At 36.7% G+C, this 72,089-nt stretch overlaps 1 pseudogene; it reads right to left on the bottom strand.

Annotated features, from left to right (window-relative positions):
• Window positions 1-35,782: 35,782 nt before the first annotated feature.
• Window positions 35,783-36,988, bottom strand: LOC112821372 (heterogeneous nuclear ribonucleoprotein D-like pseudogene; annotated as a pseudogene).
• Between the last annotated feature and the right edge of the window lie 35,101 nt (window positions 36,989-72,089).

The following is a 72,089-nucleotide window of genomic DNA, read 5'->3' as shown; positions in this document are numbered from 1 at the left end:
TACTTGTATATTCACCTCATGCATTTTGATGTAAAGGGAAGTTCACAATTAATAGGGTCTTTTTACAGTTATGAATGTATGGACATCAAAGTGTTGGATATTTGACACAATTTTTATATTGATTAGTTTATTTTCTTTGGATATTTCCAGAGACAATAGGTTTGGAAGCTAGGCCAATTTAAGCAATAGATATTCCAAATAATAACCTTTACTCTGTTCAGTGTGTATTAAACAATTTTGACAAGGCACAAAAGACACATGCATATACTCACACATCAGTAGAGATCATGTAAATATTAGGTTCTTTTTGGTTCCTTTTGGAGAATAATTTAATATAAATGCTGCTACCTAAACAAATTTAACTAAAATCAATATGCCAAATTGTATTAATGCTAATACTTATACTTTCTGGTTTCATCTATTTTCAGCTCAAGAATGTGATATTCCTAAAGTCAATCAAAGTAAGCTCCTGAAGTCTGTAAATGCAGTATATATTCTACAGTAGAAAAAAAAGTTTAAAATTACTGCTATAGACAATAAATAAGGAAGAAAATGGTGAATGGAATATAATTTCTAGAGTAAGAAAGACATAAATAAATAAAAATAAATTAAATTAAATTTGACCTTCAAGTCATGGAGTACCAAACATATCATCAAAGAAAGAATTTGTTTAATGGAGGAAAAAAACTATTAAAAGTATGAAAGAGTTGAAAGAGTGCTTAGCATCATTATAAAGATGCAATGTTGAATGAATCAAAACAATCACTCCAATCTTTTATAAGAAAATGTTCAGAAAAATTATCCTGGTCTTAGTAAACTTATTATCAAAGCTGGTTATTTTAGAGAGGAATAAAAATGGAGAGACAAATAAATGTAGCCAACTTTCAGGTTTTTACTGAATATAGATTGAAATTAGTAAGAAATAAAAGAAACAAAAGAATATAAAGCTGAGGCAAAATATTTTGAGTGTAATATATGTTGCATGAATAGACTCTACTACCAATGAAATGCTCAACCATTTGCATGTAAAAAATAGAATGTCAAAGGACCAGAATTTAATAAGTATTTGACCTGATACAGCAGTTACTTTGCCTGAATTCTTGTTCTTTTTATCACCATTTTTTTTCATGAAATTTCTTACCTTGTAGTGGGAAAAACAGAGTTTTAAAGAGATAACCAAAATTGGAACAAAAAAATGAGCCCTATTTTATCAGATTTATATAAACCAAAAGCTCTATGAAATGAAAAAGAAAGGGAGAAATATATCTCAGAATATGAATGATTTAGAAATAAATCCTTATTATTTAGAAAAGGGAAGAATTGTTTAAATGTAAGTTAAGATTAAAATGATACAGCCAGAAGTAAAAAGGAGAAGAAAGTGAAACTGAGTCATCTATAGATGAAACAAATGAAACAAATGGATGTTAACAATGTGCATTGATATCCATTGTATTCAATTTGTGTCAACAATTTCCTGAATATCAAAAGCAGATTTGAGGAGACAAAGAATTAGCAAACCTGAATATAAAACCATTGAAATTACCTTGTCTGAGGAGCAGGAAAAAGAAGAATGAAGAAAAATGAACAGAGCCTAAGAGACCTCTGAGATATCATAAAGTGTACCAAAATAATAATGGGAATATCAGATGGAGAAGAAAGAGATAACAGAAAGAATATTTGATAAAATAATGGTTAAAAACTTCCAAATTTGATATAATGTATGCAAATCTACACAATGAAGAAGCTTAAACTCCAAAAAGGATAAATACAGAGAACTGCACTGATACATTTTGTTGAAAGACAAAGAGAATCTTGAAAGCAGCAAGAGAGAAGCAACATGTCATGTACAAGGGATCCTCAATAAGATTAACAGCAGATTTCTCAGTAGAAACCACGGTGGCCAAAAGAAAGTGAGATAATATATTTAAAGAAAAAAAAAACTATCAACCAGGAATTCTATGTCTGGCAAAGCTGTCCTTCAAAAATGAGGGAGAAATTAAAACATTCCCAGATAAACAAAAGCTGAGTAATTTCATAGCTAGTAGACCTGCCCTACAAGAATTGCTAAAGGAGTCCTTCAGGCTGAAATGAAAAGACACTAAAAAATAACTCAAAGCCATATGAAAAAATAAACAACTCAAGAAGAGGTCACTACATAGGTAAATAAAACTGCTGTAATTGTATTTTTTTTTTTTTGGTCTGGAACTGCCTCTTTTTATTTTCTATATGATATAAAAGACAAAAACATAAAACAATAATTATAAATCTACATTAAAGGACACACATATATAACACTAATTTTGACAATAACAACATAAAAACATAATGTATTGTTTGACAGGGATGTATTGGAACAGAGATTTTTTGTGCTATTGAAACTAAGTTGATATGAGTTCAAGCTAGACTGTTAAACATTTAGAATGTTAAGTGCAATTCCTATGGTAACCACTTAGAAAATATCTAAAATATATTAACAAAAGGAAATGAGAAGAGAATCAAAACTGTGTACTATAAAAATCAATTAAACATAAAAGGAGATAGTAATGAAGAAAATGAGGAATAAATAAGGAATAACACAGAGAAAACATATAGAAAAATGGCAGAAGTTAGTCCTTCTTTATCAGTCATTACTTTAAATGCAAATGGATTAAACTATCCAATCAATAGCCAGAGATTAACAAAACAGATTTTAAAAATGCTACAACTAAATACTGTCTACAAAGGATTCACTTTAGATCTAAAGACACACATACGTTTAAAGTGATAGGATGAAAAAAGATATTCTATACAAAGAGTAACCAAAAGAGAGCGGGATAGTTATATTAATGTCAGACAAAATTGATTTTAAGTCAAGAAATATTATGTATACATAATATACAAATAAGTACATTATATGTTAATAAAATTGTCACTCATCAAGAAGAAATAACAATTATAAACATGGACACACTAAACAACACAGTCCCTAAATATATAAAGCAAACATCAGCATAATTGAAGGGTGAAATAAATATTTCGCCAATAATGTTTGGAGAATTCAATACTCCATTTTCAATAATGGATAGAACATCTAGACAAAAGATAAATAAGGAAACATAAGACTGAATAATAGTATAAACTAACTGGGCATAATAGTCATATATAGAAAAATCAACCCAAAAGAAACAACAGAATGCACATTTCTCTCAAGTGTACATAGAGCATTCTTCAAGATAGACCATATATTAGGCCACTAAACAAGTCTCAAAAAATGTAGGAAGATTGAAATCACACGAAGTATCTTACTGACCACAATAGAATGAAACTAGAAATCAGTAACTGAAGGAAAACTAGAAAATTCATAAATATTTGGAAATTAAACACATTCTTAGACAACAGTTGGGTCAAATAATAAATCACAAACGAAATTAGAAAATAATTAGATATTGACAAAAACAAAAACAAAATATCCCAAAACTTAAGGCATGTAGTGAAAGCAGTGGTCAGAGAGGACTTTATAACTGTAAATGTCTATATTAAAAAAAAGGTCTCGGGGTGCCTGGGTGGCTCAGTCATTAAGCGTCTGCCTTCGGCTCAGGTCATGATCCCAGCGTCCCAGGATCGAGCCCTGCATCGGACTCCCTGCTCTGCAGGAAGCCTGCTTCTCCCTCTCCCGCTCCCCCGGCTTGTGTTCCCTCTCTCACTATGTCTCTCTGTGTCAAATAAATAAAATCTTTAAAAAAAAAAAAGGTCTCAAATCAATAAAAACTTACACATTTAACTTGTATAAGTTCAATGTATAAGAGAAAGAAGAACAAACTAAACCCAAATTTAGCAGAATGAAGGAGATAAAAAATTAGAGGAGAGATAAATGAGATAAAGACTAGAAAAACAATAGAATCAATAAAACGAAATATTGGTTCTTTTAATAGACCAAAAAAAGTTGATAAGCTATTAGCTAAGCTTACAAAGAGAAAAAAGAAACAAATAACTAAAATTGGGAATGAAAAGGGGACATTACTACTGACCTTACAAAATTAAAAGGGATTATAAAAGAATACTATGAAAAATTGTACTCCAGCTAATTATATAGCCTAGATGAAATGAACGAATTCCTAGAAACACACAAATTAACAAAACTGACTCCAGAAGAAATAGAAAATCAGAACATATCTATAACTTGTAAAGACACTGAATCAACAATCAAAAGCTTCCAAAAAATAGAAGCCCAGGTCTAGATGATTTCACTGGTGAATTCTACCAAAATTTTATTTTTATTTATTTATTTGTTTGTTTGTTTATTTATTTATGAGAGACAGAGGGGAAGAGGGGTAGAGGGAGTGGAAGAGAGAACCTGAAGCAAGCTCCACACAGGGCTCGATCTCAAGACCCTGAAATCATGACCTGAGCCAAAATCAAGAGTTGGACACTCAACCAACTGAACCACCCAGGAACTCTACCAAAATTTTTTTTTTAAAGGTTAGGGTTTCTTTCTTTTTTTTTTTTAAGATTTTATTTATTCATTTGAGACACAGAGATAGAGAGAGAGAGAAAGCATGAGCAGGGAGAGAGGCAGAGGGAGACGCAGGCTCCTCGCTGAGCCAGGAGCCCGATGTGGGGCTCAATCCCAGGACTCTGGGATCATGACCTGAGCCGAAGGCAGACGCTTAACCATCTGAGCCACCCAGGCGCCCCTCTACCAAAATTTTAAATAATACTACCAGTCTATCTCAGACAGTTACAAAGACAGAAGAGAAACATTTCTTATTTTATAAGGCCAACATTACCCATATACTAAGGCCAGTCAAAGACACTACAAGAAAACTATAGACAAATAACCCTTATGAATATAGATGTACAGTCCTCAAAAAAAGTACTTTCAAACCAAACCCAGAAGCATATTAAAGTATTATACACCACGACCAAGTGAGATTTATTCCATGAATATAAACATGGTTAAACATGAGAAAAGCAATCAATGTAACATATTACATTAATAGAGTGGAGGAAAAAAACATAGTCATCTTAATTGATGCAATAAAAGCCTTTACCAAAATCCAACACTCATTCATCATAGTAACACTCAACCATTAGGAATAGAAGATAACTTTCTCAATATGATGAAGAACATTTATGAAAAATACACAGGTAACATTGTAATTAATTGTGAAAGCCTAAAAGATTTCTCTTGAAGATCGGGAACAAGACTCAGATGGGTGATTTCACCATTGTTATTCAACATTGTATTGGAAGTCGTAACTGGGGCAATTAATCAACAAGGAATTAAAATATTCAAAAATAGAAAAGAAATAAAAATATTTCTATTTGTGGATAATATAATCTTATATATAGGAAATCTCAAGGAGTCTACAAAACAAAAACCTTAAACCATACCTATTATGGTTTGAACTGTGTCCCCAAAGAATATGTTTAAGTCTGAGGAATGCCCCATACTTCAGAATTTTACTTTATTTGGAAAGAAGGCCATTGCAAATGTAATTTGTTAAGATTAGGTCATACTAGAGTAGGATTGGCCTTTAATCCAATATTACTGGTGTCCTTTAAGGTGAGATAAAGAGGCAGATACACAAAAGACAGTCATATGATGACTGACATATAGATTGGCGATATAGCTACAAGCCAAGGACTGCCAAAGATTGTCAGACTACCAGAAGCTGGAAGACCCAAGGAAGGACACTTCCATAGAGACTTTGGAGGACATATAGCCCTGCCAACACCTTATTTTGAATTTCTGGACTCCAAACTGTGAGAGAATAAATTTCTGTTTTAAGTCACCCATTTAGTGGTACTTTCTTACGGCAGACCTAGGAATCTAATACAGATTGTGGTATCAGAGAGTGGAGTACTGCTCTAGCATATGTTTAAAAATGTGGCGTGGGTTTTGGAGTTAATATGTAGAAACTAGAAGAATTTTGAGGTGCTTCACAGAAAAATCACAGATTGCCTTGATGGTAGAAATATGAACAAATGTCCTTCTGATGAGTCCTTAGAAATGACAAACATGTTTTGGACACTAGAGGAGACATGATTCTCGTCATACAGTAACAGAGTCTTGACTGAATTATGTTCTATCATTGGGAGAAAAGTAGAATTTATAAACAGTGAGATTGGATATTTAGCTAAGGAATTTTCTAAGCAAAGTATGGAAGGTTCTACCTAGTCTCTGCTTGATGCTTATAATAAAATATAAAAGGTAACATAAATTGAGGAATCAACTATTAATCACAATGACACCAGCATCTGATGATTTGGATAATACTCAACTTCTCTAGAGAGTGTGCTCTGGAAGCATGGCCAAGTGGTGTGACTGGGCAACAATTTGCTAAGAGATTAGACATATGACTTCTGGATTCAATCAACCATCTCAGCAAAAAGTCAGGATAAGAGATGTTGTCTAGGAAGTATCAGTAGAGAACTCTCTTATCTAATGGCTTGGGGCCCTATAAATTGGGTGGTAGACTGGGACACCTGGATGGCTCAGTTGGTTAAGCCTCTGCCTTCAGCTCAGGTCAGGATCCTGGGGTCCTGGGATGGAGCCCCCCATCAGACTCCTTACTCAGCAGGAGCCTGCTTCTCCCTCTGCCTGCCACTCCCCCTGCTTGTGCTTTCTCTCACTCTCCCTCTCTGTCAAATAAATAAATAAAATCTTTAAAATAATAATAAATAAATAAATCGGGTGGTAGACCAACAATGTTTTGAAATTGTTTTACCAACAAAAATGCTGCCAGCTTGGACTACAAGGGACAGAGATGGGACAAAATGAAGGAAAATTAACTCCAAGGGTAGAACCATGGATGCAAGGACAGAACTTGAAGCCACAGAAGATTATCCTCAGGCCTTAAAATCTAATGGAATATTCCCTGCTGGATTTTGGCTTACTTAGAACTTATGGCTCATTTTTTTATCCATATTTCTTCCTTTTGGAATGGGAGTGCCTATCCTATGCCTGTCTCACAAATGTATTTTAGAAGAAGGTAACTTCTTTCCTGGTTTCATAGGTCCACAGATGGAGAAGAATTTTTCCCCAGGACGGACCATATCCAGAGTCTCACATATTGATTGATTGATTTAGATGAGAATTTGGGCTTCATCAAAATTAAAAACTTGTGAATAAAGGATAATATCTTTAAAGTTAAAAGACAACCTACAAAATAGAAATATTTATAAATCATATATCTGGTAAAGATTTAGTGTCCAGGGGCACCTGGGTGGCTCAGTCATTAAGCATCTGCCTTTGGCTCAGGTCATGATCCCAGCGTCCTGGGACTGAGTCCCACATTGGGTTCCTTGCTCAGCGGGGAGATTGCTTCTCCCTCCCCAACTCTCCCTGCTTGTGTTCCCTCTCTCTGTCAAATAAATATATAAATCTTTTTATTTTATTTTATTTTATTTTATTTTATTTTATTTTATTTTATTTTATTATGTTATGTTCATCACCATACATTACATCATTAGTTTTTGATGTAGTGTTCCATGATTCATTGTTTGCATATAACACCGAGTGCTCCACTTAATACTTGCCCTCTTTAATACCCATCACAAGGCTGAGGCATCCTCCCACTGCCCTCCCCTCTAGAACCCTCAGTTTGTTTCTCAGGGTCCATAGTCTTTCATGGTTTCTCTCCCCCTCCGATTTCCCCCCCTTCATTTTTCCCTTCCTACTATCTTCTTCTTTTTTTTTTTTTTAACATACAATGTATTATTTGTTTCAGAGGTACAGGTCTGTGATTCAATAGTCTTACACAATTCACAGCGCTCACCATAACACATACCCTCCCCAATGTCTATCACCCAGCCACCCCATCTCTCCCCCCCTCCAGCACTCCAGCAACCCTCAGTTTGTTTCCTGAGATTAAGAATTCCTCATATCAGTGATATCATATGATACATGTCTTTCTCTGACTGACTTTAAATAAATAAAATCTTAAAAAAAAGATTTAGTAACCAGAATATATAAATAACACTTATAACCCAAGAACAAAAAGTTGAACAACCCAGTTTAAAAATGGGCAAAATAATTTAATAGGCTAAAAACCACTGAATTGTACACTTAAAATTGTAAATTTGTGGAATATGAATTATATCCACAAACCTGTTGTGTTTAAAAAAAAAGCAAACTTAACTAAGAGAAATGAGTAGGGACTCTGACACTGGATTAGTCAATGGTTTCTTAGATATACTACTTAAGCACAAGCAACAGAATAAAAAAATAAATTGAATTTCATCAAAATTAAAAACTTTTGTGCAAAAGACACCATAAAGACAATGAAAAAAAACCCCACAGAATGGGAAAAAATATTTGTAAATCATAGATCTGAAAAAAGTCTAGTATCTAGAGTACATAAAGAAATCTTACAACTAAATGGTAAAAAGATAATCTAATTGAACAAATGGGCAAAGGGTCTGAATAGACATTTCTCTAAAATATAAAAATGCTGAATAAGCACAAGAAAAGTTGTTTAGCAACATTAGCCATCACAGAATGCAATTAATTGCAAATCCATATCACAATGAGGTGCCACTTCACACTCACTAGGATGCTTATCATTAAAGAGAAAAACAACAGTAAATGTTCATAAGGATGTGGAAAACTGGGGCGCCTGGGTGGCTCAGTGGGTTAAGCCACTGCCTTCGGCTCAGGTCATGATCCTGGGGTCCCGGGATCGAGTCCCGCATCGGGCTCCCTGCTCGGCGGGGAGTCTGCTTCTCCCTCTGACCCTCCTCCCGTCTCATGTGCTTTCTCTCTCTCTCATTCTCTCTCTCTCAAATAAATAAATAAAAATCTTTAAAAAAAAAAAAGGATGTGGAAAACTTGAAACCTCATACATTGCAGGTGGTAATGTGAAATGGTGCAGCCACTGTGGAAAGCTGTTTAGCAGTTCCTCAAAAAATTAACATAAAATTCTCGTATGATCCAGCAATTTCTTTCCTAGGTATATACCCAAGAGAAATGAAAACATATGTCCACACAAAAATGTGCACACAAATTTTTATTGCACCATTATTCATAATAGTCCCAAAGTGGAAACAACCCAAATAATCTTCAACTGATAAATAGGCGAAGAAAATATGGTATATCCCTTTAATGGAATGTTATTGGGCAATAAAAAAGAATGAAGTAGTGATACATGAAACAACAGTGAAGATCACTGAAAACATTATGTTAAGTGGAAGAAACCAATCACGGAGGAAAACATATTGAATTATTTGTATGAAATGTCCAAGGTAGGCAAAGCTATAGAAAAAGGAAACAGATATTATGAGTTTATTTGTTGCTTAGGGCTGGGATGCTATGATGGAATGGAGAGTGTCTGATCAGAGGCACAGTGTTTCTTCTGGGGGTGATGAAAATGTTCTAAAATTAGATTGTAGTGATGATCGCATACTTCTGTGAGTATACAAAAAAAAAAACCACTGAATTGTACAGTTTAAAATTATGTGAATTATGGATTTCTAAGGAAGATGGCAGAGTAGGAGGACTGTGTGGTGCATTGGGATTGGGTGGGGGAAAGCAGCATGGGTGGTGAAAGAATTCACACAAGACAGAACAAAGGAGAAGTTTATTGAATACACTGCAAGGGAGCAGCAGGCAGGACAGCAAAGGAGAGATTGTCTGCCATGAGGTGGTGGGGGAGTGCTATAGTTATAGGGCAGAGTGAGGAAGTATGGAAACCTGTGGAATTTTCCCTTTTTTGGTAACTGTGCCTGGTTGTAAGTAGCCCATTTGTTAGTTAGGGCCTATGGCCATTTTGAGGTGGGTCACTTAATGAGTCTGTTTGCATTCAGCTCAGTGGTCACTGTGGGCCCCTTTGCCTTGATCAAGTTTCCATTGCTCAAGCCTGTTGCCAAAAAGCAGCCTTGACAGACCCTAAGTCTGGATACAACTAGAGAACCCTCACAGCAGTGTAAGTAACTCATGGATACAACTAGAGAACACTTGTGTCATGGATACAACTAGAGAACACTCACAGCAGTGTAAGTAACTCAGAAAATGACCTGAGGCTGGCAGAATAAACTCCACACGTAAATGTGGAGATGAGGCCACATCAAAAAGGATAGGAAGGCAGAGACATCGTTGGGAGCTAAATGGACATGTAAGATTTTCTCTGGGAGCAGGGGGTGCCATGGACACCTGAGGGGGAGAGAAACAGACCCCTGTACTGGAATGCCTGCAAGGGAAAGACAAATCCCCATAACATTTGGCTTTGAAAACCAGAGGAGCTGAATTTCAAAAGTTCTTACAGCCAGAGAGACATAAAAACTTGAACTTACACAAGATCAGTGGGGTCCACTCTGGAGGAGCTGGGAAGGTGAGAGGAAACTGAGTCCCTGCCCTTAAAAAGGACAGCACAACAAATAGCCCATTATGGTACAGCATATAAGCAGCAGTTTGAAAAAGAGGGGCATACAGGAGGGAGTTATTTACTCATCTCAGAGCCTGTCCCAGAGGGACAGAAATTGCTGGGAACTCCTCCAGGAACAAAATAAATGTCAGTCATCATTTATGTCCCCACCCCCCAGTGTAAGCACACAGGCACCTGAGAGGCTAGTTATCTAACTTGCTAGCACTGCAGCCCCACCCCCACACAATGCTTCCACAGAGCCAGACAGGCCACTTCAGTTCTGGCACTGCAGGGCCCCTCCAGCAGAGGACCTAGGGGCACAAAATTTCCTAGCACTGCTGCCTCACCACCCTGACCCCCTTCACTGTGCTCCTAAGAACCCACCTCTCCAGAGGGTTTCTCAGTCCCAGGGCAGCAGGGCCTTTTTTACAGAGGATCTGAAGCATGGAAAACTTGCTAGCATTGGTGTTCCACCAACCTGCCTCCTACACTGGGCTTCTGCAAACCCAGACAGACCACTTCAGTCCTGATGCTGTAGGGCTCCTTCCATGGTGTACAAGGATTGCTAACACTGCCACCCCACTGCATTGCCCCTGTGTTGTGCTTTGGGGGACACACTTTCTCCAATATGTTCTTGGACAGAGTCCATACAGGGGTGACGCAGTTCTGGACAGTGTGCAAGCAACCCCTACAGTGGCCAGCACTACTCCAAAGTGACTCCAGCCTCAGAGAGGAGAAGATAACCACACATAGTAATCAGACAGATGCCCTAGCAATGGGCTGGAGGCAGACAACTTTTCTAACTTCAGGCATTGCCCACCGATGAAAGCTTCTCAAGGGAGAATACAGAGAAAGCACCCTGCAGTTTGTTGCTATTCCATGTCTGGCAAACACATGGTCTGACTCCGCTCAAGCCCAAGGTGTCCCCAGACTGGCTCCTAACAACACAGGGAATAAATACTGCTCATAGGCAGAGGGAGCCAGTGCAGATGACTGGACTGCAGGAAAAAGCAGCTCACCCACAAAAGCTGGGCACATGAATCACACATAGGAGACATCCCTGAAGTGCCATGTTCTGATGAAGAGGGGACACTACATGGCAAAGCACTACAGGACCTCTTCTTCATAAGGTCACTACTTCCCAGGGCAGGATATGTAACTGTCTTTACTAACACACAGAAACATACACAGTCAGACAAAATGAGAACACAGAGGACCATGTTCTAAAAGAAAAAACAGGGTAAAATCACAGCAAGAGACATAAGTGAAATGGATATAAGTAATATGCCTGATAGAGAATTTAAAGTTATCATAGATACTCACAGGACTTGAGAAAAGAGTGGAAGACATCGGTGACACCCTTAAAAAACATGGAAAACATAAAAAAGAACCAATCAGAGATGAAGAAAACAATAAATGAAATTAAAAATACACTTGATAGAATAAATAGAAGGCTAGAAGAAGCAGAGAAATGAATTAATGACCTTAAAGAGGGTAATAGAAATTAATCAAACTGAGCAAATGAGGAAAAAAAAGAAATATGCAAAACAAAAATACACTTAAGGAATTCAGTGACTCCATCAAGTGTAATAACATTCATATTATAGGGATGCAACAAGAGGAAAAAGAAAGAAAATGGGTCAGAAAATTTATTTGAGGAAATAATAGCTGAAAACTTTCTTAATATGAGGAAGGAAATAGATATTCAGAAACGGGAAGCACAGAGATTCCCCCCAACAAAATCAACCCAAGGAGATTCACATATAGTATTTAAAATGGAAAGAAAAAGTAAAGATAAAGACAAATAAATTTAAAAGTATCAAGAGCAAAGAACTCTGTTACATACAAGGGAAAACCCATAAGGCTATCAGAAAATTTTTCAGCAGAGACTTTGCAGGCCTGAAGAAAGTGGCATGATATATTCAAAGTACTAGAAGGGAAAAATATGGGGCCAAGAATACTCTATCCTGCAAAGCCATCATTCAGAATAGAAGGAGAGATAGTTTCCCAGACAAACAAAAACTACAAGAGTTTATGACCACCTAAACTAGCCTGGAAAGAAATATTAAATGGGATTTTTTGAGTAGAAAGGAAAGACCATAAATGAGACTCTGAAATGTAAGTATATATGTAAAAATCAGTCAAGGAATTCACAAAGAAAAGAATGTAAAATATGACACTATATACCTAAAAAATGTGGGGGGAGAGAGGAGTAAAAAATGGATTCAAATTTAAGTGATTATCCACTTAATATAGACTGCTGTATGCAAAAGTAGTTATATACAAACCTAACGGTAACCATAAATCAAAAACCAGTAATAGTTGCAAAGAATAAAGAGAAAAAAATCCAAGTATATCACTAAAGAAAGCCAGCAAACCATGAAAGAGAGCAAGAGAAGAAAGGATCAAAAAAAAAAAAAACTATAGAAACAACCATAAAACAAGTAACAAAATAACAATGAATACATACCTATCAATAATTACTTTGAATGTAAATGCTCCAATCAAAAGACATAGGGTGACAGAATGGATAAAAAACAAGACCCATCTATATGCTGCCTATAAGAGACTCATTCTAGACTAAAGACACCTGCAGATTGAAAGTGAGGGGATGGAGAAATATTTATAATGCAAATGGAAGACAAAAGAAACCAGAGTAGCAATATTTATATTGAAAAAAGTACATGTTAAAACAAAAACTGTAATAAGAGACAAAGAGGGGTACTATATAATAATAAAGGGGACAATCCAACAGGAACATACAACAGTTGTAAATATTTATGCATCCAACATGGGGGCACACACATACATAAAACAGTTAATCACAAATGTAAAGGAAGTAATCCATCATACTACAGTAATAGTAAGGGACTTTAGCAACCCACATGCATCAATGGACAGATCATCTAAAGAGAAAATTAACAAGGAAAGAATGGCTTTGAATGACACACTGGACGAGATGGATTTAACAGACATATTCAGAATATTCCATCCTAAAACAGAAGAATACACATTCTTTTCAAGTGTACATGGAACATTCTCCAGAATAGATCACATATCAGGCCACAAAACAAGTTCAACATATTCAAAAAGATGAAAGTATGCAACTTTTCTTTTTTTTTCTAAAGATTTTTATTTATTTATTTTAGAGAAAGAGAGTGAGAAAATGGAGGGAGGGGCAGAGGGAGAGAGATAATTCTGAAGCAGACTCCCTGCTGAGTGCAGAGCCTGATGTGGGACTCAATCCCAAGGCCCTGAGATCATGATCTAAGCCAAAATCAAGAATTGGCTGCCACACCAACTGAGCCACCCCAGTGCCCCAGTATGCAACTTTGCTGACCACAACTCTATGAAAAAAACACTCTTAACTATAGATAACAAACTGATGGTTACCAAAGGTGAGGTCGGTTGGGAGGATGGGTGAACTAGGTTATGGGGATTAAGGAGTGCATTTGGTATGATGAGAACTGGGTGATGTATAAAATTGTTGAATTATGATGTTGTAAACCTGTGACACTGTGTGTTAACTATACTGGAATTGACATGAAAATTTGTATATTAAATAAAAATTAAAATAAAAGCTTAATTTTAAAAAGTATGTGAATTAAATCTCAACAGGGCTTTTTTAAACCTGGACTTGACTGATTCTAGGGGATTTTTATCTGTAATGAGTCAAATGTGTGAATATGAGATTCTAATTGAAAGCTAATATTTAGTGATAAAAATACATTTATTCACTAAGATGAAAAATGTAAAGTAATAATACCTGGGAGATTATTTTTACCTAACATTAGAAGATAGTCCTAGGCCATATGGAGCATGTTTCTAAGTAATTTAATAACCTCTTCAAGAATTGGAAATAGTACAGAAGCACCAGTATTCCAGCGCTAATATATATACATAGATCTAATCACACGGACCTATGCATTTTTTGTGTGTGAGGGTGGATATACGAAACTCATCTGAATAACTTTTCTGTAAGATACATTTAGTGTAGGATGCTTTCAATACAAATAGGATATAGATCTAAAAAAATCATTTTTTTAATTTATATAATTGTGTTCTCCTAAAATCTGTGGTATGGGGCAGAGGTTGTTAGGCATGATTCAATCCATAGTTGCTCCATACATGGTATAATGTGAAGACTGCCTCAAACTTCTTTGTCCCACTGGATACAATTTGGAGCTTCAAATTTTCACCTCTAATTGGAGGCTTATGGAGGAGCCATGGTGCCCTACATTTATATAGTATATTACCATTTTCAATGTGTCTTTACATGCATTATGTCATTGAATCCTCACAACAACTTTAAATTGGAGGTATTGTTATACAACTTTTGTAGGCAGAGAAAACTAATGGTCAGTGAGGTTAATTTACTCACCTAACAAATGTAAGTCAGAAAAAAGCTGAATCTTGAACATTGACAGTTCAATTTTAAGTGCACTTTCCATGGTATCCAAGCTTCTTAAAAGTTGAATTCATCCAGAAGCATCTATCCAAATGACACTCTATAGGAGGAACATCATGTCCCATTAGTCTCAGAAAACTAGAGAATGTCTTACTTTCTCAGACTCACTAGCTGTCATCCAGAACAGAGCTCTGAGTTATGGAAGTTGTTATGTGAGAGGCAGAAGATAGGTCTTGAGGAACAGAATTAAAAAAAAGTGTTAACTTAGAGTATAAAATAGACATTAAGGAAATATATGTTCATTAAATATAGTTAGTATTCCTAGAATATTTTACTAGCACAGAAAATAATTTTTAATTAGAAATAATTAGAAATTTTATTTATTTTACATTGTTTTGTTTCAGTAATTTTGATAAGCCCCTGTTATATATAAACATGTTAGAAAAATGTGCCGTCTTCTTGGGTAGAACTCTAAATTGCTGTCTGTCCTATCCTTTACCACAAAGAGTTTAGGCCTTTGGATTCTTTACTTCTGATTTTCTTTTGATGAAACATTGTTTCATTATGTTTCATTTTTTTTATTCTTCTTTAAAATAACGCTATGATGTGGCCCTGTAACATCTTATTTATCCATTTCTGCAAATGAAATTGGTTTGCTTTAGGCCCCATATAAATAAATCAAGCAGTTTTTTCAATTATGAATCATAACTCTTCCTTAGCCCAACTGCTTATGTAGCCCATTGCTTTGCAGTACCTTTCTTCTTATTCTTTTTAAATGTTTTGTTCAGGGGACACAAGTGTTTAAAGACTGATACTCAACCAGTTCATTTTCTACTACTGAGGAAGCACAATGCCCTCCTGCTTATCAGGCCTCATTTCTTTTCTTTTTTTTAAATATTTTTTTTTAAATTTTTATTTATTTATTTGACAGAATGAGAGAACACAAGCAGGGCGCACAGTAGAGGGAGAGGGAGAAGCAGGCTCCCCGCCGAGCAGGGACCCCGATGCGGGGCTCGATCCCAGGACCCTGAGATCATGACTTGAGCCAAAGGCAGACGCTTAATGATCTGAGCCACTTCAGGCGCCCCTTTTTTAAAAGATTTTATTTATTTGACAGAGAGAGACACAGCGAGAGAGGTAACACAAGCAGGGGTAGTGGGAGAGGGAGAAGCAGGCTCCCCACCGAGCAGGAAGCCCGATGTGGGGCTTGATCCCAGGGCTCTGGGATCATGACCCAAGCTGAAGGCAGACGCTCAACGACTGAGCCACCCAGGTGCCCCAGGCCTCATTTCTTTTCTTTGGAGATATGTGTTAGAAAACAACCTGCTGCATTTTTCACGGTTGCAGATAAACTAGCCCTACATTTCAGTATATTGCCTGCTGTCATTTTACTTCTATTCTGGAAAGAAATAATATTTGGTATTCTTGGTTAAAGGACAAGCTCAGTCTCCTGAATTCTGATTTTAATTCTCTTTCCAATTCCATCTGGTCATTTCTATCAAATACTTCAGAGTAGGAGACTTGATTTTTTTTTGTTTTTGGTAACTTTCATTTCTCCACTTAAAATTGATAGGATAATGTTACTATATTATATATTCAGGGATATATGAAAAATAGAATGCTATTAGTATAACTAAATTTTCATAAGTGCTAGAGGAGGTCCATAGTGTTTATATAACATGATTAAAGTTGAAACTTTACCTGTATCTACACGTGCAAAATCAAATGAATAGATAAGTCCAATTAAAAACCTCATAAAGTTAAAAATAGCACTTTATACTTGAGAAATCACTTTCACATATACTATTTTAAAATAATCGCATTAATTTATGCATTTCACATGTAGCCATATTCTGCTCTCAAAATGTAATTATATACAGCTCACAGAGTTTTCATAATAGGCCCAGGTAATTCAAGCAAAAGTGAATTATTTGGATAATTATCTCCATTTTCCATTTCAGATTGCACATAGACTTAAAGTATTTTTTTTTTAATTTAAGCTATGTTTTTGTCAAGTACAGCCAGTTTAAGTTTAATCTACCCTGGGTCTTTATAGTAGTTTACCTTCCATTCTCAATTTGATATGAATATATAATTTTGTATTGAGTTGCTATTTGCTATATGGAAAATTGCCAGCCACTAAGCTACCTACATATTCTTTTTTTTATTATGTAATATTAATCACCATACATTACATCATTAGTTTTTGATGTAGTGTTCCATGATTCATTGTTTACGTATAACACTCAGTGTTCCATTCAGTATGTACCCTCTTTAATACCCATCACCAGGCTAACCCATCCCCCAACCCCCTCCCCTCTAGAACCCTCAGTTTGTTTTTCAGAGTCCATCGTCTCTCATGGTTCGTCTCCCCCTCTGATTTCCCCCCCTTCATTCTTCCCTTCCTGCTATCTTCTTTTTATTTTTCTTAACATATATTCCATTATTTGTTTCAGAGGTACAGATCTGTTATTCAACAGTCTTGCACAATTCAAAGCGCTCACCATAGCATATACCCTCCTCAATGTCTATCACCCAGCCACCCCATCCCTCCCACCCACCACCACTCCAGCAACCCTCAGTTTGTTTCCTGAGATTAAGAATTCCTCATATCAGTGAGATAATATGATACATGTTGTTCTCTGATTGACTTATTTCACTCAGCATAATACCCTCCAGTTCCATCCACATTGTTGCAAATGGCAAGATTTCATTCCTTTTGATGGCTGCATAATATTCCATTGTATATATATACTACATCTTCTTTACCCATTCATCTGTTGATGGACATCTTGGCTCTTTCCATAGTTTGGCTATTGTGGACATAGCTGCTATAAACATCGGGGTGCACATACCCCTTTGGATCACTACATTTGTATCTTTGGGGTAAATACCCAGTAGTACAATTGCTGGGTCATATGGTAGCTTTATTTTCAACTTTTTGAGGAACCTCAATACTGCTTCCTAGAGTGGCTGCACCAGCTCGCATTCCAAGGCACATTTTTTATCTAAGTTGAACATAAACCTGACTTCTTATAACTCCCAATATGGGGTGGATACAACTGCGATGATAACAAAAGAACTAGTAGGGAAATTGTAAGATGTCCTCCCTGGTCTGAGACCTCTGTTAGCTGTTAGCTGGAATGCTATTTTCTCAAGTCAGAAGAATCCAAACAGGCTGGGAACATGCAGTCAAGGCAGTGACAATACTATCATAACACTAAACCCCTAACAGACTTTCAAAAGCCTGCAAGTCATTAGTTTATTTCTTTTTGTCCTATGAACCTACATATCCATCTCTTAGGAAAAGGAAAGAACGATGAATGCTGTCTTTCTGTAAGAACTAAAACAGAAAAGCAGTCTGATGTTTTCTCTTTTTTTCTAAGTTGTTTTATACTTTAAATGTAAGAATATAGTTTTGTGCTGAGAAATCTCAGACTGACCCCAAAGTGCATTACTGTCCTTAAATTATAATGTTCACCAGCATGGGTATGAGACTGACTTACTACAACAGCTGTATATTTTAATTGCATGAACTTGTACTTGTTTAGAATGAACCTTATGACTCATTCTCATTATAAAAATTTAATAGACATTTAATTAAATACATTATTCTTATTTCCCTGATGCTGAGTGATGTTGAGCACTTTTTCATGTGCTTGTTGGTCATTTGGATGTCTTCTGTGGAAGATACTAGCCCTTTATCTGATATGTTATTTGCAAATACTTTCTCCCATTCTGTCAGTTGTCTTTTGGTTTTGTTGACTGTTTCTTTTGCTGTGCAAAAGCTTTTTATCTTGATGAAATCCCAATAGTTCATTTTTGCCCTTGCTTTCCTTGCCTTTGGCGATGTTTCTAAGAAGAAGTTGCTGCGGCTGGGGTCGAAGACGTTGCTACTTGTGTTTTCCTCTAGGATTTTGATAGACTCTTGTCTCACATTTAGGTCTTTCATCCATTTTGAGTTTATTTTTGGGTGTAGTGTAAGGAAATGGTCCAGTTTTATTCTTCTGCATGTGGCTGTCCAAGTCGCCCAACACCATTTGTTGAAGAGACTGTCTTTTTTCCATTGGACATTCTTTCCAACTTTGTCGAAGATTAGTTGACCATAGAGTTGAGGGTCCATTTCTGGGCTCTCGATTCTGTTCCATTGATCTATGTGTCTGTTTTTGTGCCAGTACCATACTGTCTTGATGATGACAGCTTTGTAATAGAGCTGGAAGTCCGGAATTGGGATGCTGCCAGCTTTGCTTTTCTTTTTCAATATTCCTCTGGCTATTTGGGGTCTTTCTGATTCCATACAAAATTTAGCATTATTTGTTCATTTCTTTGAAAAAAGTGGATAGTATTTTGATAGGGATTGCATTGAATGTGAGGATTGCTCTAGGTAGCATTGACATCTTCACAATATTTGTTCTTCCAATCCACGAGCATGGAACATTTTTCCATTTCTTTGTGTCTTCCTCCATTTCTTTCATGAGTATTTTATAGTTTTCTGAGTACAGATTCTTTGCCTCTTAGGTTAGATTTATTCCTAGGTATCTTATGGTTTTGGGTACAATTGTAAATGGGATCGACTCCTTAATTTCTCTTTCTTCTGTCTTGTTGTTGCTGTATAGGAAGGCCACTGATTTCTGTGCATTGATTTTATATCCTGCCACTTTACTGAATCCCTGTATGAGTTCTAGCAGTTTTGGGGTGGAGTCTTTTTGGTTTTCCACATAAAGTATCGTATTATCTGCAAACAGTGAGAGTTTGACTTCTTTGCCAATTTGGATGTCTTTTATTTCTTTTTGTTGTCTGACTGCTGTGGCTAGGACTTCTAATAGTATGTTGAATAGCAGTGGTGATAGTGGACATCCCAGCCATGTTCCTGACCTTAGGGGGAAAGCTCTCCGTATTTCCCCATTGAGAATGATATTTGCTGTGGGTTTTTCATAGATGGCTTTTATGATATTGAGGTATGTACCCTCTGTCCCTATACCCTGAAGAGTTTTGATCAAGAAACAATGCTGTACTTTGTCAAATGCTTTTTCTGCATCTATTGAGAGGATCATATGTTTCTTGTTCTTTCTTTTATTAATGTATTGTATCACATTGATTGATTTGTGGATGTTGAACCAACCTTGCAGCCCAGGGATACATCCCACTTGGTCATGGTGAATAATCCTTTTAATGTACTGTTGGTTAGTATTTTGGTGGGAATTTTTGCATCCAGGTTTATCAAGGTTATTGGTCTGTAATTCTCCTTTTGGATTGGGTCTTTGTCTGGTTTTGGGGTCAAGGTAATGGTGGCCTCATAAAACGAGTTAGGAAGTTTTCCTTCCATTTCTATTTTTTGGAGCAGTTTCAGAAGAATAGATATTAATTCTTCTTTTAATGTTTGGTAGAACTCCTCTGGGAAGCCATCTGGCACTGGGCTTTTGTTTGTTGGGAGATTTTTGATGACTGCTTCAATTTCTTTAGTGGTTATAGTTCTGTTCAGGTTTTTTGTTGCTTCTTGGTTCAGTTTTAGTAGTTTATTCATCTCTAGGAATTCATCCATTTCTTCCAGATTATCTAATTTGCTGGCATAGAGTTGCTCATAATATGTTCTTATACTTGTTTGTATTTCTTTGGTGTTGGTTGTGATCTCTCTTTCATTCATGATTTTATTTGTTTGGGTCATTTCTCTTTTCTTTTTGATAAGTCTGGCCAGGGGGTTATCACTCTTTTAATTCTTTCAAAGAAGCAGCTCTTAGTTTTGTTGATCTGTTCTACTGTTCTTTGGGTTTCTATTTCATTGATTTCTGCTCTGGTCTTTATTATTTCTCCTCTCCTGCTGGGTTTAGACTTTATTTGCTGTTCTTTCTCCAGCTCCTTTAGGTGTAGGGTTAGGTTGTGTATTTGAGAACTTTCTTGTTTCTTGAGAAAGGCTAGTATTGCTATATGCTTCTGCATCCCAAAGGTTTTGAACAGTTGTGTTTTCATTTTCATTTGTTTCCATGAATTTTTTTAATTCTTTAATTTCCTGGTTGACCCATTCATTCTTTAGTAAGATGCTCTTTAGCCTCCATGTATTTGAGTTCTTTCCAAATTTCTCCTGTGATTGAGTTCTGGTTCCAAAGCATTGTGGTCCAAAAATATGCAGGGAATGATCCCAATCCTTTGGTGCTGGTTGAGACCTGATTTGTGACCTAGGATGTGATCTATTCTGGAGAATGTTCCATGGGCACTAGAGAAGAATGTGTATTCTGTTGCTTTGGGATGGAATGTTCTGAATATGTCTGTGAAGTCCATTTGGTCCAGTGTGTTATTTAAAGTCTTTATTTCTTTGTTGATCTTTTGCTTAGATGATCTGTCCATTTCAGTGAGGGGGGTACAAAGTCCCCCACTATTATTGTATTGTTGTTGATGTGTTTCTTTGCTTTTGTTATTAATTGGCTTAAATAATTGGCTGCTCCCATGTTAGGGGCATAGATATCTAACATATTTACAATTGTTAGATCTTCTTGTTGGATAGACACTTTAGTGTCTATCCAACCTACTTAAAGGATAGACACTTTAAGTAGGATATAATGTCCTTCCTCATCTCTTATTACAGTTTTTGGTTTAAAATCTAATTTGTCTGATATAAGGATTGCCACTCCAGCTTTCTTTGGTGTCCATTAGCATGGTAAATGGTTTTCCACCCCTTCACTTTCAATCTGGGGGTGTCTTTGGGTCTAAAATGAGTCTCTTGCAGACAGCATTTCGATGGGTCTTGTTTTTTTTTAATCCAATCTGATAGCCTGTGTCTTTTGATTGGGGCATTTAACCCATTTACATTCAGGGTAACTATTGAAAGGTATGAATTTAGTGCCATTGTATTGCCTGTGAGGTGACTGTTACTGTATATTGTCTGTGTTCTTTTCTGCTCTATGTTACTTTTAGGCTCTCTCTTTGCTTAGAGGACCCCTTTCAATATTTCTTGTAGGGTTGGTTTCGTGTTTGCAAATTCCTTTAGTTTTTGTTTGCCCTGGAAGCTTTTTATGTCTCCTTCTATTTTCAATGACAGCCTATCTGGATATAGTATTCTTGGCTGCATATTTTTCTCATTTAGTGCTCTGAATATATCATGCCAGTCCTTTCTGGCCTGCCAGGTCTCTGTGTATAGGTCTGTTGCCAATCTATTGTTTCTACCATTGTAGGTGACATATCTCTTCTCCCGAGCTGCTTTCCGGATTTTCTCTTTGTTTATGAGACTTGTAAGCTTTACTATTATTTGTCAGGGTGTTGACCTATTTTTGTTGATTTTGAGGGGGTGTTCTCTGTGCCTCCTGGGTTTTGATGCCTCTTTTGTTCCCCAAATTAGGGAAGTTCTCTGCTATTATTTGCTCCAATATACCTTCTGCCCCTCTCTCTCTTCTTCTTCTGGGATCTCAATTATTCTAATATTGTTTTGTCTTATGGTATCACTTATCTCTCGAATTCTGCCCTCGTGTTCCAGTAGTTATCTCTTTTTCTCAGCTTCTTTATTCTCTATCATTTGGTCTTCTATATCACTTATTCTCTCTTCTGCATCATTTAATCTAGCAGTTAGAGCCTCCATTTTGATTACACCTCATTAATAAGCTTTTTGATTTTGACTTGGTTAGATTTTAGTTCTTTTATTTCTCCAGAAAGTTTTTCTCTAATAATTTCCATGCTTTTTTCAAGCCCAGCTAGTATCTTTAAAGTCGTCATTCTGAACTCTATTTCCTACATCTTACTAATGTCGGTATTGATTAGGTCCCTGGCAGTTGGTATTACCTTTTGTTCTTTTTTTTGAGGTGAGTTTTTCCATCTTGTCATTTTGTCCAGAGGAGAATAGATGAATGAGAGAACAAAATGCTAAGAGGGTAAGAACGACCGCAGAAAAATATACAGTAAACAAATCAGAAGACACCTTCCAGAGAGTGGTCGCTTTTATGTTCAGAGAGTTGCTGCTATTCTTTTCTTCAATCTCCTGTTGAGTTCGTAGGTGTCCAGAATGTTTTGATCCCTATCTAGCAGAATTCCTGGGACCAATCGAAATTTAAGTCTCCTACTTCTCTGCCATCTTGCTCTTCCCCCTCCATACCATTTTCAACAGTGACTGGACCAACTCGCATTCATACCAACTGTGCACAAGAGTTCCTTTTCTCCACATCCTTGTCAAAACTTATCGTTTTTTGTGTTTTTAATTTTAAACATTCTGATACCTGTGAGGTCATATCTCTTTGTGGTTTGGATTTGCATTTCCCTGATGATGACTGATGTTGAGCATCTTTTCATGTGTCTCTTGGTCGTCTGTATGTTGTCTTTGGAAAAATGTCTATACACAGCCCCTGCTCATTTTTAAATTGGATTATTTAGTTTTTGGTGTTTAGTTATGTAAGTTCTTTGTATATTTTGGATACCAACCCCTTACTGAATATATCATTTGTAAATATCTTTTTCCATTTGGTGGGTTGTCTTTTTGTTTTGCGGATGAAATCCTTTGCTATGCAAAAGTTTTTTTTTTAATTTTGATATAGTCCTAGGAGTTTAATTTTGCTTTTGTTTCCCTTGCCAAAGGAGATGTATACCTAAAAGAATGTTTCCATGACTGATGTAAAGAGATGACTGACTGCCTATGTTTTCTTCTAGGAGTTTTATGGCTTCAATCTCACATTTATGTCTTTAATCGACTTTGAGTTTATTTTTGTATATGGTATAAGAAAGTGGCCCAGTTTCATTTTTTTTGCATGTAGCTGACCAGTTTTCCTAACATCGTTTGTTGAAGAGACTGTCTTTTTTCCATTGTATATTCATTCCTGCTTTCTACTAGATTAATTGAGGCTGTTAGCATAAGTTAATTTCTGGACTCTCTGTTCTGTTCCATTAATCTATGTGTCCATTTTTGTTCCAATACCATACTGTTCTGATTATGATAGCTTTGTAGTATATTTTGAAATCTAAGATTCTGATACTTCCAGTTTTGTTATTTTTGAAGATTGCTTTGTCTATTCAGAGTCTTTTGTGGTTCCATACAAATATTAGGAATTTTTGTTCTACTTCTGTGAAAAATGTTGGAAATTTAATAAAGATTTCATTAAATCTATAGATTGCTTTGGGCAGTATGGATATATGTACAATCCAGGACCATAGAATATCTTTTCATTTATTTTTGCCCTCTTCAATTACTTTCAACAATGTTTTATAGTTTTGGGGTTATAGCTCTTTCACTTTCTTGCCTATGTGTATTCCTACATATTTTATTCTTTCTGGTACAATTGTAAATGGGACTGATTCTTTTTTTCTTTCTGCTGGTTCATTATTAGTGTATAGAAATGCAACAGATTTCTTTACATTCGTTTCTGTATTTTGCAACTTTACTGAACTCATTTATCAGTTCTAGTAGTATTTTTGGTGGTCTTTAGTGTTGTCTATGTGTAGTATGAAGTCATCTGCAAATAGTGAAAATTTTACTTCATCCTTACCAATTTGAATGTCTTTATTCCTTTTTCTTGTCTGATTGCTGTGTCTAGGACTTCCAGTACTATGTTGAATAAAAATGGTGAGAGTGTACATCCTTGTCTTGTTCCAGAACTTAAGGGGAGAGCTCTCAGTTTTTCCCCATTGAGTATGATGTTTGTTGTGTGTTTTTCATATATGGCATTTATTATTTTGAGGTATGTTCCCTCTAACTCTACTCTGTTGAAAGTTTATACTGTGAATGAATGTTCTATTTCATCAAATGCATTTTTTTGCATCCTTTGAGATAATTGTATGTTTTTTATCCTTCCTCTTTGTGTGATGTGTCATGTTGTTTGATTAGTGAATATTGGAGCACCTTTGCATCACAGGAATAACTCCCACTTGATCATGGTAAATTGTTTTGTTAATGTATTGTTGGATTTTTGCTAATATTTTCTTGAGGACTTTTGCATCTATGTTCATGAGGGAAATTAGCCTATAGTTCTCTTTTGTTTTTTTGTGGTGTCATTATTGGGTTTTAGTTTCAGAATAATGCTGGCTTCATAAAATGAATTTGGAAATTTTCCTTTTCTCTTCTTTTTTTGGAATAGTTTGAAAATAGGTATTAACTCTTCATTAAATGTTCGGTAGAATTCATTTTTTTAAATTTTTTATTGTTATGTTAATCACCATACATTACATCATTAGTTTTTGATGTAGTGTTCCATGATTCATTGTGCATAACACCCAGTGCTCCACGCAGAATGTGCCCTCTTTAATACCCATCACCAGGCTAACCATCCCCCCAACCTCCTCCCCTCTAGAACCCTCAGTTTGTTTTTCAGAGTCCATTGTCTCTCATGGTCCATCTCCCCTTCCGATTTACTACACTTCATTCTTCCCCTCCTGCTATCTTCTCCTTCTTTTTTTTCTTAACATATATTGCATTATTTGTTTCAGAAGTACAGATCTGTGATTCAACAGTCCTGCACAATTCAAAGCGCTCACCATAGCACATACCCTCCTCAATGTCTATCACCCAGCCACCCCATCCCTCCCACCACCCACCACTCCAACAACCCTCAGTTTGTTTCCTGAGATTAAGAATTCCTCATATCAGTGAGTTCATATGATACATGTCTTTCTCTGATTGCCTTATTTCACTCAGCATAACACCCTCCAGTTCCATCCACGTCATTGCAAATGGCAAGATCTCACTCCTTTTTATGGCTGCATAATATTCCATTGTGTATATATACCACTTCTTCTTTACCCATTCATCTCTTGATGGACATCTTGGCTCTTTCCACAGTTTGGCTATTGTGGACATTGCTGCTATAAACATTGGGGGATACATACCCTTTCGGGTCCCTACATTTGTATATTTGGGGTAAATACCCAGTAGTGCAATTGCTGGATCGTATGGTAGCTCTATTTTCAACTCTTTGAGGAACCTCCATACTGTTTTCCAGAGTGGTTGCTCCAGCTTGCATTCCCACCAACAATGTAGGAGGGTTCCCATTTCTCTGCATCCCCGCCAACATCTGTTGTTTCCTGACTTGTTAATTTTAGCCATTCTGACTGGTGTGAGGTGGTATCTCATTGAGGTTTTGATTTGGATTTCCCTGATGCCGAGCGATGGTGAGCACTTTTTCATGTGTCTGTTGGCCATTTGGATGTCTTCTTTGGAAAAATGTCTGTTCATGTCTTCTGCCCATTTCTTCATTGGATTATTTGTTCTTTGGGTGTTGAGTTTGATAAGTTCTTTATAGATTTTGGATACTAGCCCTTTATCTGATATGTCATTGGCAAATATTTTCTCCCATTCTGTCGGTTGTCTTTTGGTTTTGTGGACTGTTTCTTTTGCTGTGCAAAGCTTTTTATCTTGATGAAATCCCAATAGTTCGTTTTTGCTCTTGCTTCCCTTGCCTTTGGCGATGTTTCTAGGAAGAAGTTGCTGCGGCTGAGGTCGAAGAGGTTGCTACCTGTGTTCTCCTTTAGGATTTTGATGGACTCCTGTCTCACGTTTCGGTCTTTCAACCATTTGGAGTCTATTTTTGTGTGTGGTGTGAGGAAATGGTCCAGATTCATTCTTCTGCATGTGGCTCTCCAATTTGCCCAACACCATCTGTTGAAGAGACTATCTTTTTTCCATTGGACATTCTTTCCTACTTTGTCAAAGATGAGTTGACCATAGAGTTGAGGGTCCATTTCTGGGCTCTCGATTCTGTTCCATTGATCGATGTGTCTGTTTTTGTGCCAGTACCATACTGTCTTGATGATGACAGCTTTGTAATAGAGCTGGAAGTCCGGAATTGGGATGCCGCCATCTTTGATTTTCTTTTTCAATATTCCTCTGGCTATTCGGGGTCTCTTCTGGTTCCATACAAATTGTAGGATTCTTTGTTCCATTTCTTTGAAAAAAGTGGATGGTATTTTGATGGGGATTGCATTGAACGTGGAGATTGCTCTAGGTAGTATTGACATCTTCACAATGTTTGTCCTTCTAATCCATGAGCATGGAATATTTTTCCATTTCTTTGTGTCTTCCTCCATTTCTTTCATGAGTATTTTATAGTTTTCTGAGTACAGATCCTTTGCTTCTTTGGTTAAATTTATTCCTAGGTATCTTATGGTTTTGGGTGTAATTGTAAATGGGATCGACTACTTGAATTGTCTCTCTTCTGTCTTGTTGTTGGTGTATAGGAATGCCACTGATTTCTGTGCATTGATTTTATATCCTGCCACTTTACTGAATCCCTGTGTGAGTTCTAGCAGTTTCGGGGTGGAGTCTTTTGTGTTTTCCACATACAGTATCATATCATCTGGAAAGAGGGAGAATTTGACTTCCTCTTTGCTGATTTGGATGCCTTTTATTTCTTTTTGTTGAGTGATTGCTGTGTCTAGGACTTCTAATAATATGTTGAATAGCAGTGGTGAGAGTGGACATCCCTGCCACGTTCCTGACCTTAGGGGAAAGGCTCTCAGGCTTTCCCCATTGAGAATGATATTTGCTGTAGGTTTTTCATAGATGGCTTTTATGATATTGAGGTATGTACCCTCTATTCCTATACTCTGAAGAGTTTTTATCAAGAAAGGATGCTGTACTTCGTCAAATGCTCTTTCTGCAACTATTGAGAGGATTATATGATTCTTGTTCTTTCTTTTGTTAATGTATTGTATCACGCTGATTGATTTGCGGATGTTGAACCAACCTTGCAGCCCCGGGATAAATCCCACTTGGTCATGGTGAATAATCCTTTTTATGTACTGTTGGATCCTATTGGCCAGTATTTTGGTGAGGATTTTTGCATCCATGTTCATCAAGGATATTGGTCTGTAATTCTCATTTTTGATGGGGTCTTTGTCTGGTTTTGGGATCAGGTAATGGTGGTCTCATAAAACGAGTTTGGAAGTTTTCCTTCCATTTCTATTTTTTGGAACACTTTCAGGAGTATAGGTATTAATTCTTCTTTAAATGTTGGGTAGAATTCCCCTGGGAAGCCATCTGGCCCTGGGCTTTTGTTTGTTGGGAGATTTTTGATGACTGCTTCAATTTCCTTAGTGGTTATAAGTCTGTTCAGGTTTTCTATTTCTTCCTGGTTCAATTTTGGTAGTTGATACATCTCTAGGAATGCACCCATTTCTTCCAGGTTATCTAATTTCCTGACATAGAGTTGCTCATAATAAGTTCTTATAATTGCTTGTATTTCTTATAATTGCTTGTGATCTCTCCTCTTTCATTCATGATTTTGTTGATTTGGGTCATTTGTCTTTTCTTTTAGATAAGTCTGGTCAGGGGTTTATCAATCTTGTTAATTCTTTCAAAGAACCAGCTCCTAGTTTCGTTGATCTGTTCTACTGTTCTTTTGGTTTCTAGTTCATTGATTTCTGCTCTGATCTATATTATTTCTCTTCTCCTGCTGGGTTTAGGCTTTATTGGCTGTTTTTATTCTAGCTCCTTTAGGTGTAGAGTTAGATTGTGTATTTGAGAACTTTCTTGTTTCTTGAGAAAGGCTTGTATTGCTATATACTTTCTTCTCAGGACTGCCTTTGCTGTATCCCAAAGATTTTGAACAGCTGTGTTTTCATTTTCCTTGGTTTCCATGTATTTTTTTAATTCTTCTTTAATTTCCTGGTTGACCCATTCATTCTTTAGTAGGATGCTCTTTAGCCTCCATGTATTTGAGTTCTTTCCAACTTTCCTCTTGTGATTGAGTTCTAGTTTCAAAGCATTGTGGTCTGAAAATATGCAGGGAATGATCCCAATCTTTTGGTACCAGTTGAGACCTGATTTGTGACCTAGAATGTGATCAATTCTGGAGGATGTTCCATGGGCACTAGAGAAGAATGTGTATTGTTGTTTTGGGATGGAATGTTCTGAATATGTCTGTGAAGTCCATTTGGTCCAGTGTTTCATTTAAAGTCTTTATTTCCTAGTTGATTTTTTGCTTAGATTATCTGTCCATTTCAGTGAGGGGGTTAAAAAGTCCCCCACTATTATTGTATTGTTGTTGATGTGTTTCTTTGCTTTTTTTATTAATTGCCTTATATAATTGACTGCTCCCATGTTAGGGGCATGGATATTTACAATTGTTAGATCTTCTTGTTTGATAGACCCTTTAAGTAGGATATAATGTCCTTCTTCATTTCTTATTACAGTCTTTGTTTTAAAATCTAATTTGTCTGATATAAGGATTGCCACCCCAGCTTTCTTTTGGTGTCCATTAGCATGGTAAATTATTTTCCACCCCCTCACTTTCAATTGGGGGTGTTTTTGGGTCTAAAATGAGTCTCTTGCAGACAGCATATTAATGGGTCTTGTTTTTTAATCCAATCTGATAGCCTGTGTCTTTTGATTGGGGCATTTAGCCCATTTACATTCAGGGTAACTATTGAAAGGTATGAATTTAGTGCCATTGTATTGCCTGTAAGGTGACTGTTACTGTATATTGTCTGTGTTCGTTTCTGCTCTTTGCTGCTTTTAGGTTCTCTCTTTGCTTAGAGGACCCCTTTCAATATTTCTTGTAGGGCTGATTTCGTGTTTGCAAATTCCTTTAGTTTTTGTTTGTCCTGGAAGCTTTTTATCTTTCCTTCTATTTTCAATGACAGCCCATCTGGATATAGTATTCTTGGCCGCATATTTTTCTCATTTAGTGCTCTGAAGATATCATGCCAGTCCTTTCTGGCCTGCCAGGTCTCTGTGGATAGGTCTGTTCCCAATCTAATGTTTCTATCATTATAGGTTACATATCTCTCCTCCCGAGCTGCTTTCAGGATTTTCTCTTTGTCTCTGAGACTCATAAGTTTTACTATTAGATGTCGGGGTGTTGACCTATTATTATTGATTTTGAGAGGGGTTCTCTGTGCCTCCTGGATTTTGATGACTGTTTCCTTCCTCACATTAGGGAAGTTCTCTGCTATTATTTGCTCCAATATACCTTCTGCCCCTCTCTCTCTTTCTTCTTCTTCTGGGATCCCAATTATTCTAATATTGTTTCATCTTATCGTATCGCTTATCTCTCGAATTCTGCCCTCATGATCCTGTAGTTTATCTCTCTTTTTCCCAGCCTCTTTATTTTCCATCATTTGGTCTTCTATATCACTGATTCTCTCTTCTGCCTCATTTATCATAGCAGTTAGTGCCCCCATTCATATTGCACCTCATTAATATTCTTTTTGATTTCAAATTGGTTAAATTTTAGTTCTTTTATTTCTCCAGAAAGGGCTTCTCTAATAACTTCCATGCTTTTTTCCTGCCCAGCTAGTATCTTTAAAGTCATGATTCTGAACTCTAGATCCGACATTGTACTAATGTACGTATTGAGTAGGTCCCTGTCAGATGGTACTACCACTTGTTCTTTTTGCTGAGGTTATTTTTTTCGTCTTGTCATTTTGTGCAGAGGAGAACAGATGAATTAGAGAACAAAATGCTAACAGGTTAACAACGTCCCCAGGAAATATACTCTATACAAATCAGAAAAGACCTGATACTAGGGGAAAAGAAAGGGAAAGAAAGAAAAAAGAAAGAGAAAAAAAGAAAAAGATAAAAACAAACAAAAACAGAATGAAACAAAAAAAAAAACAGAATATGATCAAATATGATCAGGCTAGTGCATAGATCAGTGCCACACACTAAATTTTGGGTGAATTTTGGTCTGTTAGCAGAAAGTGCCTCCTAAAATTTTAAAGGAAGAAAGACCTGTATATGTACAAATTAAGGGTTGATACAATGAAGGGATGGGAGATGATTGTAAAGATGAAAATTATAAACGATTTTATAAAAGGAATTGATAAGAAGTTGTTTGAAAAAAGAAAGAGGAAGATTTAAAAAAAAAGAAAAAAAGGGAGAGAATGTGATCAAGCAGGAGACTAGAACAAAGCCATACACTAGTGATTTAGGGTATATTTTGATCTGTTAGAAGAAACTGTATCTCAAAATTTTAAAGAGAGAACAACTTATATATATATGCAAAAAATAAGGGTAACTACTATGAAGGGATAAAATATGACTCTAAAAATAAAAAATAAAAAATGTTTTCTTTTTTTAAAAAGGAATTGATAAGATGTTGGTTGAAAAAGGGAAAAAGAAAAATTTAAAAAAAACAGTTAAAAAATTAACTTTGAAAAACTAATGAATTCTATGTGCAGTATTCCCCTAGCGCTGGAGTTCTCCCTTTCTCCTTGACCGGTAAACTTGGTCTTGGCTTGCTGGCTGTTCGTGCTGATCTTCTGGGGGAGGGGCCTGTTGCCGTGGTTCCCAAATGTCTTTGCCAGAGGCGGAATTGCCCCGCCCTTGTCAGTCCGGGCTAAGCAATCTGCTCGGGTTTGCTCTCAGGAGCTTTGTTCCCTGCAAGTTCTCGGTACAGCTTTGGAGGACCAGAGTGGAAATGGTGCCCTCCCAATCTCCACCCAGAGGAGGTGAGATCTCGGGTCCCCGCTCCTCAGTGCACTCCCAGAGAAAAGCAGTCACTCCCGTCTCCCCGGTCTCCGGTCGCACTCAGTGTTCACCCGGCCTGTGACCGAGTGTTTCTATCTCTGGCACCCCACCCCATGTGGAGTCTCCAAACCCAGCAGATCCCTGCGGTGCGCTCTTGCACCGCTCCTCCTGGGGGAGGAAGGGGAGTCTCCCCAGGTCTGCTGCTTGTTGGGTCCCTGCTGGAGGAGCAGTGGCCTGACTGGGCCGTGGATCACAGTTTATGGCCACCCCGAGCTGAGAGTCCGGCCTCGGCTCCGTCTCTGCAGCCGGCTTCCCTGCTCCGATACCTGGGAGCTCTGCCGCACTCAGGCACCCCTGGTCTTTCTGTGACCCGAGAGTCCTGAGACCACACTGTCCCGCGAGGGTTCCACCCCCATCTTAGCCACTGGAGCGACGTCCCTCAGTGAAGCTGACTTCTAAAAGTTCTGATTTTGTGCTCCGCGGCTCTATCACTTGCCAGAAGCGGCAGTCGGAGGCCCCCTCCCCCGCCGTCTATCCTCCCAACTATCGCCTCGGACTCACTTCTCCGCACATCCTACCTTCCAGTAAGTGGTCCCTTTTCTGTTCAGAGAGTTGTTGCTATTCTTCTCTTCGATCTCCTGTTGCGTTCGTAGGTGTTCAGAATGGTTTGATCCCTATCCAGCTGAATTCCTGAGACCAGGCGAAATCCAGGTCTCCTACTCCTCTGCCATCTTGCTCCGCCCCCTAAATGTTTGGTAGCATTCTGCTGTGAGACCATCCTGTCCTGGGCTTTTGTTTGTTGGATGTTTTGATTACTGATACAATTCCATTGCTAGTAATTGGTCTGTTCAACTTTTTTTATTTCTTCTTGCCTCACTTTTGGTAGTTTAGATGTTTCTAAGAATTTATCCATTTTTATAGGTTGTCCAGTTTGTTGACATATAATTTTTCATAATATTGTCTTATAATCCTCTGTATTTCTGTGATGTTGGTTGCTATTTCTTCTCTTTTATTTCTTATTTTATTTATTTGAGTCCTTTTTCTCGTATTTGTTTTTGATGACTGTGCAAAGTTTGTCTTTTAAAAAAAAAAACAGTTCCTGGTTTCATTTATCTCTTTTATAGTTTTTTTGTCTTTTTCATTTCTTTCTGCTGTTATCTTTATTATTTCTTTTTCTACTTCATTTGGACTTTGTTCTTTTTTTTCTACCTCCTTTAGATATAAGGTTAGGATATTTATTTGAGATTTTTTTTTGATTTTTGATGTAGGCCTGTATTGCTATAATCTCCCCTTTTATAATAGCTTTTGCTACATCCCAAGACTTAGGACTGCTGTGTTTTCATTTTCATTTGTCTCTATGCATTTATTTTTAATTTTATCTTTAATTTCCTGGCTGAGCAATACATTGTTTAGTAACATTTTATTTAATCTCCATATATTGTGGTCTTTCCAGATTTTTTTTTTTCTTGTGACTGATTTCTATTTTCATACTGTTGGGGCCAGAATATCTGCATCATAAAACTTCAATATTGTTTAATTTGTTGAGACAGCTTTGTGGCCTAGCATGTGATCTATTCTGGAGACTATTCTGTGAACACATGGAAAGAATGTGTATGCTGCTGTTTTAAGATGGGATGTTCTGAATATATCTGTTAAATCTATCTGGTCCAATGTGTCATTAAAATCCAGTTTATTTGTTGATTTTCTGACTGGATGATTTATCCCTTGATGTATGTGTGGGTGTTAAAGTCTACAATTATTGTATTACCCATTTTTTTTCAGATTTTTATTTATTTATTTGTCAGAGAGTGAGAGATCGAGAGAGAGCACGGGCAGGAGGAATGGCAGGCAGGGGGAGAAGCAGACTCCTCACTGAGCAAGGAGCCCAATGAGGGACTCAATCCCAGGACCCTGGGCTCATGACCTGAGCCAAAATGCAGAGGCTTAACTGACTGAGCCATCCAGGTGTCCCTATTGTATTACTCTTGATTAGTTTCTTCATGTTTGTCAATAATTGCTTTATATATTTGGGTGCTCCAGTGTTGGGTGCAAAAATATTTACCATTGTTATATATTCTTGTTGGATTGTTTCCTCTAAGATTATGTAGTATTCTTCTTTGTTTCTTATTACAGTCTTTTTCTCAAAGTCTATTTTTTTCATATAAATATTGCTACCTCAACTATCTTTTTATTTCCATTTGAATGATAAATGTTTTTCTATTGCTTTACTTTTAATCTGCATTGTCTTTATTTCTGAAATGAGTCTATTTCAGGAAGCATATAGGTGTGTTTTGCATTTTTACCCATCCAGTTACCCTATGTCTTTTAATTGGAGCATTTAGTCCATTTAAATACAAAGTAATTATTGATAGGTATGTACTTATTGCTATTTTGTTACTTCATTTACAGTTTTCACACTTCTACATTGCTCCTTTCTTCTATTAGTCTCTTCCCTTGTGGTTAGATGGCATTTTTTATTGATATGCTTGGATTCTTTTCAGTTTATTTTGTTTGTATATCTCTTATATGTTTTCAATTTGTGGTTACCATAGCATTTATATATAATATGCTATGCATATTTAAGTCTAAAGTTAGGTTGACTGTTGCTTAAGTTTGAACCAACTCTAAGAGCAATAAATTTTATTGACTTCCCCCCACATTTTATGTTTATGGTGTCATATTTTATATATTTTTATTTTGTGAATCACATGACTGATATTTTTTACTCTATTGTAAAATGTATATTAAAAATATTTGAAAACATAATTTTGTTTTTTTAATGTTTTTATTTAAATTCTACTTAGTTAACATACAGTGTAATATTAGTTTCAGGTGTACAATTTAGTGATTCAACACTTACAATATACTGTGCTCATCACAAAAAATGCACTCACTAATCCCCATCACCTATTTAACCCATCCCCCCACATACCTCCCCTCTGGTAATGATCAGTTTGTTCTCTATAGTTATGAATCTCTTTCTTGGTTTGCCTCTCTCATTTTTTTCCCTACACTCGTTTGTTTTGTTCTTAAATTCCACATATGAGCCAAGTCATATGGTATATGTCCTTCTCTGACTGACTTATTTCATTAGCATAATAATCTCTAGTTCCATCATATATATATATATATATATATATATATATATTATATATATATATATGCTGCATCTTATTTCTCCATTCATCAGTCAATGGATACTTGGGATCTTTCCATAATTTGGCTATTGTTGTTAATGCGACAATAAACATCAGGGGTACATGTATCCCTTCAAATTAGTTTTTTTTGTATTCTTTGGTAAATACTTAGTAGTGGAATTGCTGGATCATAAGGGAGTTCCATTTTTTACTTTTTGTGGAAACTCCATATTGTTTCCCACAATGGCTGTACCAGTTTGCATTCCCATCAACAGTGTAAGAGGGTTTCCATTCTTCCACATCCTTACCAACACCTGTTGTTTCATGTATTATTGATTTTAGCCATTTAGACAGGTGTGAGGTGATACCTCATTGTAGTTTTAATTTGTATTTCCCTGATGATCAGTGATGGTGAGCATCATTTCATGTATCTGTTAGCCATCTGCATGTCTTCTTTGAAAAATGTCTATTAATATATTCTACCCATTTCTGTAATTGTACTATTTGATTTTTAGGTGTTGAATTTATAAGTTCTTTATACATTTTGAATACTAACCCTTTATCATATATGTCATTTGCAAGCATCTCCCATTCAGAAGGTTGCCTTTTAGTTTTGCTGATTGTTTCCTTCACTGTGTAGAAGCTTTTCGTTTTGATGAAGTCCCAATAGTTTATTTTTGCTTTTGATTCCCTTACCTCAGGAGACATATTTAAGAGGAAGTTGCAAGGGCCAATGTCAAAGAGTTTACTGCCTGTGTGGTCCTTTATAATTTTAATGGTTTCCTATCTCACATTTATGTCTTTCATCCATTTTGAATTTATTTTTGTGTATGGTGTAAGAAAGTGGTCTAATTTCATTCTTTTTCATGTTGCTATTCAATTTTCTCAACACCATTTTTTGAAGAGACTGTCTTTTTTCCATTAGATATTCTTTCCTGCTTTGTTAGTAATGAATTGAAAATACAGATGTGGGTTTATTTCTGGGTTTTCCTTTCTGTTCTATTGATCTATGTCACTATTTTTGTACCAGTATCATACTGTCTTGATCACTACAGAATTGCAATGTAACTTGAAGTCTAGAATTTTGATGCATCCAGCTATGCTTTGCTTTTCCAAGGTTGCTTTGGCTATTTGGGGTCTCTTGTGGTTTCATTCAAATTTTAAGAATATTACAATAAAATTTATATTATTTTAGGACTACCTCTGTAAAAAATGCTGTTGGTATTTTGATAAGGATTGCATTAAATATGTAGATTGCTTTGGATAGTATTGAAAATTTAAAATTATTCTTCTGATCTATGAGCATGGGATGTCTTTCCATTTCTTTGTGTCCTCTTCAGTTTCTTTCATCAGTGTTTTATAGTTTTCATATTAGAGGTCTTTCACTTCTGTGGTTAGATTTATTCCTAGGTATCTTATGGTTTTTGGTGAAATTGTAAATGATATTGATTCCTTAACTACTTTTTATGCTGCTTCATTATTGGTATATAGAAATGCAGGAGATTTCTTTTTTTTTTCACATAAGGAAGCATTTATTTGAGGTTTAACATGGAATCATACAAATAAAATTTGTATAAACACAAATCCACATCGAGTCATAACACAGATAGCAAAAGACAAAGTAAAAACAAAGAAAACTAATTGGCGGCTATATACAGTTGGACAGTTGTGTCTTGTACACTAAAAAGTCTTTTACAAAATAATCATCTTAGATCAACAGAAGACCAAACTTCAATGTCGTCCTGCAAGATGGGTTAACTTTAGCAATCTCCTCCTGTTTTCTCCAACATCCTCCTTTAGTATGGCTGGTAATTGTTTTGGTGATTGCCACCCCCTCGAGACGCCTTGCCGTAAGTGCTCTGTTGCCCATTGTAGTCTGCATATCCCTGTCCATATCCATAGTTCCCATAGTTATACCCAGTATAATCATAGCCGCCATAGCCACTATAGTTTTGATCACCACCATAGGCACTATTGTAATTTCCATATCCTTGATCATAATAATTATTAAATCCTTGGTTCCAGTTTTGGCCCCGACCTCGTCCATGACCCCTAGTACCACCTCGTCCACCAGCTGCAGCACCTCTTCCTCCTTTTTGTTGTTGCTGTTGCTGCCTGTATACCTCTTTGGGTTGTGCAACTTTGATTTCACACTTCCCAGAACCAGTTTGATGATATCTGCTTTCTAACAATTTCTTTACTGGCTCTTCGTCTGTATATGTAATAAAACAAAATCCTCTTCTTTCATTTGTTTTTGTATCCATGGGAAGTTCAATATTTTCAATCTCTCCAAAGGCTCCAAAATATTTTTTAATTTGTTCTTCAGAAGTATCTGGGCTCAATCCACCCACAAAAACCTTTTTGGGTGGTTCTTTCCCTTTTAAAGCTTTGGCCCTTTTGGGGTCTATCAATTTGCCATGCAATTTGTGTTCTTTCAGTTCCAAAACCTTATCAACACTAGCAGCATCTTTGAAAAGCACAAATCCAATTCCTCTTGATCTTCCAGTCACTGGATCTGTTTTTATTGTACAGTCTACAACTTCCCCAAATCGAGACAAATATTCAGTCAGATCTTTCTTGCTTGTATCCCAGCTCAAGCCTCCAATAAACATTTTACTGTCATCCTGCTGATTCTTGCTCGTGTTGATCTTGGATCCCTCTGCGAATTCCTCTATGTTGCTGTACTCATTCATGTCCTCCATGGTGGCGGAGTTGTCGGCCGTGGGGTGCTGGTGCGCAGTCTGGGTCGCGGCAGCAGCGGCAGCAGAGCGTTGTATGGAGCTGGATTTAAAATGGCCAGGAGATTTCTTTTTTTTAAAGATTTTTATTTATTTATTGAGAGAGAGAGAATGGTAGAGAGAGAGCATGAGAGGGAGGAAGGTGAGAGGGAGAAGCAGACTTCCCGCTGAGCAGGGAGCCCGATGTGGGACTTGATCCTGGGACTCCAGGATCAGGACCTGAGCTGAAGGCAGTCGCTTAACCAACTGAGCCACCCAGGCACCCTGCAGGAGATTTCTGTGTGTTGTTTTTTGTAACCTGCAAGTTTACTGAATTCGTGTATCAGTTCTAGCAATTTTTGGTAGACCATTTCCATTTGTCTGCATAGAATATCATACTATTTGCAAATAGTGAATGTTGTACTTTTTCCTTGTTGATTTGAATGTCTTTTACTTTTTTGTTGTCTGGTTACTGTGGCTAGGACATCCAGTACTATGTTAAATAACCGGTGAGAGTAGATGTCTCTCTCTTGTTCCTGATCATAGACTAAAATCTCTTAGTTTTCCTCATTGAGTATGATATTAGCTGTGAGTTTTACATATATGGCCTTTATTATGTTGAGGTATGTTTCCTATATCCCTACTTTGTTGAGGGTTTTTATAAAGAATGGTTACTGTAGTTTGTCAAATGCTTTTCCTTCATCTACTGAGAGGTTCATATGGTTCTTATCCTTTCTTTCGTTAATGTGGTGTATCATGTTGATAGATTTGTGAATATGGTACCACCCTGGCAACCCCGAAATAAATCTCACTTGATTGTGTTGAATGGTTTTCATTTACACTTGAAAATAATGTGTATTCTGCTGTTTTTGGATGGAATGTTCTGGGAAATGGCAACATAGAAGGCAGACTCTAGGCTTGCCTCATCTCTCCAACATAGCTACATAACTATCAAATCATTCTGAATACTCAAGAAATGAACCTGTAGACTGATAGAACAAACTGCAAAACTAGGAGAGAAGAGGCCACATCGAGGAAGGTAGGAAGCACAGAGACATGGTTTGGGGAGGACCAGTTGGTGGGTGCTGTGGAGGGGATGGAGCCCTTGGTAACACAGAAGGGCAAGAGAGAGTGACTCTCACAGGAATACACTAAAAGAGAACACTTCCTCAAAGCCATTGGCTGGGAAAAGGGGGGGGGCTGAATTTCGTGAGTTTTTGCAACCAGTGGGGCTTAAAGACTGGAGTTTCAGAGGTCCCCAGGCTTGGCTGTAATAGAGACCTGAGGACACTGCATTACTCCTGTAACAGAGGCAGGCAAACAACCCTGGGGCAGACTGCACAACTGTAGGATCACCTTAGGGACATGGGGAGAGACTGTACTTTTTGGAGCACATCTGTGAGAGGTGGAACTGCCTCTCTGGGGACAAAAGAACCTGTGAGTGCCATTTTGCTCCTCCACCAGCCAGCATAGGCACAGAGACACCAGCTGAGGACAGCTAAACAGAGCATTCCTGTTTAGCCTGCTTGCACCAAATCCCATGCCCCTGAAACCTGGCATAACTGCCCATCTAGATCAAATTTGCATCAGTCCCAGCATGGCAAGACCTTATCCCAGAGGACCAGCACAGGTCCCCACTAAGTTCCATGAAGTTTGGAATTAAAAAGTCAGCAAGCATGGCTAGAGTAGAGCTCAAGGTGTGCTGTGCTGCTCCAGGCAGGCAAGTGACCCAGAGACAGGCATGTGAAATCAGTGATCTGAAAAATGCTTGTGATGCATGAAGGGAAATTATTTGCTCCTCTGTGGTGCTTCTCTGAGAGGAGCAAGCACAGACTCTCCTATCCAGGGACAAAAGAACAGGCTGGTGCCATTTCCCTCCCCTGCCCCTCAGCAAAAACCACCTTCAGTAACCAGCACAGCTCCAACAGTCTGCCTAACCTGTTTACACCAAGTCCTGCTACCCTGCCCTCTGTTGGTACTGCTTTTCTAAAGAGAGTATGACTAAGGACCAGCAGAGTGGGATCCTCCCACAGAAGACCAACACAAACACCTGTATGCACCATGTCTACTGATGAGAGATTTCTTCCAAGCTTCCATTCTATTGGAAAGAGTCAGGTCTATTTTAGCAAGCAGACCAGAGCACACTCGCCACACTCTAGTCAAGGTCCAAACATTCCCCACTGCAGCAAGGAGAATCTCTGCAAAAGATTGACCCGAGGAATAGAGTAGCCATAGCACAGCATCAGAGTGCATGCAGCACACAATAGAGACACTTCTTAAAGCTCCAGTCCCTGGAATTATATGACCTGTTCTTCATGAAGCCTGTTCTTCATTACTCTCAGGAGCAAGAAACATAACAGGCTTTCCTAACCAGAAAAGAAGACAGAGACCTAGACAAAATGCCAAGATGGAGGAATTCATCCCAAAACAAAGAACAAGAAAAGATCATGGCCAGGGGTCAAATTGAAACAAGGATAAATAACATGCCTGATCCAGAATTTTAAGCCACAATCATAAGGATTCTAGCTGGGCTTGAGAAAAGCACAGAAACATCAGAGAGACCCTTACCACAGAGATAAAAGAGCTAAAAACCAATCAGGCCAAAATGAAAACTATAATAACTGAGACTCAACAGTGACTGGAGGTAATGAAAACAAGGATGGGAACAGCAGGGAAATGACAAAGTGATATAGAAGTTGGAATTATAGATAATAATGAAGCTGAAGAAAAGAGGGAAAGAAAAATTTTGGATCACAAAAGTAGACTTAATGAACTCAGTGACTCCATCAAGTGTAATAACATTGGTAACATAGGACTCCCAGAAGAAGAGGAGAGAGAAAAGGGGGCAGAAAATTTATTTGAGGAAATCACAGCTGAAAACTTCCCATATCTGGGAAAGGAAACAGACACCCAGATCAAGGAAGCACAGAGAACTCCTGTTAAAAGTAACAAAAGCAGACAAACACAAAGACATGCTGTTGTTAAATTTGCAAAATATAGAGATAAAGAAAAAAATCCTAAAAAGAGCAAGACAAAAGTAGTCCCTAAAATACACGGAAAAACACATAAAGCTAGCAGACGAAATCTCCACAGAAAATTGGCAAGCCAGAAGAAAGTGGAATGATATACTCAACCTGCTGAATGGTAAAAACCCACAGCCAAGAATACGCTATCCAGCATGTAAACATTCAGAATAGAAGGAGAGATAATGAGTTTCCCAGACAAACAAAAAGTAAAGGAGTTTGTATGCTAACCTCCCCCCCTGCAAGAAATATTAAAGGGGCCACTTTGAGTGGGAAAGAAAGACCAAAAAACAAAACAAAACAAAACAAAAAACCAACAACAAAACAAAATGAAGACTAGAAAGAAACAGAGAAAATTTCCAGAAACAATGACAAAATAAGTAATAAAATGGCATTAAATACATATCTATCAATAATTACTTTGGATGGGGTGCCTGGGTGGCTCAGTCCGTGAAGCATCTGCCTTTCAGCTCAGGTCATGATCCCAGGGTCCTGGGTTTAAGCCCTGCTTCGGACTCCCTGTTCAGAGGGGAGCCTGCTTCTGCCTCTCCCCCTGCTTTTATTCACTTTTCTCTCTCTCTCTCTCTCTCTGATAGATAAATAAATAAATACATAAATAATATCTCTAAAAAATAGTAATTACTCTAGATGTAAATGACCTAAATGCTCCAATCAAAAGACATAGGGTAACAGAATGGATAGAAAAACAAGAACCATCTATAAGCTGCCTGCAAGTAACTCTTTTTACACCTATGGATACTTACAGATTGAAAGTGAGGGGATAGAGAAATATTTGTCATGCAAATGGACATCAAAAGAAAGCTGGAGTAGCAATACTTAAGTCAAACAAACTAGATATTAAAGCAAAGACATAACAAGAGACAAAGAAGGGCACTACATTGTAATAAAGGGAATTATCCAACAAGAAGATATAACAATTGTAAATATTAATGCACCCGACTTGGTAGCACCCAAACATAGAAAACAATTAATAACAAACATAAAGGAACTCATTGATAATAATACAATAATAGTACAGGACTTTATTTTTAAAATATTTTATTCATTCATTTTAGAGAGACAGAGAACACAAGATGGGTGGGCACAGGGAGAAGGAGAAGCAGACTCCACCTAGAGCAAGGATCCTGATTTGGAGCTCGATCCCAGGACCCTGGGATCATGACCTGAGCTGAAGGCAGAGGCTTAACTGACTGAGCCACCCAGGTGTCCCATTAGGATGGGACATTAATACCCCACTTACATCACTGGATATATCATATAAGCAGAAAATCAATGAGGAAACAATGGCTTTGAATGACACACTGGACCAGATGGACTTCACAGCTATATTCAGAACATTTTATTCTAAAGCAGAAAAATACACATTCTTTTCAAGTGCACATGGGATATTCTCCAGAAAGATCACATAGTAGGTAAAAAATCAGGCCTTAACAAATACAAAAATATTGAAACCATACCATGTATCTTTTCTGCACAACGTTATAAAATATGAAATCAACCACGGAAAATTTTGGAAAGACTATAAGTACAGGGAGGTTAAAGGACATCATACTAAGGAAAAAATGGGTCAACCAGGAAATTTAAGAAGAAATTAATAAAATACATGGAAACTAATGAAAATGAAAACATGATTGTCCGAATCTTTGGGATACAGCAAAAGCATTCCTAAGATGAAAGTTATATAGTAATACAGTCCTACCTCAAGAAACAAGAAAAAGCTCAAATAAGTAACCTAACATTACACCTAAAGCAGACAGTAAAAATCCACAAATGAAGCCTAAAGCCAGCAGAAGAAATGGAAATAATCAAGAATAGAGCAGACATAAATGGTACAGAAAAAAACAGAACAAAAGAATAGAACATATCAATGAAACTAGGAGGTATTACTTTGAAAAAAAAAATGAAATTGATAAACCCCCAGCCAGGTGTATCAAAAAGAAAAGAGAAAGGACCCAAATAAATAAAATCACAAATGGGAGAGGAGAATTCACAACTAAAACCACAGAAACACAAATCATTATAAGATAATATTATGAAAAATTGTATGCCAAAAAATTGGACAATTTGGAAGAAATGGATAAATTCCTAGAAATGTATGAACTTTGAAAACTGAAACAGGATGAAATAGAAAACCTGAACAGACCCATAACCAGCAAAGAAATTTTAGCAGGAATCAAAAATCTTCCAACAAATAAGAGTCCAGGGCCAAATGGCTTCCTAGGGAATTCTACCAAACATTTATTTTTTTATTTTTTATTTTTTTTAAGATTTTATTTATTTATTTGACAGAGAGATAGCAAGAGCAGGAAACAAGTGAGGAGGAGAGGGAGAAGCAGACTTCCTGCAGAGCAGGGAGCCCGATGAAGGGCTCGATCCCAGGACCCTGGGATCATGACCTGAGCTGAAGGCAGACCCTTAACCGACTAAGCCACCCAGGTGTCCCTCTACCAAACATTTAAAGAATTAATACCTATTTTTCTGAAGCTCTTTCAAAAAAAATAGAAATGGAAGGAAAACTTCCGAACTCTTTCTTTGAGGCCAGTATTACATTGATTCCAAAACCAGACATAGACCCCACTAAAAAGGAGAACTACAAACCAATATCCCTGATGAACATCAATGCAAAAATTTCACCAAGATACTAGCCAATAAGATCCAACAGTGATTAAAAGGATTATTCACCATGACCAAGTAGGATTTATTCTTAGGCTGCAAGGGTGGTTCAACATCTGCAAATCAATCAATGTGATACACTACATTAATAAAAGAAAGGACAAGGACCATTTGATCCTCTGAATAGATGCAGAAAAACAGTTGACAAAAAACAGCATCCTTTCTTGATTAAAACTGTTCACAGTGTAGCAATATAGGGAACATACCTCAATATCATAAAAACCATATATGAAAGACCCACCACAAATATCGTCCCCAATGGGGAAAAAATGATAACTTTTCCCCTAAGGTCAGGAACAGGACAGGGATGTCCATTCTCACTACTGTTGTTCAACATAGTACTAAAGTCTAGCCTCAGCAATCAGACAACAAAAAGAAATAAAAGGACACGAATTTGCAAAGAAGAATGCAAGCATGATACTCTACGTGGAAAACCCAAAAGACTCCACCCTAAAATTCCCAGAACTCATACAGGAATTCAGTAAAGTGGCAGGATGTAAAATCAATGCCCATAAATCACTTGCATTTCTAAATACTAACAATGAGACAGAAGAAAGAGAAATTAAGGAGCCTATCCAATTTACAATTGCACCAAAAACCATAAACCCAGGAATAAACCTAACCAAAGAGGTAAAGGATCTGTACTCTGAAAACTATAGAACACTCATGAAAGAAATTGAGGAAGACACAAAGAAATGGAAAAACGTTCCATGCTCATGGATTGGAAAAACAAATATTGTTAAAATGTCTATGCTACCAAGAGCAATCTCTACAGTCAAAGCAATCCCTATCAAAAGACCATCAATGTTTTTCACAGAGCTGGAACAAATAATCCTAAAATTTGTATGGAACCAGAAAAGACCCTGAATAGCCAAAGGAATGTTGAAAAACAAAACCAAAGCTGGGGGCATCAAAATCCCATACTTCAAGCTCTATTACAAAGCTGTAATCATCAAGACAGTATGGTACTGGCACAAAAACAGACACAGATAAATGGAACAGAATAGAGAACCCAGAGATGGACCCTCAATTTTATGGTCAGCTGATCTTTGACAAAGCAGGACAGAATATCCAATGGAAAGTCTCTTCAACAAATGGTGTTGGACAAATTGGAGAGCCACATGCAGAAGAATGAAACTGGACCATTTCCTTATACCACATACAAAATAGACTCAAAATGGATGAAAGACCTAAATGTGAGACAGGAATCCATCAAAATCCTAGAGGAGAACACTGGCACTAAGCACTGTGACCTTGGCCATGGCAAGTTCTTACTAGACATGACTCCAAAGGCAAGGGAAACAAAAGGAAAAATGAACTATTGGGATTTCATCAAGATAAAATCTTTTACACAGCAAAGGATATGGTCAATAAAACTAAAAGAAAACTGACAGAATGGGAGAAGATATTTGCAAATGTCTTATCAGATAAAGGTCTAATATCCAAAATCTATAAAGAACTTGTCAAACTCGACACCCAAAGAACAAATAATCCAATCAAGAAATGGACAGAAGGTATGAACAGATATTTCTCCAAAGAAAACATGCAAATGACCAATAGACACATGAAAAATGCTCCACATCACTTGGCATCAGGGAAATACAAATCAAAACCCCAATGAGATACCACCTCACACCAGTCAGAATGACTAAAATTAACAAGTCAGGAAATGACAGATGTTAGCAAGGATGCAGAAAATGGGGAAACCTCTTACATTATTGATGGGAATGCAAGCTGGTGCAGCCACTCTGGAAAACAGTATGGAGGTTCCTCAAAAAGTTGAAAAAAGAGCTACCCTACAACCAGTAATTGTACTATAAGGTATTTACCTCAAAAACACAAATGCAGTGATCTGAAGGGGCATCTGCACTCCAGTGTTTATAGCAGCAATGTCCACAATAGCTAACCATGGAAAGAACCCAGATGTCCATTGACAGATGAATGGATAAAGATGTGGTATATATACAGTGGAATACTACTCAGCCATTAAAAAAATGAAATTTTGCATGTGCAATGACATGGATAGAACTAGAGGGTATTATGCTAAGCAAAATAAGTCAATCAGGGAAAGACAATTAACAATTATATGATTTCATTCATATGTGCAATTTAAGAAACAAAAACAGAGGATCATAGGGGAAAAGAGGGAAAAATAAAACAAGAGGAAACCAGAGTGGGAGATTTATTTTTTGAAATTGAGATAGAGAGACACAGAGAGAGAGAGAACAATTGGGGGAAGTCTCAGAGGGTGAGGGAGAAGCAGGCTCCCTGCTGAGCAGGGAGCCCAATGTGGGGCTCGATCCCAGAACCCTGGGATCATGACCTGAGCCAAAGGCAGATGTTTAACTGACTGAGTCACCCAAGCACTCCCCATAAATGACTCTTAATTGTAGGAAACAAACTGAGGGCCACTGGAGGGGATGGGGGTGGAGAGATGAGGTAACTGGGTGATGGGCATTAAGAGGGCATGTGATGTAATGAGCACTGGGTATTACTTACATAAGACTGATGAATCAATGAACTCTACTTCTGAAACTCATACTGCATTATATGTTAATTAACTGAATTTAAATTAAAAATATATATTTCAGAAAGTGCTTTACAAATACCTCACTTTTTTGTTTGCTTCTTTCTCAAATATCGGATTATTAGACTGAATTTTTCATTTCCATCTGGATTTTTCTTAGGTATATCTATGTTAATTGGTATTTTCTAACAAAAATTTTATTAAGCTTTCTCTAAAGTATTTTAATTTTGTCTGAAATTAAGTGAAATTAATAGCATACTTTAAGGGTAAGGATGTTCTTGGCGAATTTAAAAATTAATCCTTTGGAATGATGTTTAAATGAAACATTCAATACAATGTAATGTTGATTGTATTACAAAAACATTTATATTTGTATAGCGTTTATTTAAAAAATTACAATGTATACTTATTAAATTGAAAAAAATAAGCAAAGAAATTGAATCAGTTATCAAAAATCTCCCAACAAACAAAAGTTCAGGGCCAAATGGCTTCCCAGAGGAATTTTACTAGACATTTAAAGAAGAATTAATACCTATTCTTCTCAAACTATTCCAAAATAATAGAAATGGAAGATAAAACTCCAAATTCATTATAGGAGGCCAGGATTGCCCTGACTCAAAAATGAAACACTCCACTAAAATGAGAACTACTGCCAATATTCCTGATGAATATGGATGCAAAATTCTCAACAAAATACTAGCAAATTGAATCCAACAGTACATTAAGAGAATCATTCACCATGATCAAGTGGGATTTAATTCCTGGGCTGCAAGTGTGGTTCAATATTCTCAAATCTATCAATGTCATATACCACATTAATAAAAGAAAGGATAAGAACCATTTGCTCCCCACAATAGATGCAGAAAAAGCATTTGACGAGTACAACATCCATTCTTTATTAAAAACACTCAACAAAGTAGGGATAGAGAGAACATACCTCAATACCGTAAAGACTATATATTAAAAACCCACAGCCAATAACATCCTCAATGGGGAAAACCTGAGAGCTTTTCCTTTATGGTCAGGAACAAGACAGGGATGCCCATTTTCACCACAGTTATTTAACACTGTGCTGTAAGTCCTAGACTCAGGAATAAGACAACAAAAATAAATAAAAGACACCCAAATTGGCAAGAAAGATATCAAACTTCAGAATTTGCAGACAACATGATAATCTATATGGAAACCCAAAAGACTCAACCAAAAAATTGCTAAACTGATACACAAATTGAGTAAAGTCACAGAACACAAAATCAACATACAGAAATCTGTTGCATCTCTATACACCAGTAATGAAACAGCAGAAAGAGAAATCAAGAAATTGATCCCATTTGCCACTGCATCAGAAGCCATAAGATACCTAGGAATCAGCCTAGCCAATAGGGTAAAAGCTCTATACTTTGAAAACCATAAAAAAGTGATGAAAGAAATGGAAGATGACACAATGAAATGGAAAAACAATCCGTGCTCATGGATTGAAAGAACACATATTGTTAAAATGTCTATACTACACAAAGCAATCTATGCATTCAGTGCAATCCTGGTCAAGATACCAGCAACTTTTTCACAGAACTAGAAGAAACCTAAAATTTATATCAAACCAGAAAACACCCTGAATAGCCAAAGCAATCTTGAAAAAGAAAAGCAAAGCTGGAGGCATAACAATTCCTTACTTCAATTTATATTACAAAACTGTAGTGATGCAGACACTATGGTACTGGAACAAAAACAGACCCTTAGATCAATGGAACAGGATAGAAAACCCAGAAAGGGACCCACCACCTTATGGTCAACTAATCTTTGACAAGAAGGTAAGAATATCCAATGGAAAAAAATCTCTTCAACAAATGGTATTTGGAAAAGTGGACAGCAACATGTAAAGGAATGAAATCTGACCACTTTCTTACACCACACACAAAAATGAATTCAAAATAGATGAAAGACCTAAATGTGAGACAGGAAACAATCAAAATCTTAGAGGATAACACAGGCAGTAACCTCTTTAACACTGGGTGTAGTATCTTCTTATGAGATACATCTTTAAATGTACAGGAAACAAAGATAAAAATAAACTATTAGGACTTCATCAAGATAAAAAGCTTCTGCACAGTGAAGGAAACAATTAACAAAACTAAAAGGCAACCTATTTAATTGGACAAGATATTTGCAAATAACATATCTGATAAGGGTTAGTATCTAAAATATGTAAAGAATTTATAAGTCAACACCAAAAAACCAATAATCCTTTTAAAATATGAGTAGAATATATGAATAGACATTTTTCCAAAGGAGACATACAGATGGATAACAGACACATGAAAAGATGCCCAACATCACTCATCATCAGTGAAATACAAATCAAAACTATGATGAGATATTATCTCACACCTGTCAAAATGGCTAAAATTAACAATACAAGAAACCACAGGTTTTATCAAGGATGCAGATAAAGGGGAAACTTCCTATGCTGTTGGTGGGAATGCAAACTGGTGCAGCCATTCTGGAAAACAGTATGGAGTTTCCTCAAACCTGAAAAGTAGAACTACACTATGATCCAGCAATTTCACTACTAGGTATTTACCCAAAGGAAACAAAAATACTGATTCCAAGCGATACATACCCCCAATGTTTATAGTAGCATTATCAACAATAGCCAAACTATGGAAAGAGCCCAAATGTTCATCAACTGATAAATGGACAGAGTAGTGATATATAATATATATAATATATTTTATTATATATTATATATATAATGGAATATTAGTCATCAAAAAGAAGAAATCTTTTTTCATCAAAAAACGAAATCTTGACATTTGCAATGATGTGGATGGAACAAGTACCCTACTATTATTGTATTATTATCAATAAGTTCCTTTATGTTCATTTTGTTCTTTATTTTATATATTTGGGTGCTCCTATTTTGGGTGTGTAAATATTTACAATTGTCAGATCTTGTTGAATCATCCCCTTTATTAGTGTTCCTCTTCATCTCTTGTTACACTCTTTGTTTTAATGTCTAGTTTGATACAAGTATTGCTGCTTTAGCTTTCTTTTGACATCTATTTACATGAAATTTCTCCATCCCCTCACTTTCCAATCTGCAGATGTCTTTAGGTCTAAAAAGAGTCTCTTGTAGGTAGCATATAGATGGGTCTTTTTTTTTTCTTTAATCAATTCTGACACCCTATTTCTTTTGGTTGGAGCATTTAGGCCATTTACATCTAGAGTGATTATTGGTAGATATGTATTTAGTGCCATTTTATTACTTGTTTCTGGAGATTTTCTCTGTTCCTTTCTTGTCTTTATCACTTTTGGTCTTTCCTTACTACTCAAGGATTCCCCTTTAATATTTCTTGCAGGACTGGTTTAGTGGTTACAAATTCCTTTACTTTTTGTTTGTCTGGGAAACTATCTTTCCTATTCTGAATGGTGGACTTGCTGGATCGAGTATTCTTGGCTGCAGACTTTTCCCATTCAGCAGGTTGAATATATCATGACATTCCCTGCTGGCTTGCCAACTACATTGGGAAATCTGCAGCTAGCCTTATTGGTCTTCCTTTGTTGTAAGTTAAGGACTTCTTTTTGTCTTGCTTTTAAGATTTTTTTCTTTACCACTATATTTTGCAAATTTAATTGAAATATGTCTTGGTGTTGACCTGCCTTTTGTTGCTCTTAATGACTTATCTGTGCCTTCTTGATCTGCATATCTGTTTCCTTTCCCCAGATTAGGGAGGTTGTCAGCTATAATTTCCTCAAATAAACCTTCTTCTCCCATTTCTCTCTTGTCTCCCTTTGGGACTCCTGTGATATGAATGTAATTATGCTTGATGGAGTCACTGAGTTCCCTCAGTCTATTCTCATGTTCCATAATTCTTCTTTCTCTGTTTGTTGAGCTTCATCATCTTCCATTATTTTGCCTGCTATATTAGTTATTCCCTCCTCTGCTTCTTCCAGACCTTTGTTCATTGCTTCAAGCCTGTTTCCAATCTCAGTTTTTGCATTCTTCATTTCTGACTGATTCTTTTTTAACTCTTTTATCTGTTTGGTGAAGGTCTCCCGGAAGTTTTCCATTCTTTTCTCAAGCCCAGTGAGTATCCTTATGATTGTTTCTTTAAATTTTCCATAAGCATGTTACTTATATCTGTTTTGCTTTGATCTCTGGCTGTGGCCTTATTTTGTTGTTTTATTTGGGATGAGTTCCTCCATCTTAGCATTTTGTCTACATCTCTGCATTTTTCTCTGTTAGAGAAGCCCATTATGTTTCCTGCTCCTGAAAGTAATGGCTTTATGAAGAAGAGGTCACAGTGTCTAGGACCTAGGTCTTCAGGGAGTATCTACTCTGTGCTTCATGCACTCTGCTGTTGTGTATTGGCTGCTCTGTCCTTCAGGCCAGTCATCTGCAAAGACTCTCTTTGCCTATAGTGGACAGTTTTTATCCTTGGCTACAATGTGGTGAATTTTAAGTAGGTGTGTTCTAGTCTGCTTTTTAAATGAGACCTGATACTTCTTCCACTAGACCTGAAGCCTTGGAGAACTCTTTGGGAGACATGATGTGGGGAGGTTTTTCACCTGGTCTTCTGGAGAAGGGGCTCACTGCACTGGAACATAGTCAGGCTAATCAATTCAAAACCTTTATTTATGTCAATGAACATCATTTTGCTCCAAGTAGACATCATTTATATATGAAGAATGGCAGAATTTTCTTTGGCATCAAATCAACTAGGTGACTGTTTTTTAATATATTCTAATTTGTGTGGTTCGTTGGGAGGTAAGTGGAAATAATCCTTATATGTACCTTTGTGAAGTCAGATAACAATTCCATTTCTGAGCAGTGGGTTACATTTTGTCATTTACTTGGTTAATTCCAATTAAGTAAAGAAAAGTTTACTGTATATTATTTAGGATGCTCTTGCTGAGAAAATTTTTAATAAAGAAACACCATAGAAATCTCTTTACTGTCTAGAAATAGCTTATTACTTATCAAAAAACAAAAATGTACATTGATTATACTAATTAAATTTTGAATCTGCATATAGTTCTTTCAGCAAGTTATTCTCTTAAAGGATAGTGCTATTGAGGCCCTTGTATCTCCAGAAAATAAACCCATTCACAGTTATATTTAATGCTGAATTAAAAATATATTTGCACATTCTGATGTAGAGATATGAAAATAAAGATGTAAATTCATTTTAAAACTGACATATCTTTATAAATTGCCTATGTAATATAGCTACATAAAAGTGTGATTATTTATCACTTTTGAGTTGATAGTTATTAAATTTAGTGTCAAGGAAAAAAAAGAATGAGAGCCATATCCTACTGTGGTTTTGACCATGATGTTTCTGATTAAAGTCAGGGGGTGTTTGTGTATGAAATGATAACAATCTATAAACTTTGATATTCTGAGTCAACTGTAACTTTAAACTTTGTCTTCTGAAGTACACAGCAGGAGGGATAGCTGAGGAAATTTTTCAATGAAAACTACATTTTTAAAATATATTTTACCTTATACATCCTTGTAACAAGATTATTACTCAGTCATGTTTCCTGTGATCAGAAGTACATTAGTATTGGACATTGTTATTTGTTTGCTTCTCATATCATAATATGTATAGATATTGTATTTCATTCTGCTTGTATTATAAACAATCTTGTATTTGTCATTGAAAATATCATGTATCAGAGTTTAGAGTGGTTATCTCTAGCAAACAGAAAGCTATTTCCCTAGCTATAATTATACTTAATGGTTCATAAACGCCTGCATAATAGTGTTCTTGTTTACTTATCCTCCTTGTTTATTTTCATTTCTACTAGTTATTCTTTAAGACCCCTTGTATAATACAAGTTAGTCATTCTATATCCCTAAACTGGAGTGTTGAATTTACATTAGATTATCTTGCTGCCTATACTATGACCACTTTTCAGATACTTTAAAATATAAAGTGGCCCAGTTTTCAAGTGGATTCTAATATTGCAGTTAAAAGCAGGATGTAGATGCATATTATCTTATTTACATTATTTTGATCATGGAAAGTAAATATGTTGTTAAAATTAAGTAAAAAAAACAAATGTTATTTAAAATAAATATAAGGGGCAGTGTTTTACAAAGCACTCTCAAAAAAGCTATCTTTCACATCATTTTTAAAACAAATACAACAAATTCAATAATTACTTTGCAATTGAAACCTTGTTTACTTGACATTGGTATTGCAGAAAGGATCCAGAAAACAATTGTTTCTTGAAACTAAAATTGAGGTTTTGATTGATTTCTCAGTTGGGGATAGGAGGGTTTTTGATTCTCAAGACTGAAAGGGAAGATAAACCCTAGTACAAACTTACTACGTTATTATCATTGATCAAGGAACCAGATATGGATGGAATCAAGAAGAGAAACTTATGTGAGACTAACATCCTATGTGAGGTTGATTTTTATTCCCAACAGCTCAAGCATATGGTTGAACACACTACTAGAAAATACAGAAACACACAATTTGAATCAATAAGCAAGTCTCAGAATTCAAATTTCTGGCACAAAACCCTCCTCTATTTCCATTTTATGCCAATTAGATTTTTTTCTACCCTAATTCCAAAATCCTTGGGTCAGAGCATGTAACCTAAGCCAGCCCAAGCCGGGGGAAATGCTGTGACAGAAATTTTTTTTATTATTATCTTATGTTAATCACCATACATTACATCATTAGTTTTTGATGTAGTGTTCCATGATTCATTATTTGCATATAACACACAGTGCTCCATGCAGAACATGCCCTCTTTAATACCCATCACCAGGCTAACCCATCTTCCCATCCCCTTCCACTCAGGAAACCTCAGTTTGTTTTCCAGAGTCCATCATCTCTCATGGTTCATCTCCCCCTCCGATTTCCCCCACTTCATTCTTCCCCTCCTGTGATCTTCTTCTTCTTCTTCTTCTTCATCTTCATCTTCGTCTTCGTCTTCTTCTTCTTAATATATAATGTATTATTTTTTTCAGAGGTACAGATCTGTGATTCAACAGTCTTGCACAATTCACAGTGTTCCCCATAGCACATACCTTCCCAAATGTCTATCATCCAGCCGCCCCATCCTTCCCACCCCTCACCACCCCAACAACCCTCAGTTTGTTTCCTGAGGTTAAGAATTCCTCATATCGCTGAGGTCATATGATACATGTCTTTCTCTGATTGAGTTATTTCACTCAGCATAACACCCTCCAGTTCCATCTGCATCGTTGCAAATGGCAAAATTTCATTCCTTTTGATGGCTGCATAATATTCCATTGTATATATACCACTTCTTCATTATCCATTCAGCTGTCAATGGACATCTTGGCTCTTTCCACAGTTTGGCTACTGTGGACATTGCTGCTATAAACATCGGGGAGCACATAGCCCTTCGAGTCCCTGCATTTGTATCTTTGGGGTAAATACCCAGTAGTGCAATTGCTGGATTGTATGGTAGCTCTATTTTCAACTTTCTGAAGAACCTCCATACTGTTTTCCAGAGTGGCTGCACCAGCTTGCATACCCACCAACAGTGTAGGAGGGTTCCCCTTTCTCTGCATCCCTGCCAACATCTGTCCTTTCCTGAGTTGTTAATTTTAGCCATTCTGACTGGTATGAGGTGATATCTCATTGAGGTTTTGATTTGGATTTCCCTGATGCCGAGCGATGTGGAGCACTTTTTCATGTGCCTGTTGGCCATTTGGATGTCTTCTTTGGAAAAATGTCTGTTCATGTCTTCTGCCCATTTCTTGATTGGGTCATTTGTTCTTTGGGTGTTGAGTTTGATAAGTTCTTTATAGACTTTGGATACAAGCCCTTTATCTAATATGTCATTTGCAAATATCCTCTCCCATTCTGTCGGTTGTCTTTTGGTTTTGTGGACTGTTTCTTTTGCTGCGCAAAAGCTTTTTATCTTGATGAGGTCCGAATAGTTCATTTTTGCCCTTGCTTCCCTTGCCTTTGGCGATGTTTCTAGAAAGAAGTTCCTGTGGCTGAGGTCAAAGAGGTTGCTGCCTGTGTTCTTCAGGATTATGATGGACTCCTGCCTCACATTTAAGTCATTCAACCATTTTGAGTCTATTGTTGTGTGTGGTGTAAGGAAATGGTCCAGTTTCATTCTTCTGCATGTGGCTGTCCAATTTTCCCAAAACCATTTGTTGAAGAGGCTGTCTTTTTTCCATTGGACATTCTTTCCTGTTTTATCGAAGATTAGTTGACCATAGAGTTGAGGGTCCATTTCTGGGCTCCTATTCTGTTCTATTGATCGATGTGTCTGTTTTTGTGCCAGTACCATACTGTCTTGATGATGACAGCTTTGTAATAGAGCTGGAAGTACGGAATTGGGATGCCGCCAGCTTTTCTTTTCTTTTTCAACATTCCTCTGGCTATTTGGGGTCTTTACTGGTTCCAAACAAATTTTAGGATTATTTCTTCCATTCCATTGAAAAAAGTGGATGGTATTTTGTTGGGGATTACATTGAATGTGTAGATTGCTCTAGGTAGTATTGACATCTTCACAATATTTTTTCTTCCAATCCATGAGCATGGAACGTTTTTCCATTTCTTTGTGTCTTCCTCCATTTCTTTCATGAGTATTTTATAGTTTTCTGAGTACAGATTCTTTGCCTCTTAGGTTAGATTTATTCCTAGGTATCTTATGGTTTTGGATGCAATTATATATGGGATCGACTCCTTAATTTCTCTTTCTTCTGTCTTGTTGTTGCTGTATAGGAAGGCCACTGATTTCTGTGCATTGATTTTATATCCTGCCACTTTACTGAATCCCTGTATGAGTTCTAGCAGTTTTGGGGTGGAGTCTTTTTGGTTTTCCACCTAAAGTATCATATCATCTGCAAAGAGTGAGAGTTTGAATTCTTCTTTGCTGATTTGGATGTCTTTTATTTCTTTTTGTTGTCTGATTGCTGTGGCTAGGACTTCTAATACTATGTTGAATAGCAGTGGTGATAGTGGACATCCCAGCCGTGTTCCTGACCTTAGGGGGAAAGCTCTCAGCTTTTCCCCATTGAAAATGATATTCGCTGTGGGTGCTTCATAGATGGTTTTTATGATATTGAGTTAAGTACCCTCTATCCCTATACTCTGAAAAGTTTTGATGAAGAAAGGATGCTGTACTTTGTTAAATGCTTTTTCTGCATCTATTGAGAGGATCATATGGTTCTTGTTCTTTCTTTTATTAATGTATTGTATCACGCTGATTGATTTGCGGATGTTGAACCAACCTTGCAGCTCAGGGATAAATCGTAATTTGTTGTGGTGAATAATCCTTTTAATGTATTGTTGGATCGTATTGCCTAGTATTTTGGTGAGAATTTTTACATCCATGTTCATCAAGGATATTGGTCTGTAATACTCCTTTTAGTTGGGGTCTTTGTCTGGTTTTGGGGTCAAGGTAATGGTGGCCTCATAAAATGAGTTAGGAAGTTTTCCTTGCATTTCTATTTTTGGAACAGTTTCAGAAGGATAGCTATTAATCCTTCTTTAAATGTTTGGTAGAATTCCCCTGGGAAGCCATCTGGCCCTGGGCTTTTGTTTGTTGGGAGATTTTTGATTACTGCTTCAATTTTCTTAGTGGTTATGGGTCTGTTCAAGTTTTCTATTTCTTCCTGGTTCAGTTTTGGTAGTTGATACATCTCTAGGAATGCATCCATTTCTTCCAGATTATCTAATTTGCTGGCATATCGTTGCTTGTAATATGTTCTTATAATTGTTTGTATTTCTTTGGTGTTGGTTGTGATCTCTCCTCTTTCATTCATGATTTTGTTTGTTTGAGTCATTTCTCTTTTCTTTTTGATAAATCTGGCCAGGGGTTTATTAATCTTTTTAATTCTTTCAAAGAACCAGCTCCTAGTTTCATTGATCTCTTCTACTGTTCTTTTGGTTTCTATTTCATTGATCTGCTCTGATCTTTATTATTTCTCTTCTCCTGCTGGGTTTAGGCTTTATTTGCTGTTCTTTCTCCAGCTCCTTTAAGTGTATGGTTAGGTTGTTTATTTGAGACCTTTCTTGTTTCTTGAGAAAGGTTAGTATTGCTATAAACTTTCCTCTTAGGACTGCCTTTGCTGCATCCCCAAAATTTTGAACAGTTGTGTTTTCATTTTCATTGGTTTCCATGAATTTTTTTAATCCTTCTTTAATTTCCTGGTTGACCCATTCATTCTTTAGTAGGATGCTCTTTTGCCTCCATGTATTTGAGTTCTTTCCGACTTTCCTCTTGTGATTGAGTTCTGGTTTCAAAGCACTGTGGTCTGAAAATATGCAGGGAATGATGCCAATCTTTTGTATTGGTTGAGACTTGATTTGTGACCTAGGATGTGATCTATCCTGGAGAATGTTCCATGGGCACTAGATGGAGGCCCCCCAGAATATGTATTCTGTTGCTTTAGGATGGAATGTTCTGAATATATCTGTGAAGTCCATTTCGTCCAGTGTGTCATTTAAAGTCTTTATTTCCTTGTTGATATTTTTCTTAGAATATCTGTCCATTTCAGTGAGGGGGGTGTTTAAGTCCCCCACTATTATTGTATTGTTGTCAATGTGTTTCTTTGCTTTTGTTATTAATTGGCTTGTATAATTGGCTGCTCCCATGTGAGGGGCATAGATATTTACAATTGTTAGATCTTCTTGTTGGATAGACACTTTAAGTAGGATATAGTGTCCTTCCTCATCTCTTATTACAGTCTTTGTTTTAAAATCTAGTTTGTCTGATATAAGGATTGCCACTCCAGCTTTCTTTTGGTGTCCATTAGCATGGTAAAGAGTTTTCCACCCCCTCACTTTCAATCTGGAGGTGCCTTGGGTCTAAAATGAGTCTCTTGCAGACAGCATTTCGATGGATCTTATTTTTTTATCCAATCTGATAGCCTGTGTCTTTTGATTGGGGTATTTAGGCCATTCACATTCAGGGTAACTATTGAAAGATATGAATTTAGTGCCATTGTATTGCCTGTAAGGTGACTGTTACTGTATATTGTCTGTGTTCCTTTCTGCTCTATGTTACTTTTAGGCTCTCTCTTTGCTTAGAGGACCCCTTTCAATATTTCTTGGAGGGTTGGTTTCATGTTTGCAAATTCCTTTAGTTTTTGTTTGTCCTGGAAACTTTTTATGTCTCCTTCTATTTTCAGTGACAGCCCATCTGGATATAGTATTCTTGGCTGCATATTTTTCTCATTTAGTGCTCTGAATATATCATGCCAGTCCTTTCTGACCTGCCAGGTCTCTGTGGATAGGTCTGTGGCCAATCTAACGTTCCTACCATTTTAGGTTACAGATTGCTTCTCCCAAACTGCCTTCAGGATTTTCTCTTTGTCTCTGTGACTCCTGAGTTTTACTATTAGATGTCGGGATGTTGAACTATTTTTATTGGTTTTGAGAGGGGTGTTCTCTGTTCCTCCTGGATTTTGATGTCTTTTTCCTTTCCCAAATTAGGGAAGTTCTTTGCTATAATTTGCTCCAAGATACCTTCTGCCCCTCTCTCTTTCTTCTTCTTCTGGGATCCCAATTATTCTAATATTGTTTCATCTTATGGTATCACTTATCTCTTCAATTCTGCCCTCGTGATCCAGTAGTTGTTTATCTCTCTTTTTCTCAGCTTCTTTATTTTCCATCATTTGGTCTTCTATATCACTAATTCTCTCTTCTGCCTCATTTGTCATAGCTGTTAGAGCCTCCATTTTTGATTGCACCTCATTAATAGCCTTTTTGGTTGTGACTTGGTTAGATTTTTATTTCTCTTTTCTCTTTTTTTCTCCAGAAAAGGTTTCTCTAATAACTTCCATGTTTTTTTGAAGCCCAGCTAGTATCTTTATAATCGTCATTCTGAACTCTAGTTTCAACATTGTACTAATGTCCGTATTGATTACGTCCCTGGCAGTCGGTACTACCTCTTGTTTTTTGTTGAGGTCATTTTGTCCATCTTGTCATTTTGTCCAGAGGAGAATAGATGAATGAGAGAACAAAATGCTAACAGGGTAAAAACATCCCCAGAAAATATACACCAAACAATTCAGAAAAGAGGTGAAACTGGGGGAAAAGAAAGGGAAAGAAAGAAAAATGAAAAGAAAAAAAAAAAGAAAAACAAACAGATAAAAACAAACAAAAACAAAACAAAACAAAAAAACAGAATACGATCAAATATGATCAGGCTCATGCATAGATTAGTGCCACACACTAGATTTGGGGCATATTTTCCTCTCTTAGAAGAAAGTGCCTCCAAAAATTTTAAAGACAGAAAAACTTTTGTATGTATAAAGATAAGGGTAAATACAATGAAGGGATGGACTGACTCTAAAGATGAAAATTCTAAAAGATTTTATAAAAGGAATTGATAAGATAAGAAGTTAGTTGAAAAAAGAAGAGGATTAAAAAAAGGGGGGGGGAGAGAATGTGATCGGGCTGGAGACTAGAACAAAGCCATATACTAGAGATTCAGGGTATATTTGGGTCTGTTAGAAGAAACTGTATCTCAAAATTTTAAAGAGAGAGCAACTCATATATATATATATATATATATATATCAAAAATAAGGGTAACTACTATGAAGGGTTAGAATATGACTAAAAATGAAAAATAAAAAATATTTTTAAGAAGGGGATTGATAAGATGTTTGTTGAAAAAGGGAAAAAGAAATATTAAAAAAAAGACAGTTAAAAATTAACTTTGAAAGACTAAAGAATCATGAATTTTGTATTCAAAATTTAGTAAAATTTTTTTTACTAAAAATTTTTAGTATAAAAAGCCATGGTTTTAGTAAAAAAAGCCATGAATTCTATGTGCAGTGTTCCCCTAGTCCTGGAGTTCTGCCGTTCTCATTGATCAGTAAACTTGGTCTTGGCAGGCTGTTCTTGCTGATCTTCTGGGGGAGGGGCCTGTTGCCGTGGTTCCCAAATGTCTTTGCGGAGGCAGAATTGCCCCACCCTTGCCAGGTTCAGGCTAAGTAATCTGCTTGGCTTTGCTCTCAGGATCTTTTGTTTCCTGCAAGTTTCTGTACAGCTTTGGAGGATGAGAATGAAAATGGCGGTTCCCCAATCTCTGCCTGGAGGAGCTGAGAACTCAGGGTCCCCACTCCTCAGTGAGCCCCCAGAGAAAAGCAATCAATCTCTCCCGTCTCCCCGGTCTCTGGCCGCACTCCGTGCTCACCAGGCCCATGACCGATCATTTGTATCTCTGGCACATGACCCCTGTGGAGTCTCCAAACCCAGCAGATCCCTGCAGTGAACTCCCACGCCACTCCTCCTGGGGGAGGAAGGGGCGTCTCCCTGGATCTGCTGCTTGTTGGGTCCCTGCTGGAGGAGCAGTGGCCCGATGGTGCCACGGATCACAGTTTATGGCAACCCCGAGTGGAGAGCTCACTCCTTGACTCTGTCTCTGCAGCCGGCTTCCCCACTCTGATACCTGGGAGCTCTGCTGCACTCAGGCACTCCTGGTCTTCCTGTGATCCCAAGGGTCTTGATACCACACTGTCCCAGCGAGGGTTCCACCCCTGCTTAGCCTTTGGCGCAACGTCCCTCAGTGGATCAGATTTCTAAAAGTTCTGATTTTGTGATCCACTGCTCTATCACTTGCCAGAAGCGGCCAGTGGAGGTCCCCTGCCCCCACCATCTATCCTCCCGAATATTGCCTCGGATTCACTTCTCCGCACATCCTACCTTCCAGAAAGTGGTCGCTTTTCTGTTCAGAGAGTTGTTGCTCTTCTTTTCTTTGATATCCTGTTGAATTCGTAGGTGTTCAGAATGGTTTGATCCCTATCCAGCTGAATTCCTCTGACCAGATGAAACCCAGGTCTCTTACACATCTGCCATCCTGCTCTGCCCCGAGTCCCAGAATTTTTTTAATCTAAAAAATTTGTTTTGCATTGTAAAGCCTAGAATTACAGTAGCCATTTCACTACCATGAAGTAAAGCAGCCTGAGGGCATGGTAAGCACAGTAAAAAGGGCAGAGCTGAGAGAACTGATCAAATCACATCTGAAGCCTATCCTACCTTGGACTTTTAGTCGCATGAGCCAATAAATCCCCTTATTTGTTTAAAGGCTGTGAATTATGTTTTCTGTTGCTTATAGCATAAAGAGTCCTAACAGCTTCATAAGCCTCATGAAGTTAGTGAATGATTATTTTCCTGGTGATTGGATATGGTAGAACTGAAGCTAAAAAAAGGTCCAGTTTTCAGAAAAAAATGCATCTTATTTCATAAAAAAGCATTCTGGGGTCATTTGCAGATCATCAAATCATCATCACCATTACTACAAATTATTGGAGGAATAAATTAGAAGGAAAAGGAAGAACCAAGGTGTAGAAGGCTTTTGAATCATGAAATAAGATTTTAAAGTGAGAATCCTCCCCTTTCTTCCAATAGAGAGTATCATCCTTTTTGTGACCCTCTATCAATAGTTGTCACAGTTACTGTTACATCTTCTTGCTGGATTTTGATTTCAGTTCTTTTTATGAAATTAAAAGCAAGAAATTGTTATAAGGTTTTTTAGCAAATAACTTAAAGCACTTAGAAATGGCATATAAGCAGCTGAGTATATAAGTCTTGAGTAAGAGTCTTCAAACTCATAAGAATCATGTATGGAGCTTTTAAAATCCCAGACCTCACATCCAGACAAATCTGATGCCAGTAGTCATTTCACTTGGAAATGACTTGGAAAAACTGACTTAAAGAAAGTCAGTTACTATTTCCTATATTATTTTCTGGATTTAGTTCCCCTAAACCAGAAAATTTTGACTCTAATGAGGTAGTATTTAAAATCAAGTAATTACCTGAAATGTCATTTATATTCTTATTTAAATTATCTGTGCAGCTGATTATATTAAGTCTTGATTTCATCAGCATGGCTTATACTACTATAAATTGATATTCTAATGCATTATCATGTATCAAAAAGGGTAGGAGTTCAGCTTAAGATAGACACAAATTATAAATCTTAATTTTAAACAGTAATTTAACTTGATTTTCCCTCAGTTTTCTCATTTATAAAGTGTAAATCATTATGTCTTCTTCAATGGATTTTTGTTAGAAATAACTAAGATAATGAGGGTATACAAAACACCTACCAGAATTATGCACAAATTAGAACCTAGTAAATTGTAATTATTGTTATTTGATTCCCTATTTAATTCTTACATGTATAATTTAAAGAAAATAGAGCCTAGTATTCATTTACTTTAGGACAGTTATGGAAAATTACCAGTTTGGAAAGCCTTGGTAAAGTAATGACAGGCCAATTGGTTTAGTTCTTTGAGCCCCAGCTAAGCTGTTGGTGAAAGGAAAGCTAAAAGCTCAGTGCCTTAAACCTTCTGAGAGTAGGATAGTGATCTTTAAAAATCTATTGCCTCATATGATTTATATATTTTGAAAAACAGAAATTATGTGAAAAAGAAAATAAGGGAAAAGGTCATAGTTGTGCATTATTTGTATGTTGTTGGCAAGACACAACATTATTTGCACTTAATGAAGTAATAGGACCATGAATATGGCAATTATCAATCAAATAAAAATGTAAGTATCAGTAAAATAAGCATTTAAAGATTACAAATAAAATTATACAGTTAAATTTATTCTGTTGTATAGTATGTTGTAAATATCATTCACCATATAATTTACCCTAGAGAACCTTAATTACAAAGTTAAGTGATTAAATAGAATTGTGGTGCTAGACAAAAGAAATACTATGCTGCAGAACTTTTCACCTCCTAACTGATCATATGAAAACAACTTGAATGAAAACTAAAGAATAATATGCTCAGTGTGGTGTTTCTGAATTATTTTCAACTTTTTTTTTAAATGTCACTATTATTTGTTCAGCATTTCTGAAGCATCCTGAAGGTTTATGAGTTTTTTAACATAGGAAATGAAAGAACTTGGGACTCAAGAGGACTATGTGTAGGACCATAATATTAATTCAAATCTAGTGGAAGGAAAGGAGAAACTTATATATTAGACATAGTAGCTGTGTTTGGTCATTATATGACTATTAAAAATCCATAATGGATAAAATAAAATTTTTAGGACCCATTTTTTTGTAACTTATCAAGTCATTATGGAGCCAGAATGTTTTGACAGAGTTTAGTTGACTATTTCAGAGTCCAGAGTGCTAACCATTACACCATGGAACCTAGTTGACTATTTCTACAAAAGTTATGTTTTAATCACTACTTTGCTATTTTCATCATTCAGTTTTCATTAGATTGGTGACATTAATAATGTCAAACATTGTCTATTATTTTGTGCTTTCTTACTGAAAGGCCTTTAATCATAACCCATTAAGATGTTATATTCACTTAGTTTTTTGCAGCATCTATTTATAAAAAAATATTTTGTCTCCTTTAGCTTTTTATTTGGTTCAAAATAATAGGGAACTTAACATTAGTCAGAATTTAATCTGGAAAACAAGAAGTCACACTATAGCAAGCATAAAGAGATTTAACCCAAGGAAATTAAGTACTTGCAAAAACACTGGAAAGGTGGAGGACTGAGTGTCAGGGGTGGTGTCTCTAGCTCTTACGTTCACTGCCCCAGAGAATCAGAGTATTGCTACCATGAGGACATCAGAATCCTCTGAAGACTTTACAGCTCCTCTTCAATCTAGAAAAGAGTGAACAGCAAAACACAGAAACAAATAACTCAAATCTGGGAAGTCCAAACATCTGCTGCCACTACTGTCAGTGGAAGAAGATGGTTTTTGCTTTTCTTCTTCCAAATATCATGTGAAAATATATCAGTTGTAAAATATAAAATATATACAGAAAGAAATGGAGACCTAGGAACCTGAGAAATGTTCCAGTATTTCAAACTCTTGAAATGGAGGGGATAGCATAAAAGGTAATATAAAGGTTGCCAAAAGTCAACACGCAATATTTGTCACAGTCTTCCCTTTGGCAAATAACATCCATATACATTCTTCTGTTTAAACTTCTAAGCATCAATAATAGTAAACATTTATTAACCTAACTTATTGCAGCTATCCCTCATACAAACAAAGGAAGATCAAAGTCCTACCAGTCACTGTATCCATCTCTGGAGAATGTAGTATCTTTTCTAGTGTACCCACCTGCCAGTATTGATATCTTGTAGTCTAAAGACTAAACTGCAAGGTTAACAACCACTAATGGTTCTTCATATAATAGAAAAAGGAGAAAGACAAAATAAAAGACATTTGCCACTTATACAAATAAGTGCAAAGAAAACAAGAATGAGAATATGTTTACTGCAGTCCTCATTTCTGCAACTCAGAGTTGGAATTTAGAACTTCCTTCCTTTACCACCCACTTCATATTCATTTACTGTCAACGAAATCTTTTGCTGGCCATGGTTACTTTGTGTGATAAGCCAAGACTTCATTCCCAAAGAGTCACAGCTCTTAGTGGTGCTGCTTGTAATGAGTTTTTGGTCATATTCTATTAATTTACACCACTGGACATGGAAGTATTAAGAGGCAATCTGTAAAATCCTCTGGCTTCCAGACATTTCTATTTTGAGGGGAAACAACGCTGTTTCACATTGATAATCAGAATCAACCACTTTGGCCAGCACAATATTTCAATATGGTGATGATAATTTTCAACAATGATGATCACAGTACTTGTATTTTCTTTTTTAATCTTCATTCTGAGGTTACAAGATGCCAATTGAAGTTTTCTGTTTTGATACAGGTGTAAGTCATTTTATAGATTGCCTTTATTTAAAAGTAACTTTGCCGAAATTTTCTACTTAAACAGGTGGGTTAGTGAATTTCAAACTGTCTGAGATAGATGTGTAAAGAGGAAAAAAATCACTTGCTAATATGGCATACTTTTTTTCTGCTCAATAAAGAAGGTCTTGACAGATAAGAAAGTGCCATAAGGGTGGGCATTTACTTCTCTGTGTAGAACTCTGTATTATAGAGAAGATATCTTGTAGATGCACCGACATGAAGTAGTCTGTAGGAAGATAATTTGGTCTTTCAAGATGTGGGGTTTTTATTTATTTATTTATTTTCTTTTTTATTTTATTTTTTAAAAGATTTTATTTGACAGACAAAGACACAGCAGGAGAGGGAACACAAGCAGGGGGAGTGGGAGAGGGAGCAGCAGGCTCCCCACTGAGCAGAGAGCCTGATGTGGGGCTCGATCCCAGGACCCCGAGATCATGACCTGAGCTGAAGGCAGATGCTTAAAGACTGAGCCACCCAGGCGCCCTGTTTTTTTTTAAGATTTTATTTATTTATTTGAGAAAGAGAAAGACAGCACAAGTGGGAGGGGTAGAGGGAGAGGGGGAGAGAGAATCTCAAGCAGACTCCATACTGAGTATGGAGCCTAATGCAGGGCTCTCTACACGGACACGGAGATTGTGACCTGAGTCAAAACCAAGAGTTAGACGCTCAACCAACTGTGCCACCCAGGCACCCCTCAAGATGCGTTTTTGACGTAAGTTATGGGATACAAGATGAGAAGTTATTCAGAATAATTTTTTATTTGACTTAATTATTATTGGGACCAGGCCTTTAAGAGGACTTTGGGTCATGAATATAGACATTAGCAACAAACTTGCTGTTTCTGAACAGTCTCCTTTTACTCTGAACTATTTATTTGTTAATTCCTCATCCCCATAAAAATGTTAAAAGCTAAAATATTCATCAAAAAGTTTTAAAATAGAAATATGCAGATATTAGTACACACTTGAAAAATTGACATGAAGGATAAGTAAAATTTGACAGGTGAATAAATATATAAGGATGGGAATTCAGGAGTGTATTCACGGGAAAGCTATAACACTAAAAGAATTAAAGGGCAGGAGCAAGATGGTGGAGGAGTAGGAGACCTAAATTTCATCTGGTCCCAGGAATTCAGCTAGATAAGTATCAAACCATTCTGAACACCTACAAACTCAACAGGAGATTGAAGAAAAGAATAGCAGCAACTCTGAAAAGAAAAGTGACCACTTTCTGGAAGAGTCATATTCTATCCCTTCACTGTAGTTAACTTTATTTTTGGTATATATATAAGTTGTTCTCTCCTTAAAATTTTGGGATACAGGTTCTTCTAACAGGCCAAAATATACCCTAAATCTCTAGTGTATGGCTTTGTTCTACTCTCCTGCCTGATTATATTCTCTCTCTCTTTTTTTTTAAATTTCTCTTCTTTCTTTTTTCAACCAACTTCTTATCTTATTGATTCCTTTTATAAAATTTTCATAATTTTCATCTTTACAGTCATAGTCCATCCCTTCATCGTATTTACCCTTATTTTTGTACATATATAAATTTTTCTTTCTTTGAAATTTTGGGAGGCACTTTTTCTAACAGACCAAAATATGCCCCAAATCTAGTGTGTGGCACTGATCTATTCATCAGCCTGATCATATTTAATCATATTTTTTTTCCTTTTCCTTTATCTTTTTTTTTGTCTTTTCTCTTTCTTTCCCTTTCTTTTCCCCCAGGTTTGGGTCTCTTTTGATTCATTTAGTGTATATTTTTCTGGGGTCATTGTTACCCTGTAAGCATTTTGTTCTCTCATTCATCTATTCTCATCTGGACAAAATGACAAGATGGAAAATCTCACCTCAAAAAACAGAAAAAGAGGTGATACCAACTGCCAGGGACCTAATCAATATGGACATTAGTAAGATGTCAGAATAAGAGTTCAGAATGACGATTATAAAGATACTAGCTGGGCTTGAAAAAAGCATGGAAGTTATTAGAGAAGCCCTTTCTGGAGAAATAAAAGAACTAAAATCTAACCAAGTCAAAATCAAAAAGGCTATTAATGAGGTGCAATAAAAAATGGAGGCTCTAATGGCTAGGATAAATGAGGCAGAAGAGAGAATTAGTGATATAGAAGACCAAATGATGGAAAATAAAGAGGCTGAGAAAAAGAGAGATAAACAACTACTGGATCACAAGGGCAGAATTTGAGAGATAAGTGATACCATAAGACGAAAAAGTATTAGAATAATTGGGACCCCAGAAGAAAGAAAGAGAGGGCAGAAGGTATATTGGAGCAAATTATATCGGGGAACTTCCCTAATTTGGGGAAGAAAACAGGCATCAAAATCCAGGAGGCACAGAGAACCCCTCTCAAAATCAATAAAAATAAGTCAACATCCCAACATCTAAGAGTAAAACTTACAAGTCTCAGAGACAAAGAAAATTCTGAAAAAACCTCGGGACAAGAGGTCTGTAACCTACAATGGTAGAAACATTAGACAGGCAACAGATTTATCCACAGAGACCTGGCAGGTCAGAAAGGACTGGCATGATATATTCAGAGCACTAAATGAGAAAAATATTCAGACAAGAATACTATATCCAGCTAGGCTGTCACTGAAAATAGAAGGAGAGATAAAAAGTTTCCAGGACAAACAAAAACTAAAGGGAATTTGCAAACACAAAACCAGCCCTACAAGAAATATTGAAAGGGGTCCTCTAAACAAAGAGAGAGCCTAAAAGTAACATAGAGCAGAAAAGAACACAGACAATATAAAGCAACAGTTACCTTACAGGCAATACAATGGCACTAAATTCATACCTTTCAATAGTTACCCTGGATGTAAATGGGCTAAATGCCCCAGTCAAAAGACACAGGCTATCAGATTGGGTAAAAAAAAAAAATGACCCATCGATATGCTGTCTGCAAGAGACTCATTTTAGACCCAAAGACACCTCCAGATTGAAAGTGAGGGGGTGGAAAACAACTTACCATGCTAATGGACACCAAAAGAAAGCTGGGGTGGCAATCCTTCTATCAGACAAATTAGATTTTAAACCAAAGACTGTAATAAGGGATGAGGAAAGACACTATATCCTACTTAATGGGTCTATCCAATAAGAAGATCTAAGAATTGTAAATATCTATGCCCCTAACATGGGAGCAGCCAATTATATAAGCCAATTAATAACAAAAGCAAAGAAACACATCGACAACAATACAACAATAGTGGGGTACTTTAACACCCCCCTCACTGAAATGGACACATCATCTAAGCAAAAGATCAACAAGGAAATAAAGACTTTAAATGACACACTGGCCCAAATGGACTTCACAGATATATTCAGAACATTCCATCCCAAAGCAAAGGAATACACATTCTTCTCTAGTGCCCATGGAACATTCTCCAGAATAGATCACATCCTAGGTCACAAATCAGGTCTCAACATGTACCCTAAGATTGGGATCATTCCCTGCTTATTTTTGGACTGCAATGCTTTGAAACTAGAACTCAATCACAAGAGGAGAGTTGGAAAGAACTCAAATACATGGAGGCAAAAGAGCATTCTACTAAAGAATGAATGGGTCAACCAGGAAATTAAAGAAGAATTAAAAAAATGCATGGAAACCAATGAAAATGAAAACACAACTGGTCTAAATTTTGGGATGCAGTAAAGGTGGTCTTAATCAGAAAGTATATAGGAATACAAGCCTTTCTCAAGAAAGAAGAATGTTCTCAAATACACAACCTAACCCTACACGTCAAGGAGCTGGAGAAAGAACAGCAAATAAAGCCTAAACTCAACAGGAGAAGAGAAATAATAAAGATCAGAGCAGAAATCAATGAAATAGAAACTCAAAGAACAGTAGAACAGATCAACGAAACAAGGAGCTGGTTCTTTGAAATTAGACTGAAAAACCCTTGGCCAAATTTATCAAAAAGAAAAGAGAAATGACCCAAATAAATAAAATCATGAATGAAAGAGGAGAGATCACAACCAACACCCAAGAAATACAAACAATTTTAAGAACATATTATGAGCAACGATATGCCAGCAAATTAGATAATCTGGAAGAAATGGATGCATTACTAGAGATGTATCAGCTACCAAAACTGAACCAGGAAGAAATAGAAAACCTGAACAGACCCATAACCACTAAGGAAATTGAAGCAGTCATCAAAAATCTCCCAAAAAATAGCCCAAGGCCAGATGGCTTCCAAGGGGAAATCTATGAAACATTTAAAGAAGAATTAATACCTATTCTTCTGAAACTGTTCCAAGAAATATAAATGGAAGGAAAACTTCCAAACTCATTTTATGAGGCCAGCATCACCTCGGTCCCAAAATCGAGAAAGACCCCATCAAAAAGGAGAATTACAGACCAATATCCCTGATGAACATGGATGCAAAAATTCTCACCAAAATACTAGCCAATAGGATCCAATAGTACATTAAAAGGATTATTCACCACGACCAAGTAAGATTTATCCTTGGGCTGCAAGGTTGGTTCAACATCCACATATCAATCAATGTGATACAATTCATTAATAAAAGAAAGAACCATATGGTCCTCTCAATAGATGCCGAAAAAACATTGACAAAGCACAGCATCCTTTCTCAATAAAAACTCTTCAGAGTATAGGGATAAAGGGTACATACCTCAATATCATAAAAGCCATCTATGAAAAACCCACAGGAAATATCTTTCTCAATGGGGAAAAACGGAGAGCTTTCCCACTAAGGTCAGGAACACGGCAGGTCAGTCCACCATCACCACTGCTATTCAACATAGCACTAGAAGTCCTAGCCACAGCAATCAGACAACAAAAAGAAATAAAAGGCATCTGAATTGGCAAAGAAGTAGTCAAACTCTCACTCTTTGCAGATGATATAATACTTTATGTGGAAAACCCAAAAAATGCCACACCAAAACTGCTAGAACTCATACAGGAATTCAGCAAATTGGCAGGATATAAAATCAATGCACAGAAATCAGTTGCATTTCTATACACCAACAACAAGACAGTAGAAAGAGAAATTAAGGGGTCGATAGTAGTAAAACTACCCAAAGAGGCAAAGAATCTGTACTCAGAAAACTATAAAATACTCATGAAATAAATTCAGTATATGTGCTGCCGAAGCGAGCACCTCATGAAATAAATTCAGGAAGACACAAAGAAATGGAAAAACTTTCCATGCTCATGGATTGGAAGAACAAATATTGTGAAGATGTCAATGCTACCTAGAGCAATCTACACATTTAATGCAATCCCTATCAAAATACCATCAGCTTTTTCAAAGAAATGGAGCAAATAATCCTGAAATTTGTATGGAACAAGAAAAGACCCTGAATAGCCAAGGAAATGTTGAAAAAGAAAACCAAAGCTGGAGGCATCACAATCCCGGACTTCAAGCTCTATAACAAAGCTGTAATCATCAAAACGGTATGGTATTGGCACAAAAACAGACACATAGATCCATGGTACAGAATACAGAACCCAGAAATGGACCCTCAACTTTATGGTCAACTAATCTTCAACAAAGCAGGAAAGAATGTCCAATGGAAAAAGAGTCTCTTCAACAAATGGTGTTGAGAAAATTGGACAGCCACATACAGAAGAGTGAAACTGGACCATTTTCTTACACCACACACAAAAATAGTCTCAAAATGGATGAAAGACCTAAATGTGAGACAGGAGTCCATCAAAATTCTAGAGGAGAACACAGGCAGCAACCTGTTCGACCTCAGCCACAGCAACTTCTTCCTAGAAACATCATCAAAGGCAAGGGAAGCAAGGGCAAAAATGAACTATTGGGATTTCATCAAGATAAAATCCTTTAGCACAGCAAGGGAAACATTCAACAAAACCTAAAGACAACTGAGAGAATGGGAGAAGATATTTGCAAATGACATATCAGACAAAGGGCTGGTATCCAAAATCTATAAAGAACTTATCAACCTCAACACCCAAAGAACAAATAATCCAATTAAGAAATGGGCTCCTTTCAAAGATGCAAAAAAAAAAAAAAAGAAGAAAAGAAATGGGCAGAAGACATGAACAAACATTTTTCCAAAGAAGACATCTACATAGCCAACAGACACATGAAAATGTGCTCAACATCACTGGGCATCAGGGAAATCCAAATCAAAACCTCAATGAGATACCATCTCACACCAGTTGGAATGGCTAAAATTAACAAGTCAGGAACCATTGGCAATGATGCAGAGAAAGGGGAACCCTCCTACACTGCTGGTGGGAATGCAAGCGGGTGCAGCCACTCTGGAAAACAGTATGGATTTTCCTCAAAAAGTTAAAAATAGAGCTACTGTGTGACCCAGCAATTGCACTACAGGGTATTTACCCCAAAGATACAATTAGGGATCCGAAGAGGTACATGCACCCCAATGTTTATAGCAGCAATGTCCACAATAGTCAAACTATGGAAAGAGCCAAGATGTCCATCAACAGATGAATGGATAAAGAAGATGTAGTATATATATATATATATATACAATGGAATATGCAGCCATCAAAAAAACGAAATCTTGCCATTTGCAATGACATGGATGGAACTAAAGAGTGTTATGCTAAGGGAAATAAGTCAATCAGAGAAAGACATGTATCATGTGATCTCACTGATATGAGGAATTCTTAATCTCAGGAAACAAACTGAGGGTTGCTGGAGTGGTGGAGGGTGGGAGGGATGGGGTGGCTGGGTGATAGACATTGGGGAGGGTATGTGCTATGGTCAGTGCTGTGAATTGTGTAAGCCTGATGAATCATAGACCTGTACCTCTGAAACAAATAATACATTATATGTTAAAAAAAAAAAAGAAGATAGTAGGAAGGGAAAAATGAAGGGGGGAAATCGGAGGGGGAGATGAACCATGAAAGACTATGGACTCTGAGAAACAACCTGAGGGTTCTAGGGGGTAGGGGATGGGGGGATGGGTTAGCCTGGTGATGGGTATTAAAAAGGGCATGTATTGAATGGAGCACTGGGTGTTATATGCAAGCAATGAATCATGGAAAACTTCATCAAAAACTAATGATGTAATGTATGGTGATTCACATAACATAAAATAAAATTAAAATAAAAGAATTAAAGGAAGCTTAGTATGTGTGGAGAGTATGAGGAGGTTATGAATAAGAAAAGATGTTGGAGAGGTACATTGGACCAACTCCTAAGGACCTTATAAAAAAAAAAAATAGGGAATTGTACTATGGCAGGAGCATGGAGAATGTATTAGAGGGAAATAGGATGGGGAAGGGAGATCAGTTAGGAGGTAGTTACCGGAATCCAGACAGGAGTTAAGACTGGCCAATACTGGGATATTGGGAGTGGAAATTCAGAAAAATGGACAGATTTAAGAGTTCATTTAGAAGTTAAATTGGTAATACGTTTGACTACTTAGATGGTTGAATGGATAGAATGCACAAGGCATTCACTTGGACAATGTTAAATGGAATATTATAAGGACCAAAGCATATTTATTTTCTTTGTTCTTTGGCCCATAAAGCTAATTACAACATGAAAACAAAGAATATATGCCATACACACACACACAAAAGGATATCTATCATATAAGAAAACAAAAAGGGAAACCTGATAAGAAAAAAAAAAAGGATGTCTACCATATATTCTTTTGTTCCTACTTCCTGACATGAATACATAAACACATCCTACCCTCATTCCCCTACCCAAAACATACAAATATTGCCCAGGAAACTCTATTAGTGGTTTCCAAATGCTAGTCTATCTACAGATGGACTGATTCAGAATGGTAATTTAGGATGGAGTCCTTGTACTGAACTACAGATTTCTGGATGCTAAATACTAAATCAGTAACACTTGTGTGAGGCTCAGGAATCTAAATTTTAAACAAATATCACAGATATTTATGCATATACAGGTTTGTGAGCCATGGTGGTGAACTTTATATTGACCTTGGATTTCTGATATCCATTTCATGTATGACTTTTTGGAAAGCAAAAAAGGGTCCTAACTCATGAATCTGCAAAGGGTGTTGGTTCAATTTCAATTGTTTTCTTCTCCAATCAAGAAGGAAGAGAATGGATAGTATTATTTCCCATTTATGGCTCTGCTTTATATACTTGTGAGGCAAGAATCAAAAAGAACTGAAAAAAGAAAGTACATCTAAAATTATGCCTGATTTATAGTTTTCTATTCCCTCTTACAGCAACCTCAACTCTTTCCTTCATTCTTTCAATACTTATTTTCAATACTACTAACTACCATGAAATACTTTATGTATGATAATAATTATATAATTAAATCATGTATGCTTGGTTATAGTAATTTAAGCAAAAGAAGGAAACTTTTTGAGGAACTTTGAGGGGCGCCTGGGTGGCTCAGTTGTTGAGTGTCTGCCTGAGAAACTTTGGAACCCAACTATTTTGTTCATGAGGATTATTATCAGTTACTTTAGTTATGTGTAGTTTATTATGATCAATATTCATAACTGATTATTAATACATCTCATCCTTTGCTCCAGTTATTAAAGTCACCTAATGTGATAAAATGTATTTAATACATAACACTTTTTTAAAAAGGTTTTATTTATTTATTTGAGAGAGAGAGAAAATGAACAGGGAGAGGGACAGAGAGGGAGAAGCAAGCTCCCCTCTGAGCAGGGAGCCCAGTGTGGGGCTCCATCCCAGGACCCTGGGATCATGACCTGAGCCACCCAGGCACCCAATAGATAACACATCTTTTTAAGAATTAATTAATTAGGTAATTATTTTAAAGATTTTATTTATTTATTTATTTATTTATTTATTTATTTGAGCGAAAGAGAGCATGAGCTGAGGGAGAGGCAGATGGAGAGGGAGAGCCAGACTCCCCGCTAGCAGGGAGTCTGATGTGGGGCTTGATCCCAGGACCCTGGTATCATGACCTGCGCTGAGGGTAGACACTTAACTGAGCCACCCAGGGACCCCCATAACACTGCTTTCTAAGTGTATAAAATTTGTTAATTGTTGAAATAATTCTTATTATTAGCATTATCATTCCATTAATTTTACAAAAAATGTTTTTGTTTTGTTTTGCTGCTCATTCAATGAGTTTCCTCCATTATGTTAAATTTGGTTCAGGTCATGGTCTCAGGGTCCTGGGATCGAGCCCTGAATTGGGCTTC

The sequence above is a fragment of the Callorhinus ursinus genome, unplaced genomic scaffold, assembly GCF_003265705.2.
Source record: "Callorhinus ursinus isolate GAN/ISIS: 27379988/994484 unplaced genomic scaffold, GSC_fseal_2.0 scaffold67, whole genome shotgun sequence".
Taxonomy (NCBI): Eukaryota; Metazoa; Chordata; class Mammalia; order Carnivora; family Otariidae; genus Callorhinus; species Callorhinus ursinus.
Note: the sequence above shows the minus strand (reverse complement) of the source record. Positions and strands in the feature narration are given on the sequence as shown.